General features: G+C 35.8%; 2 protein-coding genes across 2 annotated transcripts; both read left to right on the top strand.

Annotated features, from left to right (window-relative positions):
• The first annotated feature begins 42,530 nt into the window (after positions 1–42,530).
• LOC110727339 (beta-amylase 1, chloroplastic-like) lies at positions 42,531–46,208 on the top strand. Its single transcript, XM_021906903.1, has 4 exons — positions 42,531–43,138; positions 44,046–44,256; positions 44,615–44,725; positions 44,856–46,208. The coding sequence occupies exons 1-4, from the start codon at positions 42,531–42,533 to the stop codon at positions 45,660–45,662; spliced, it is 1,737 nt and encodes a 578-aa protein (XP_021762595.1). The 3' UTR covers positions 45,663–46,208.
• A 7,835-nt stretch (positions 46,209–54,043) lies between these two features.
• On the top strand, positions 54,044–65,537 carry LOC110727338. Its single transcript, XM_021906902.1, has 15 exons — positions 54,044–54,610; positions 55,248–55,406; positions 55,504–55,620; positions 55,703–55,787; positions 56,907–57,015; positions 57,179–57,246; positions 57,329–57,454; positions 57,532–58,463; positions 58,678–58,881; positions 59,048–59,108; positions 62,253–62,366; positions 62,678–62,791; positions 62,868–62,954; positions 64,529–64,600; positions 64,862–65,537. Exons 1-14 carry the CDS (start codon positions 54,516–54,518, stop codon positions 64,553–64,555), a joined length of 2,298 nt encoding a protein of 765 aa, XP_021762594.1. The 5' UTR covers positions 54,044–54,515; the 3' UTR covers positions 64,556–64,600; positions 64,862–65,537.
• Positions 65,538–72,089: the final 6,552 nt, after the last annotated feature.

Here is a 72,089-nt window from a genome sequence, read left to right as displayed (position 1 = left end):
TAAAAATTCAAGATGGGATTGGATTGGATTCGGACTTAAGAAAATTTGTTGGATTGGATCGGACCAGATTCAAGAAAATATTGGACCGAACTTGGACTCAAAATTCCAAGTCCAATAATTTTTAGACTGTATTTGAATTTGACAAAGTCCAATCTATATCCCTAGGCCTCACACCTATCTCAGGATACAAGCAGGGGGTAAGGATCGAACTCGTGACCTCTAAGGCAAAGGGGGGGGGGGAGGGAGTGCTACTCAGTGAGCTACTCCCCTATCCTTTAAAGACAATAATACTTGTACGAAGTATGATAGAGTTTGGATAATGGGCTATTATTTAGTCGGGTCATGCCCCGACTAACATGATGAGAAAGGCTTCGTCTCTTGGGATTGAACTAAACTTATTTGCACTTAATTGATTAATAAACTTTAATTAATAATCAAATAAAAATAATTGATTATTTATAACTAATAGTCTTAATTTTTAATTACTATGTTGTTAATTGTAAATTATCAATTATTATTATTTATTATTTATAATTATTAATAAATTTGATCTGAACTAAACTAAATTACCATGAATTTAAATCCAAAGAAACATGTGCGAAGATTAGTGAAAGACGATGTAATTTTTAAAGGGCAAAACTAGGGGCATCTAACAATCTAACATGATGAGAAAGACAATATTAAGGTTCGTTTACTTCATTAAATTGAAAGTAAATGGTATGGACATCCATATCATGGTAATATCGATCCAATCTAAAATTGTTTGGTTTAATTATACTATGGATCCTATATTTATTCATGTTGTTTGATCCATATCATGTCCAAATTTTGAACTATGTAGTAGAATATTCTGCCCAACACCAACCACTAGTCATCATTGTCTGCCCCCTAGTCCACCACTAACCACCTTTACCACTGGAGACCACCATTTTTCCACTACCAACACAACCAAATTGATCCAAAAACCCACATTTTAACCACCAAAATGCTTTGTATTAGTATATTTTTTTGCTAAATAAAATTGTTGACATTAGATGTAGATTATATTTGGGTACTTATTGAACAATACAAAGATCAACTAACATACACAAATGAAGGAGGGCATGGAATTTGGTTGGTTGTGGTAGATGTAACAACTTATAGGGATTGTCATTTCAATTCAAAGGTCTTTTAATAAAATTTTAGATTTCTAGGTCGACCTGCACTTTTGCATGTTTCACGGTGATTTGAACAAGTAATGGTTAGTCAGTGTGCTTTACCTCTTTCTTTTAGAACTAAGTTTGTAAATTTTTTGAAGGTACCATAGAAATTTCACTAAGGAGGTGGAAAATGGGACCATAACAATTAATTGACATAAAGGGTTGTCATTTAAATGTTAGCAAGTGGTTGAATGTTGCTTCATATGGCTTGATCTTTGATTTTAGAGGACTCTCCATGATGTCTTGAGTCTTGTGACAATATACAATTTTTACTGTTGCGCAGCATATTCTGGTCATCAAGTGACTTAGATGAAAAATGCATAGAATTAGAAAAATGAAGAAAATAAGCAAAAGAATTAAACTCAAAACCAAAATTATAATAAAAAGATGGAAAGGAAGAAAAGGAAGAAATACCATTATTGTTATAAAACTTTGTCTCTATGGATTCAACAAGAGCATCTTGGGGGTTATGATAGGTAAGAGGATCCTCAAGTGGTGGACAAGTGACATAATATGAAAGAGGAATAGGGAAAGAAGGAACAAGATCAAAACTCTTGGAAAAAGGGACATGAGTGGATCAAACAGGGGCTATGTCCTCGCAAAAACTCTTATTCAAATCACAAAAATTCATAACAACAGCTCTTTCATGAAAAACTTCTTCACCCAAAGATTTCTCTTCTAACTCATCACCAACATTTATTACCAAAGGCAAGGACTTTTCTCTCACTAGGGAATCATGGCCATCAATTGATTGAGGTGGGATAGGAAAAGAGTTAACATTGGAGTCAATAAAAGAGTGAGATGCGAAAATTGAATCAAGAGGTCAGGCTCACAACTATCCTCAAATCAACATCTTTCTCATTTTATAAAATGCACATTTAGTATAAAATATATGCACATTTGATCCTTCTCATTTTAAGATCCTTCGCATTGGATCCCAACCCTATATATATATATATATAAAAGGTTTTTGTTACTTTAGCAATGATCATAGTGTCTCCCCAAAAACCAAACCCAGTGATGACTACCTTTCACGTCTATGATTAACGAGTTAGGTGAAGAGTTCAATAGTCTCATGAATTTCCCTTAAGCCTTGACCATTTCTAACCTTTCCCTAAATGTTTTAAACCAAAATCATTTATTTTGTTTCTTTAAAATCATTCGTTTCATGTCCAGTTTATAAGAAGAAAATCCAAACCAGTCTATTTTAGGCCATAATCTGAATCCAATTATTGTGTATTTGGATTGGAATTGAAAAGAGCTTTCCAACGATATATTATAAGGCCAAATCCGAATTATAACGAAGAAGTTATGGCCAAAACACTAAACTGAGCCCAAATCGAGCCTTACCTACGACTCAATGACCATGTGGAGGGTCCATTAACCTTAACCCTATTCCTAAACCAAATAGGATTTATTACAAGTTTCTAGAATCCTCTAGAAGGTTATATTTAATCTTAAATCCATTAGGATTTATTATTAGCTTTTAGAATCCTCTAAAAAGTTCTAATTTATCCTGTTTTCTTAAAGATAAAGACTAAAGAATTTTACATCAGATAAAACACTTGTTATTCAATGATTTTAATTATGATAAAATTATAATACGTAAGGATATTTGATTAACCCAATTTGATTGGAAGTCGGATTCTGTACGGATTCTATCTTCTAAAAATATCGCCGAGCGATAGAAATATCGCGTCGCGATAGCGCCTGTTTTACTCCGAATCGGATTTTGACTCTTTTCTAATCCTTCGACCCTCTTTTTTCCTTATAAATAGATGTCGTATTACCCGTTTTCAATCATCAACAAGCTTGATCACCACCAATCATCATCTCTTCTCCCTCTCTAAGCTAAAGCTTATTCTTATTCTCTATCTCTTTTCTTGATTTCTAGCCTAGCCTAAACACATCCAACACATCCTAAACACACATCCTTTGATACTTTTCCTAATCAAACACCATACCTCCTTCACAAGCCTTGAATACTCCTGGCCAAACTCGTAGTTGCCTTAGACCTCGACGTGAAAGGTTGATAGTTCTGAGGGTTTGGTCCCAAATCAATATTCTTATTTGATTTATTTGTTTGATTTAATCTTTCTTGAAGTTTACTAACGTGTGTATTGTTTTGATAGAAAGAGGTACGAGGCATCAAAGTGAGTAATCCGATTGTTTAATTATTCTCTTGATATAGAAGTCATGCTTAGAATATTATTTTAATTTCTAGTATCATGTTAGGATGCTTTTATGATTTCTAGTATCATGTTAGGATGTTTTTATGACTTTTAGTATCATGTTAGAATATTATTTTAATTCCTAGTATCATGTTAGGATGTCTTTATGATTTCTAGTATCATGTTTAGGATAAAGCTTTGATCTTTATTATTAGCGACATGCTAGGATTTGTTATTAATCTGTTTAGTGTCATGCCTAGGATCTTGATAATTATGATTTTGATGATATTATTATGATGATGATTGTTGTGTCAATAATTATATGTTGCTTGATTATTCATGATTGATTGTTATTGCTTTATCACGTCTTTTCTTGCAGTTTTAAAGGAAATTTGTACTTTAAATCACGCCTAATAAGATAAGTAATAATTTGATTAAGGCTAATATGATTTTAATTCAAGTGATTGCCAATAATAGATATATTTGTGCATTAAATCAACCAACGTAGATTAAATATGCTTAGGATTAATTTGATGTATGAATTTTGATCGGAAAGTGCACATGAATATCATAAGAATTAAGTAGGCCGATTTAGGGTGGGTTCAATCTCTTTTAGGTTGGATTCGTACCACCATTCCCGAATATCTAGTCATGGTTCCGGAACACTATGGAGTTAGCGATCTCCGTGATCGTGAATGGGGTGTAACCTTCACACCAGTGAACGGTTTACAAGTTCCTAAAACTTGTTGGCGACTCTTTTATCTCTAGCTTCTTTTCCTTTCGACGCCACCATGCTTAAATACATGATCACAGCGGGCTCAAAGTTGATGTTTGAAAAATTCCCTACAGTTTTTGGTGACTCCACTAGGGAGGATTTCTAATTTTGATTCCTAAAATTTATTTTGGCAATTGACTTTAGAATGAGTGGATGAGACTTAAAAAATTCTAGATATTCATTGTGCGTGATTTTGATTAACATTGTGGCATAAGCATAAAAAGGACCGCATTTGAAAGACCATCCGAAATGCGTCAAAAACATAGGATTTTTACACGTAGAAAAGCCGGAAATTTCTTTCACAACTAGAATCGAAAAGATACTACGAAAATCGGAAAATTCAAAGAACATTGAAAACTGTCGCGACACGCAAGAACTTTCGCGAGACAACAGTGTCTATCGCCATGCGATATCTCTATCGTGACGCGATAGGGTTATCGCTGCGCGATAAACCATGTTTTCTCGCGCCGAGTTCTTTCTACATCAAGCCAGGAATCTGCATTCTTGTTTTGACCGATTCTAGTACTGTCTCGCCGATTCTACTTCCTGATTGAGTTTTTCCTTCTTTTCTGAACCCATATGTGTTCTACATATGGCTTTAGCCTTTAGGAATTCACGCTCCATCTACCCAACCGAACGCTCTATGCAATGACGGGTACATCTGAGTTTGTGAATTCACCAAACCATGGAAGCAAGTCTAACTTGCGGGGTCCCATCCATATGCGCCAACCCTTCCAAAGGTAAGGCTTCTGCGCGATGCATCTATATTAATAACCATGGACCCTCTTTTGACTACCATAATCCTTGAACTTTTGAGAACTAGAGCCATGGTTAGGTTGCAAACTCATTGCATCATGTTGTGACTATTTGACTACTTGTGCATTCCTTACTTGTGCATACCTTGCTTGTATGCTTGTATAAACTAACCTCTTGTGTTGACTTGTCTTTGTAAATAAAGTCTTAAAATACTAACCAAGGACTTGTTTATCTTATTTAACCCTCTTCTTTTTTATTAAGTCAAGTCATAATTCTTTTTATTTTTTTTATTTTGAGTCAACCCGGATTTTTTCCCGTATCTTGCACAAGCTTAAACTGTTTTTGGTCATAGTCAGAGTTCTAGAAAGAGTTACTTGTCTTGAAACAAATAGATCTGTAGCCCAGAGTTTTATCTTTCATTTGGAGTTGGTTTCATCCCAATCGGAGTCACAGATCAAAAGTTATGATTGAAATACTACAGTCTGTCCTGTTTAGGAGTTCTTTTTAGCATCCAACTTTTTTTTTTTCTTTTCGTGTCAAGCTAGTCTTAGGCAATCTTCTACTTTTCTTAGTCCTCTAATCCGTGTCAACTCGTATAAAATAGGATTGTAGATTATTATTTTTTCAATTCCCATGAGTCCTAACTTTTGTAGAATTCTAGTCCATCTTCCTAGTATTTTGTGATCATTGTGCTAACCTTAACATGTTTTCTTTATCTTAATTTGATTGTGGTTAAATCTTATTTATGACTAACGTTTGTCAATGGATTGATTTCACCTAGTAAATATCATAAACATTAAAATTGGACAAAATAAATCAAGTTAGTTTCTCTATCTTTTAGTCTTCCGGCTATTTGGTCCTTGAGTCCTTCGTTTTTTCACACCGTTCTCATGTCTAGTCACATGGTCATCACACGAGTCTTGAACATATCACTTTCACTCACGAGTCCTTGCACACACTTTGTACATACCTTTTTCACACAATGACCATGTCTTAGGTCCATGCATGAGTCGTCCTTTCCGTCATTTGAGTTGAGGGTTCATTCTATTCCCAAATTTTTCTATATCTTTCCACAGATACACTCTTTCCCTTTACATCATTACATACCTTACACTTTCCTTCTTATAACACTTTCTACATTCTCTCATCTTACATGCTTTCCTCATACATATCATTCACATCATACACTATGATCTTTCCCCATCTATGCATGTTGAATCGAGTTTAAGTGTCCATGGTTTCCCTTTCCACAACGCTTGGTCAAGGAGAGTAGGACGTTTAATCAAAGACAATACCTTTATACAAGTACTCCTCTTCGATAGACCGGTTCGAAAGAAAAGAAAGATAAGAATGGCAGTCAGTCAAGAAGAATTCGAGAAACTTCAAGAAACCGTGAATGGACTGGTCGAGATGCTCAAGGGACTCACTACTCGAGTTGAAGACCCTAACAAGCAAGTACCAATTGGAACCATCAAGCGTATGGAAGACAGCTTGAGTCAAATTTCCAATGACTACAAGTATTTTGGGATAAGTTCTAAAGGGGTCTCAGTGGACAAGGAACTTCTCCCACACAAGTTCTCTGCCAATGACATCCCTAAATTCAAGGCATAAACAATCCTTATTTTCACCTGAGAGCCATTGAGACAATTATGGGAATCAAGGGGGTTGATAAGAAAGCTTTCTCCTCACTTTTCTCTCTTTCCTTGGAACCACTATGTCAACAATGGTTCTTTTCCATGGACTCTGAGAAAATAGCTACTTTGGATAGTATTACGCATGTCTTCATTGATAGATACAAGTGTAACATTCAAGTTGAAATTGACTATAGAGAGCTCGAAATCTTGAGGCAAAGGGTCAATGAAGGCTTCACCGAATTCTATGCTAGGTGGAAGGAAGTTTTTATCAAGATGATCACCATCCCAAATGAAAAGGAATTCGTGAGGATGTTCATAAAAAATCTTCAAGACGAATACCAAAAGAACCTGAAATATCAACCTTTAAGCACTTTCAAAGCTGTATACAATATAGGTATCAAAATTAAAGATGACCTTTTGAAAGCTGCTAACAATAATAATGCGAAAGAAAAAAAGAACAACTATACTTTTTCTTCCTCTCCTATTAATGAAGTACATGCTACAAACACTTCTAAGCAACGAATCCAAAGGTCGAAAAGAGTGTTTACTCCACTTGGTATGAGCTACGAGACAACTTTTGATAAACTACACCATAAAGGACTGGTCATGCCCATAGGATCTATCAAAGACCTAGTTCCGAAGGCCAGACCACCTAAGTGGGATCCTAATAAACACTGCAAGTACCACCAAGGAAGGGGTCACGATACTAAGGAATGTTGGAAACTCAAAGAAGCTATCCAAGATTTGATTGATGATGATAAAACTTCTGAGGTTCTAGCCATCGCAGAAGATCAAATAATTTTTTTATCCTTTTCTCCTCATTACACCTGTTGGTGAGCCCATGATCAAAGAAGTCTATATACTTTCCATTAACGAAGTGGCCATGATTGAGGAAGATGAAGAAGTCTTCTTAGATATTACAAAGGAAAACTCATCAAGTCTAAAAGAAGACGCTCATAAACTTCAAGATGTCATTGCCATGCTCTTGAGTATGGTGGAAGGCCTAGCCAATCGGATGTTAGTCATCGAACAAAACTCTCATCGTCAGGATCGGAAGAATGAAAAGAACGACCACCCTCATTCTTAACGGACCATTGATGAATATACACCAATAGGAATGACTTATAATGAACTTTTCGATTATCTCCGTGGCCAAGGTCTTATTCATCCCATTGGTCCAATTTAAGATCCAGTACCTGAGAAACGGTCTCCTAATTGGGATCCAAATCCCTATTGCAAATATCATAGAGGTGATGGTCACACCACCGAAAAGGGCTTCACCCTTAAAGATCGCATTCAAGACCTCATTGATTCAAATTGCCTTCATGTTCCTCCGAGCAACAAGAAAGCCAAGATTAATAACAATGGCGACAATGGAAAGAGCAGGAAGAACGACAATCCTTCTTCCGCTTCTTCCCATCAAAATAGCAATTACATCGATGACGATGAAATCTGGGCTCTTGAAAAAGATAATTCAAAGACTAAGAAACCCAAAAGGGAATTCACACCTATTGGAATGTCCTATGATGTTGCTTTCGATCGTCTCTATAATCGAGGTTTAATCAAGCCTATTGGCCCCATAGAAGACCCAACGCCAGAAAGGCGATCTTTAAGATAGAATCCCAACTCGTATTGCAAGTACCATTGAGGCAATGGTCATACCACAGATGAAAGTTACATGTTTCAAAACCTTATTCAAGATCTCATCGATGCAAACAAACTTCCATTCCCTCCAGCAAGCAAGAAGACTAAGTGATGACAAGTATTAAGCACGAGGCGGACTCTAATGACAAGATTCATGATTCTTTTCTTATTTTTGATTTCCCTTTCCCTTAATAAGTCCAGCATAGACACCCTTCATCTTCCTTAGATTTATTTCATGAGTTCAATTTTTTACTTCAATAACATGAGCATTTATTTCTTTGCATATGATCATTGCATTAAAAAAAATCGCTGGACTAAGCATAAGGTATACCAATGATTTGAGGCACCCCTTGTAGCCACATCATATCACCTTTACCTCCTTCAATTACATGATCCTTTCTTGATAAACTACTTTGAGCTTCGTCTAACGATAGACCTTTCTTTTTTTCAACCCACATCTACCTAACCCTGGGATGGGATGGTGTGCAACTTATGCAATTTCCAAATATGAAAGCTTGAGAAATCTCAAAAGTCCAAACAATAAGAATAAAAGTGTGCAAAAGGGCAAGTGTTCCAATGTCTTTGATATGAACATGTCTTTGATATGAACACGTCTCAAATTGCGTCTCTTATCGAGTGCTCGGCACCGTGCCTGAGAAACATGAATGTCAAGTGAGTGATAGACTGCATGATCGGGATTTCCCACACTTATCTAAAAAAAATTTTAAATACAAATCTCAAATAAAAAAAAAAAAAAAAAGAGTTCAAAATTGAGAAACCTCAAGCATACAAATACTAAGATTCAAATTTGCACACCTTAGGGGCTTATTGGGTCTTGAGCCTTTATCCTTTCTTCTTCAACCTTTAGCCCAACCCTGTTACAACCCTTGAAAGACCTTTTTGAGGTATACACACACTTGTGCAATGTTCGGCTAGAGCTACGTTTGGCCTGATTCCTAACGAATACGTAGGCAACCTCACATTAAGGTGCGACCGTAATAATTATACATTCACATTCATATTTACATTCATGCATGATCATATCAAGAGATCTCCAATGCTCATCCCTTATCCATTTAGAGCTAGACTTGGGGGCTTGATCCCTACTTTATTCGCCTATCCAGTCTAAAAGCCACCATCATTTGGTTCTTCTCAATATATTTTTCCACACCCCTAGCTTTTGTAGCCTAACCTTAGTGTTACTTTCACACACATCACAGACACATAGCCAAATAATCCTTCCCTTAGAAACCCTTTGTCATGAAATCCTGATACAACTTTAAAGCACGCCTTGTCATCTTAGAATCACTCATTATCATAATCATCATTGCATCACAAAGTACGAAGTACTTAGCCTCCGCGCCTAAGTTACCCAAATACTTTCATTATCGAATCATCAAACTTTGCACCATGAGATACAACATCAACGCATACACTTGATTAAGCTCATTCAACATGCAACGTCACTTGATTCATTCTTTTCATCTTGAGGAATTCAAATACTTCATCTTTCACAAACACTTTACCTCTTTTCTATTTTCACGTCTTTCTTTTCGGGAGAAAGTCGGTACCCTCCACAAAAATGACGGAAATTTTTTGCTTTTCTGCATTTTCGAGTTGCACAAGCACAATCACAACACAATCACCACATTAAGTTGAGTTTACACACACGAGTCATGCACATTGAGTCATGTTATTTCACCACATCATCACATCGAGTCAAGTTGAGTACATTGAGTCACACAAATAGTTGAGTACACCAAGCCTTAAGTCAACCTTAAGCCAACCATACACATTGAGTCACTAAATGAGTCGAGTACACCAAACCTTGGGTCAACCCTAAGAAAACCACTAGCAAAGTCCATTGGCAATATTTGATTTTACAGGATACAACAAATCATCGAAGCTTCTGCTCAGAGTCAATCGAGCAATCTCAACATTCGTCGAAGCTCCTGTTCATAGACAACTGAACACTCACACCATTCATTGAAGCTCCTGTTTGCAGCCAATCAAACACTCTCACCAATTCATCGAGGCTTTTGTTCGCAGCCAATCGAACACTCTCACATCCTTTTCAAAGCTCTTTTGTTCAGTGACGCGTGGACATTTCAATCAAAGCTCTTTTTCTCAGAGATGCGTGTGCATCCTTTTCAAAGCTCTTTTGCTCAGAGACGCGTGGGCATTCCTCTCAAGCTCTTTTGTTCAGAGACGCGTGGACATTCCTTTCAAGCTCGATCTTTTGTTTAGAGACGCGTGGACAATCCCTTTCAAAGCTCCCTTGTTCAGAGACGAGTGAACATTTCATCCAAAAGCTCCATTGTTTAGAGACGAGTGAACATTCCTTAAGTAAGCTCTTGTTCAGAGACGAGTGAACATTCCTTGAGTAAGCTCTTGTTCAGAGACGCGTGGACATATTTCAAATCGACGGCGCTCCCTGAGAATGAGGAGGTTGTCAAACAAAACAAATTTGATTCGACAAGATGTCACCCAGAGACGTGTGCTCGGCAAAGCAAGATACGCGTTTCTTTCCCCTTAATTCCTTTATTTGTAGAACTGACGTTTTTTGTTGGTATCGGCGTTAAAAAGAATGATTTAGGATCGCTAAACGTTCTGAATCATTCTCCGTCCCTATCGATCTACTTTGACTTTTGTTTTCGAAACTTACGTGTCTCCAAACTCAGTTAATGGGCTTCTATAGACACCTAATTGTGTCTCCCCAAAAACCAAACCCAGTGATGAGTACCTTTCACGTCTTTGATTAACGAGTTAGGTGAAGAGTTGAAGAGTCTCGTGAATTTCTCTTAAGCCTTGACCATTTCTAACCTTTCCCTAAATATTTTAAACCAAAATCATTTATTTCGTGTCTTTAAAATCATTCATTTCGTGTCCAATTTATGAAAAAGTCCAAACCAGTCTATTTTGGTCCATAATCTGAGTCCATTTATTATGTAGTTGGCTAAGGCTTGAAAAAAGCTTTCCAATGGGATGTCAATGGGGCGGGGCGGGGCGGATGTTGGCCTTCCCATCCCCATCACCACCTAAATTTTTCATACCCATCCCAATCCCCATCCCCATCCCCTCCTCGGCGGGTACAGCTCCAAAACCATCCCCGCCCCACCCCATACTTGGATATCCACCCCCACCTAAGACCCGCCTAATCCCCGCCTCCCAAATACACAATCCTTCATAATTAATAAAGATTGCAAAAAGAAAAAATTATTGTTAATATTACACTTTTTTTTTGTTTATAATATAAGTGTATTACAAAGTATTATATTTACTATTTTACATAATATAAAAGTATATAATTTAGTTTTTAAAAATATATGAATGTGGGGATGGGGCGGGTACGAAGTGAGGCGGATGGGGATGGGGCGGGTACAACCTAAAATCCACCCCGCCCCATCACTCATGGCGGGTATGGTTTTTATCCCCATCCTAGCCCCGTTACCTGCCAAACTAAGACGGGGCAAGTTTCCTATTTGACCCGCCCCACTGACATCCCTATTTTCCAACGATATATTATAAGCCCAAATCCGAGTTATAACGAAGAAGTTATGGCCAAAATACTAAACTGAACCCAAATCGAACCTTACCTACGACCCAATGACCATGTGGAGGGTCCATTAACCTTAACCCCATTCCTAAACCAATTAGGATTTATTACAAGCTTCTAGAATCCTCTAGAAGGTTTTTTTCAATCCTAAATCCATTAAAATTTATTATTAGCTTCTAGAATCCTCTAAAAGGTTCTAATTTATCCTGTTTTCCTAAAGATAAAGACTAAAGAATTTTACATCAGATAAAAACACTTGTTTTTCAATGATTTTAATTCTGATAAAATTAGAATACGTAAGGATATTCGATTAACCAAATTTGATGGGAAGTCGGATTCCGTACGGATTCTATTTTCTAAAACTATTGCTGAGCGATAGAAATATCGCGTCGCGATAGCGCCTATTTTACTCCAAGTCGGATTCTGACTCTTTTCTAATCCTTCGACCCTCTTTTTTCCTTATAAATAGAGGTCGTATTACCCGTTTTCAATCATCAACAAGCTTGATCACCACCAATCATCATCTCTTCTCCCTCTCTAAGCTAAAGCTTATTCTTATTCTCTATCTCTTTTCTTGATTTCTAACCTAGCCTAAACACATCCAACACATATCCTAAACACACATCCTTTGATACTTTTTCTAATCAAACACCATACTTCCTTCACGAGCCTTGAATACTCCTAGCCAAACTCGTAGTTGCCTTAGACCTCAACGTGAAAGGTTGATAGTTCTGAGGGTTTGGTCCCAAATCTATATTCTTATTTGATTTATTTGTTTGATTTAATCTTTCTTGAAGTTTACTAACGTGTGTATTGTTTTGATAGAAAGAGGTACGAGGCATCAAAGTGAGTAATCCGATTGTTTAATTATTCTCTTGATATAGAAATCATGCTTAGAATATTATTTTAATTTCTAGTATCATGTTAGGATGCTTTTATGATTTCTAGTATCATGTTAGGATGCTTTTATGATTTCTAGTATCATGTTAGGATGTTTTTATGACTTCTAGTATCATGTTGAATATTATTTTAATTCCTAGTATCATCTTAGGATGTCTTTATTATCAACGGCGGGTGATCATGTTAGAATATTATTTTAATTCCTAGTATCATCTTAGTATCATGTTAGGATGTCTTTACTATCAACGGCGGGTGAACAAATCTTCTTGAAAAAGTAAGACAAATCCTCAAGCAAGTCAATAACTTTTGTGGCATTCGCTACTCTTAAAGCAACCGGAAGGATATCTTGCATAAGGATGTGGTTGTCGTGGCTTTTCAAATTAATAAGTTTTCGCTGCTTCAAATTGACACGTCTTTGTAAATTAGACCCATATCAATCAAGAACTCTAAGTCTTTTTAACACTTTTAAAAATCGCTCTTTATTTTCATTAGACATTGTGTATGCAGCTGGAGGCATATATTTTTTAGCTCGATTAGGATCAGATTGTAACCAAAGATGAGATTTTATGTTTTGTTTCTCAAAAGCCTTTTTAGCTTCCATATCATCTCTACTTTTCTCCATATCTAAAAGAGTTCCTAATAGATTGTCACACACATTCTTCTCAATGTGCATGACATCTAAATTATGTCTTGATTGGAAGATTATGTTCCCAATATTCCAATTAAAAAAAAAAACACTCTTCTTCCTCCATTGAACATGTAATGTCCCGTATTTTTATACGGTTTATAAATTTAAAGTGTTATTTTACGACGTATTTAAATAATTTGAAATGAATTATTTATGGTATTTTAATATTTAAAAAGGTGTATTTTAATTAAAAACCTATTTATTATTTATTTATATGGTTTGGAAATATTTTATTTTTATATTTGTAAACTTTGGGGCTTACTTTAATTTATAGAGTTTTAAAGTCAAAAGAATTCTAATTAAAGATTTGAGTGGAAGTGGGAATCATTAAGGGTAAAAAGGGAAAATCAAGTGGAAAGAGGGTTTTAGAGATGAGTATAAATACCCACCCAAAGGCAAAAAAATCAGATTTTTTTCCAAGGTGATAATTCCAAAGATGTAAACTCTCTCCCTCTCTTTCCTCTTATTTTTCCTCCTTCAATTCCCCTTTCCCTTACAAACACCACACACACAACCACCAAGGTGGCAAGCCACCACCCCCACTGCCACCCACCAGCTGGCCACCACCACCAGCAACAACTGACAACAGCAGCCACCGGCGGGGAAGGTGGTAACAGCCCCTTCACTGCGTGCATGCATGTGTGCGGTGTGTTTAAAAAAAAAACTCCTCTTTGTTTTAAATTAATCTAGCTTTGGTCAACGGTCTTTTTTGCTATATACCCCTAAGATTTAACTTTATTCACCATATACCATCAAACCTTTTCAATTTCACCATATACCACTCAGTTCCTGTAGAATACCACAAGATGCCCTCTTTGCTTACTGCCGTTAGTTTGCCGTATTTTAATAATTCACCATATACCTAATTTTTAAAAGTTATTTCATCATGTACCAAAAAAAAAAAAAAAAAAAAAAAAAAACTAGTCGTTGGCGTTTGTAATGGCTAGTTTATGTATAAAAACATTTTCCTTGAGGGATTGAAGCAGCCTTTCATACTTCTAAAAGCAAATGCAAAAATGTCGACAGACTCGAAATCATCTTCCTCATCCTACGAATCTGCATACATAAGAGTGCCAAACAAAGCTTGTTCATGTGGGAGGAAATTTGCAATATGGAGCTCTGATTTGGCAAAAAAATCCACAAAGGTTCTACTATAAGCGTAATGCATGTGAGAAATCCACATGCAATAAAGAGCTCTAATTCGGCAAAAAAATCCACAAAGGTTTTACTATAAGAATAATGCATGTGAGAAATTCAGATGGTGTAATTAGGGAAATGCTGAGCAAAATGTTGGTTTGGGTTATGAATTTCAAAGTATGGAAGGCATTGACACACAATTCATATAGATGAGAGCATGTAGAAGCAAGAAATGAAGCAGCTCAAGAGAAGATTAGTGCAGCACTTGTTGTTCTTGTGCCTTTTTCCTTTCCTAGAGGGCCTCTTCTTCTCTACTTAACTGGTCTGCCTACACTTCTTTTGACTGTTGGTGGAGCTATTTCTGGCACATCAAGTGCTGGCCAGTGAGTTGGATCAACCATGGGATGGATGTGGTCTGCATAAGTCAGCTTATATGCAACCCCCTTAAAGTATAGAGACACAATATCAGTTTAAAAAAGTAGTCGTTATAATTTTTGGGTATATGGTGAAATAAATTTTTAAAACTGGGTATATGGTGAATTATTAAAATACCCTAAACGGCAGTTAGCAAAAAGGACATTTTGTGATATTGTATAGGATATCTGCACAAAGATAAACACAAGCATAAGATATGCTCTCCTTACCTCTCTAAAATAAAACAAATAAAAAAAAACACAAAATAAAAAAAGAAAAAAAAGCTAAACTACAAAGCAATAAAATACGGTTGCCTCCCGCAAAGGGCTAGTTTATAAAGGTCCCGTACGACCATACTATTTTTCTATCGGAAGAATTCAACGCCTTGAGTAACTTATCAAATGCTCCTGCAAACATTTCATTAAGCACTAGATAAGGCTTAATTGCAAGCACACATATCTTTACATAGAAAAAATTAGGAGCACATAAAGAGAACTCAGGGTAAAAGGAAAAATCAAAAGAAAGAGATGAAAATACACCACAACCTTCTACTTCCTCCGCTAAAAATTTAGACTTAATAGAATGAACATGGAGGGAGTCTTGTTCTTTATCATCACCCCATAATGACTTAACTATTTTACCCTCATGAAAAAGCTCATCAACAAAGAAGTCTTTAACCACCGTTTCAACAACTAATGATTTTTCAATCACCAATTCGTCAACAAATGATTTTCCAACCACCAACTTTATAACGGGTTCTTCATCCTCAATAGCATTCGTATTATAAAACCCATAAACTTTTTCATCAAGAGCCTTCCAATAACTCTCATTTGCAACTACTCGTTTATGAATATGATCATATGTATAAGGAAACACTCTAAAATCATCGGGAGCACGCATGAAAAACTCGCTATAAGGGCATTCAGGATTTTCATGACAACGACGTTGACAACAACAGTAGTTAGGTTCCGCCAAAGATGAATATAATTCTTGTTGTGGCGTAAGCATGGATATTTTCAACTCATAAGGAATAAAAAATAACCTAGACTCTAATAATAATTAGAAATAAAAATAAAATTGTTTCCCCGGCAACGACGCCAAATTTTGACAAGCTAAAGTCGTATCACCTAATCAAAAGAATTACCTAAGTCCTCTAACTAAAGTAGATAGGGAAGTAGGGTCGAATCCACAAGGAAACAAGTCTTTCTATTCCTAAATAATTAATATAATCTAAACTATTAAGTAGCAAATTATTTTTGTGAGAATTAAACTAAGTAAAATAAATAAACTAAAGCAAATTAAACTAAGGAGAAATCAATAAATCAAAGCCTATGGTATATGTTGACCAATAAATAATATTCCAGGGTAAAACACAATAATCAATCATCAATGCATCAATTAATCAGATCATAAAGGGCTTTCGCTACGTATTACAATCAAATAATTAATCCATCGGTATTAAATTGCATCTCTCGAATCTTGACTTAACCATTTATAAATTAACCTGCCTATTGAAACTAAGCCTAAACATCAATTCTCATCTCTCGAATCTCGAATCAATATTGCATAACTCATACAATTAAACCTGGCCAAATCTAATTGCATAGCATTAAATCAATCAATAGGAAATCAATCAAGCATTGACGATCAACAATAAAAAATTACCCCTTCATATTATTTATGGATCCCCACGAACCCTAGTAATAAAACTATTCACACATAATTAAATCTAAACTAACCAAAGCAATTAAAGAAAACATAATAAAAAGAATAATAAAATAAAGAATAATAGTATTAAAATAATAAGTAAACAAAATAATAAATCTTGATGTGAACAAAGAAACGTAGGAAAGAAAACAAAACGAAACTAAAACTAAACTACGTAAAAGCTAAACTAAAAGAAAATTAACAAACTAAAACTAATCTAATAAAACTTTCGTAAAACTACTACTACCTCCCTTTTATAATTAAGGAAGAATAATCCCACTAAGACTCCAAATAAAATCGGTAAATCCTTCGCAAACTATACTCACTAACCGACTAAAGAAAAGCATCAGATTGAGTTTTTACATCAAAATCCAACAAAACCAAACTAATGAAATAATCGGGCCCAAACTAAACTGCAGCAGCCCAATCTCTACACTTGCATCCCACGACCAACTTCGCAGCAAGCTGGGCTTCGTTAACCCGACTTGGTTCTCAATTATTGATCCATATTTCTTGCGGGAATTTTTGGGACCTCTTTCACTTAATCGAGCCCTTAATTACCGAACCTAATTTAATTTGCTCGACCTTGGGATTTAAATATACGGTCATAAAATACAATCAAACTCCAATATCTTCGTAATAAGCTTGGGAATTAAATTAAATCTGCAAATTCCTACAAAATAATACCAAGATTACCAACTCTATAAAAACACTAGAAAACGTATATTAGTAATAAAAATAGCTACGCAGAGCTCAAATAAGCACAAATATGACCGTGGGACGGGGAATAAATATATATATATAAAATAAACTCATCACTTTACCAATTGAGCTAGTAGGCTAGTATATATTTAACATTCGAAAAAAGAAAAAAAAGAAAAGTAAATCAAAAAATATCAAAAGTAAATCAAAAAATATATACAGTATACGTAGTAAACTCATGAGGGGTTAGGAAGTCTATATCATTTCAAGCAGCTCAAATAGATAAATTAATAGACCTATAAGATACTATTCCACCAGAAAGAAATTCAAAAATTACAATCTCGATTTCTCGTATATTCATTAAAGTACAACAACATAACTCAAAAGTAGACAAAATAACTCAAAATGTGATGAGCTTGTTACAGCAAATCAGCCAACACAACTTGCACTACTAGAAAACAGGCAAATTCCGACGGACTTGTTCCGACGAACACAAAATTCCGTCGGAAAAATCAAAATATCCGACGGATTTATATTCCGTTGGATATTTCCAACGAATTCAACAAATCCGTCGTAAATTTTCAACAGAAATAAATTCCGTCGGAATATATGTGCTTTCCGACGGAAAATTTACAATTTCCGACGGATTTAGTTGGAAATTTCTGACGGAAAATTCCATTGGAATATAATTAAAAAAAAAATTAAAACCCTTTTACCAAACCCTACTCAATAAAACTCGGTTCCCCCTTTTATTTCCTTTTCGCCTCTCTTTCTTTTCTCCTCTTCTCCTCTTTCTCCTTCGTTCTCTGTTCCTCTCCTTCTTCTTTCTCTCTTCTCCTTCTCTTTCTCTCTCCTCTTCTCCTTCGTTTATGCTGCTCTTCTCCTTCTCTTTCTCTCTCTCTTTCCTCTTTTTCTTTCCTTTCTCTCTTCTCTTTTCTTTGTCGCCGACGAGGGGTAGGGTCACGACACCAATTTGATCTTCTTTCTCACCGATGTCGCGCGGAGGCACGGTGTTCTCTAGAAAGTAATGGTTATTCAGGTCAAATTCGACCATGAAACCTCTAGATCTAGAGGTTTCATGGTCGAATTTGGCCATATTAAACCAAATTTGAGGTGACATTCAAAGCAAAATTTGATTTTAAAGTTATGTTTTCTTTTTTTTTTTTTTAATTTTTTTTTACAAATTGTTTCGTTTGGGTTGTGGTTGTGGTTTTGGGCGGTTGTGGGTGGTTTTTGGTGGGTAGTTAGTCGGAATAAGTAAGGTTAGGATGGTAGTTCTGGGTTTTGTTTGGGTGGGTTTAGGTGATAGATCTGGGTTAATTGGGTGGTTTAAGGTGGGTGGGTTCGAATTAGGTGGGTTTAGATGATAGATTTAGGTTAGTTGGGTGGGTTGGGGTTAGATTGGTTAAGGTGGTGGGTCTGGTGGGTGGGTTCAGGTTAGGGGTTAGGGTGGTGGGTGGGTTCGGGTTAAGGTAGATTAAGGTGGTGGGTTTGGTGGGTGGGTTCGGGATAGGGGTTAAGGTGGTGGGTGGGTTCGGGTTAGGTGGATTAAGGTGGTGGGTTAGGGTTAGGCGGGTTTGGTGGGTGGGTTTAGGTTAAGGTGGTGCAACTGGTGGGTTAAGGTGGTTGGTGGATCTGGGTTAGTTTTCGGTTAGGGCTTGGTGGTGGAGTTCTGAAGTGGTGATACGCCGTGCCGATGATGGCGCGACGTGTTTTTTTTTTTAATTTCATTAAATCAGTTTCCCAAGGAATTTCCGTCGAAATTTCCGGCGGATTTGTGTCAGTCAGAAATTTCCGACGGACTTTTCCAATGCCGGAATTCCTCTTCCGACGAAACAATTCCGACGGATTTTCTGTCGGAAACACTTTTCCGACAGGATTTGCGTCGGAAAAGGTCATTTTTCCTACAGAACCTCTTCCGACAACCGATTTCGACGGAAATTTCGTCGGAAACGGTTTTTCCGACGAAATTCAGGGTGTTTCCGACAGAATTTTTCCGTCGAAAATGGCTTGTTTTCTAGTAATGTTGCCCAAACAGCAAAAACATACCATTCTACTACCCTCATCTGCAATGCCCAACAATTACACACAAACACACACACACACACGAGTGCACACATATACTACTCATATATATATAGTATGTGTATAATCATTAGCAACTATCCTGCTGATTACAACTTTGAAATGCCAAAGATAGAGGATGGCTCAGGAAAATCTAGCTTGTCAGAAAATATCTGCAACTTTGAGTCAAACAACAAGCCAAAGAGCTTGAAAAACCACAAGTATGTATGTCATTCGATAATATCTGCAACTTTGAGTCAAACTTCAACCATTTTCTTGTTATTGTAGTACTCATGACACAATGTGCCGACCATGTTGCAGCAAATCAGCCAACACAACTCACCCAAACAACCAAAACACCCCATTGTGCTACCCTCATCTGAAATTCCTAATAGTCGCACACAAACACACACAACACACAAGTGCACACATACACATACATTGAGCTAGTAAGATGGTGTTATATAACGAGCAGCTAGGGGTGGTTCTGAGCATGTGCAGGGTGGTCGATCGCACAAGGCCCCTAAGTGAAAATACTATAAAAGGGCCCCAATATTTGAAATTTACTTATACAAAGTAAAGAGATAACTTGTTAATCATTGATCTATTCTTCAACTTTGTCATAAAATTTATAATTTAGTAAAATATTTTTCCTTAAAGAAATGATTTTAGGGCTCAATTTAACAAAATTACTCCAGCCATTTTCAGTGTTAGCATTTGTAGCCGTGCCTCTTCTAGCAGCAATGCAGCATGACGCAATGCAGAACCAGAAAGTACAATGAATCCCATACATCAATAAAGTTCAACCTAAGTTAACATCAATAACTCATTAATACATTTCAATATATAACACAAAAGTAAATACAAATAATCAAATGTAAATAAAATAAATCTCAAAAGTAAATCAAATTAACTATATACTTATGTACACTCATTAGCAAAAATCCTGCTAATTATTACTTCGAATTGCCAAATGTAAATTTTACCTAAAATGAAACAAACAGTCATGCATATTCAAAGGGATGATACAAAATTCATTAACATTTCCCCCTCAAAAATCAACAAACACGGTCATATCTACAACAAGAAACAAAAGAGCTTGAAAACATTGTTCATAGCATATCAACTCAGATACTTGAATTGCAATGTGAGGCAGCATCTAATAAAAGGCTTCTATGGATTTTTAACCACTAATTGGCTTAATTACAAAGACTATCAAATCAACAACAATACACTAATTTAGAGAATCAAACAGTACAATAATTTATAGAAATCAAACAATTTAAAAACAAAACTCTCATTCAAGTAGATAAAACAATATACCTTAATTAAACAAATTAATAAAAAAATTCAAATCATAATAAAAACAAACACAACAAGACAAATTCATTAATTTGATTGAAAAATGATAACACACAAATTAATCAAACAAAATATAGCGAAAACCCTAATTTCAAATTCGAATTAATCAAAAACACTAAAATACAAACCACAATTGAACAAAAGAGAAAATATAAACAAAATTTAACAGCTTACTTGCCCAGAAATAACTAGCAATGAAAATCGAACAACAAAATCAAGAATTTGATAAGAGAGGAGCAGAGAAAAAAAATCACAGCTGAGAGAAATCACAGGGAGAGAGAGAAAGTGTGAATAAGAGAGAGAAAGAGAAAAAAAAAAGAAAACAGAAAATTTGGAGGTAGTCATTTGGAGCCCAGATTTACTATTTTACCTTTAATGAAGCGGGTGAAATTTCGGCCGTTAGATGATTCATGATTAATGGCTGATAATAGTTCTTAGTTCCTATATATATGTATACATACATATATATATATATATACATATATATATGTATGTATATATATATATATGTATATATACATATATATATGTACATATATACAAGTACAACTTATGTGAGAAGGGTGAGAAGCTAGGATGCACGGAAACGGATACGGACACGGACACGGACACGATACGGACACGGGAAAACGGCAATCCTAAAATAGGGGACACGGGTACAGCGTATAACAAGGCATATAATATATTAAAAAAAACGAGAATTTGACAACTAATTCAATAAAACACTAAATAATTAGCCTCAAAACACACAATTTTAATTAAACAAGTAAATGAACAAAGTGTACGGACATAGTCGAATACATATCAAGAAACCATCAAACCAGACATGTCTTAATAGTACTCTTCAAGTAATCAAACAAAACTAGAAACATAAGACAAAATCAAACATCTCATCAAGTAATCAACAAAACTGTCAAAACACGGTGGTGGGCGGTGGTTGTCTGGCTGACGACGAACAACAAATTGAATTATTGAAGCAATTGAATTTCAGAAAATCAGAAGTTCTTACACACTTACACTGATTAAAACCCTAAAAAATCCCCCAAATTAGCATTACTCGAATTCACTTCAGAATCACAGCAATTGTTGAATGGCAGAAATTGAGCTCCAGTAAAGATAACAATGGAGCTCAATTGTTGAATGGCAGAACACCAAGAAATAAGCACGAAAAGACTGAAATTGAGCTCCATTAAAGACAACAATGGCGGAGACTCAGAAAATGAAGACCGATTAAGTTCTCTCCCAGGCTCCATTCTCACCGACATTCTCTCACTTCTCGACATCCAAGGATGCATATTCAGAACTTTAATTGAATTTAAAAAAAAAAAGTAGAGAAGAACCATACCTGGTGGCTGACACGGACGACGGGCGACAAGGTGGGCGGTGGAGTGATAGGTGGTGGCTGAGGACGAGCAGGCGAACAGCAAGGGCCAGGCCAGCAACTCCAGCAACCCCCGCAACAATGAGAGATGAAGGCCACGAGCAGCAAGGGCCAGGCCAGCAACCCTGACAACCGGCAAGGAGGCGAGTGGCGGTGACGGAGACAGCAAGCCGGCGGTACGGTGAGACCTACAAGTCGGCGACTGAGCAAGTGAGCAGCAAGGGGTTCAGTTGAGACTTGAGAGGATGAGAGGATTGAGAGTTTGAGAACTGGAAACTTGGAAAGAGGTAGAGTGGCAAAGCATAGGAATTTAGGTATTTCGCGTGTCCATACCAAAGCGGCCCGTGTCAGCCCAAGACACGGCCCGTGTCCAAAAATCAAAAACGGTTAAAAAAAATCGGACACGGTTTTCTGCGTGTCGGACACGTGTCGCCCCGTGTCTCATCCGTGTCCGTGTCCGACACGCGTGTCGACTCGGACTCTTCAGATTTTTGGCGTGTCCGTGCATCCTTGGTGAGAAGTAACATTGACCCTTAGATATAAGATCCTACAGTCAACATTAAAGTATCTCTACTTCTATTGTTTCTTCAATTATTATCTCCAGCAAGCATATCTGAACATGCTCTACTTCGTTCTCGACATCAAGCTCTCACTACCACCATAAACTCACCAGCGACAATGAAATTGACACCTCCATATTAATTAATCGTTGGAAATTCGTTCGTAAATTCATCTATTTCTTCTCCTCTGGCATCAATTAAACTTATCTTTGTGATATTATTGACGATAATCGATCGACACAACAAATTTCAAGCTTAGATTGTTATGTTTTTCTTCAACTATTCGATTGTTGTACGGACTAACATATTAGCTTAGGTTGATGATATCACTTTTTTGTGTATCTGAATTTTGTTTAATTGATCTTAATTATTAATTAATGTATCTATGATTAGAACTTGATGTATTTGAATGTATTAAGTTGATGTATCTATCTTGGTTTCTCAATGTATTAGTAATTGTAGAGCTAAGGTAGTGTGCAGAATTGTAATAATGGAGGTTTGATTTGATAAAATAACAAAAAAAAATGGTGTACTTTGATTTAGAAAAAAGGTCGACTACATTTAATTTGCCAGATTCATTTTTAAAAAGAATGGGAATTGATGTATTTTTAATGTATTTCTAATCCATCTGTAGTATGCCATCAATGTATATCCAGTGTATTTACAATGTACATGGGCTTCTCACACTTCTCACCTTAGGCATGCTTCTCACCGGATCCTAACCCTTGCGAAATGTTATATATCAAGCCTGGAAGTCTTCGACCAAAGGGCCTCCTCCGATAAGAGATGGTCCAGAATTTAAACGATCTGCTGCAACTTTTGCGGAGAAGTCGTTTCAAGCCTAAGATCGTAAAAAAGTTTTTGCAGCACATCCTCTCGGCTTTCCTTCCTTTGATTTGAAAGACAACCTTCACAATGTGCTTTAGTATTATATATATATATATATATATATATATACGGGGAGGTTCCGCTAAAAACAGAGCTTATGGTGAAAACTAAAAACAAGCAATCTTAGCCATTCATTACTAGCACAAAAGATCAGACGGTTCTAAAGCCCTAAGATCATTCCAACCTTACATATAATCAATTCAACCGTTTAAAAGGTCACTACATGCTTAAAATAAGGTAACTTCATCTAAATTGACGATATTTACATAGAGTCACTATATATAAAAATAACATAACTATATACAAAAATAGGGTAGCTATATCAATTTTTACAATATTTACATTAAGGTCACTATATACAAAAATAGGGTAACTATTTCAATTTTGACCATATTTACATAGAGGTCACTATATACAAAAATAGGATAACTATAACAATTTTTACAGCATTTACATAAAGGTCACTATATACAAAAATAAAGTAACTATATTGACTGAGTTTTTGACACCATTTACATAAAGGTCACTATATACAAAAATAAAGATCACTATATATAAAAATAAGGTGACTGAAACAAAATTTAAAGCATTTCCATAATTCTAAGGTCATTATATCGAAAATAAGGTAACTATATATGAACTTCGGGTAATTATATCAATTTGACACCATTTACCCAGAGGTCAATAAATATAAAAATAAGTATTAAAAAAGTTCATGTAGGATTCGAACCTACATCCCGTGATTACACGGTGCTCGACCAATTGAGCTAATAGGCTTTCAACATGCCAAAACAGCCAATAAAAGCATATCAACATCACAGACCAACATCGTACAGACTTCATACAGACTGAAGCAAAACAAGCTTGACAAGATCAACGTTTTAAGGACAGAAGCAGAGGCAAATGAAAGCATACCAGGAAATCATGATACGAGCAAGCCACCTGTATATGAGGAATCCCGACAAAATGTAGATATTGAACAGGCAGGCACCAAAAATCATACAATCAGAGATAAATCTTCACAAAGGCTGAAGAAGGTTACTACACTAACTCCAGCTGACAAGGTAAGATCAGGAATGATAGAGCTCGCAATAACGCAAACTAGCATACTCGAGTTCTAGAAATAAATTTCTAAAGACACACTTCTACCATTTAACTAACATGTCCTTTACCCTGCATGTTTCAGGATGATAATAAAGTATCAACAGTTATTGAAGATCAAAGGGAAAAATTGATACCTGGTGAAGTACAAATCATGCATCAGATAACAGAAAAAGGTAAGCAATTACATGCCTAAAATTTTCAAGAGCAATTCTTAAAAAAAGACTCCAATTCCCCAATAAAAGAATATACCATCAGAGACTAGAGGATATGTATCCTCTACGAGTTTCTGATCCAAACAAATCTATTCATTTCCTGTCCATATTCTTTTTTCCATTTGATTCTTACACATATATATTACCATGTTCAAACACCATTTAAACCACAATTGCAAGAACAACCATCAATGCTCTTGGTTAAAGAAAGAAACAAACAAGCTTATCAAACATCCTATAGTTCATCAAATATTATCTTCCTAATATCTGATCAAGAAAAACAGATTTTCAAAACTAATTTATATGTTTTAACCAAAAAGAAATAGATACTAATCCTTCACATTTTACACTGCAGATGTCCAAGAGGAATGCGATAATAACTCCTGTAATCAACAACAGAAGCACCAGGAGCCTATAAAGATGGTAAAACAAGAGCCACTCACAGAAGATGAGTTGTTCTTGAAGTAGAAACTCATAAAGAGCTTATCAAATTCTTGAATATTCCTCAATGATTCTAGCAAAATGCAAATATCATAGCAAATCAACACAAAAATCACAAACAAAAACCAAATCCAAATCCTAATTAATAGATCTACCAAACAAAAAAAAGGAAAAAATTAATTAAACCTGAGCAGCCTTGTAGGCTGTGAGAATACTCTCAGCGGCTTCTTTCCTCTCAGCACCAGTCTTAAACTCAGCCGCAAATACCTATGATAATCTCCCATCATCTTCAAATAAAAGACCTTAGAATCACCACTACTAGCAGGAGGAATAAGCTTAGTGTCCAGAAGCTTCAAAATACCGTCACAAATATCAGAAAGCTAATTCTCAATGCGAGTGAAAAATCGTGAAAGCTGTAGATCTTCTTCTACTTATATCTCCGTCTCATCTATCGGCGCTTCCTCTTCAATCTCCTCATACGCTTCTTCTTCCACTGCAAAAATCAATCAAATCAACAAGTTGAACTTCAAATTAGTTAACAATGGTGGAAAAACTCAACTGAACCGAACAAATCAATGAAATTAAGGAAGAAACTAAAGTTAATCGATTAGTAAAACAGGAAATCGAACTAAATTGAACAAAATCGAACAGAAAATCGCAAAATCAAACAAAATCGAACAAAATTGATGAAAATTTCAGAAACCTTAAAACCTCAAATCATGCAAAAAATAGCAAAATTAACACAAAGAACTCACCTGATAATAGATCGTAGAGCTGAAAAATTGCTGAAATCAAAGTAATTGAAGCTAAATTTGAAAAAAGTAGCGTGAAAATTGGGGAAAAAAATGTCGAGAAATTAGGAGAGAGAAAGCAGGAGAGAGGAGGGAGAGGAGGAAGAAAATAACGGAGGAGAGAGAAATTGTTTCGTGGGAGGAGAGAGAAAATTAGTATATAAACGTTAGATGTCATCCGCTAGATTATAATCTACGGCTAGGATGAATCGTTTTCAGTTTTCACCCTAACATTTGTTTTCACATGATCCATACTATATATATATATATATATATTATATATATATATATATATATATATAATATATATATATATATATTAAGCACACACCTTGTTTTTTTCCTTCCAAAAACCCCACTTTTTTTTCCTTCTTTTTTTTTCTTTTTTTTTAGTCATTTTCATCAATTACTTACTATATAATACACATAATTAAGAGCACATTACAATGATTAATATATTTTCCATTTATGTGACAAAATATTCAGCATATATATTACTTCGTATCTTACAAATGTTACTTTGTATGTCATATCTTTTAAGAGCACATTACAATGATTAATATATTTTAAATAAGATAATTTTATAACAATATTAAAAAAAAAAGATGAATCTATAATATTATGGATTCGTACAATTGTTGTTGTTGTTGTTGTTGTTGTTGTTGTTGTTGTTGTTGTTATTAATAATTAGTGGGGAGCCGATATACAATCTGGGCCTCCACCCCTCTAGCTATAGCGAACCCGATCCTGTTGAAGATGTGAGCAGCTGCACGAGCACCAATATCCTAAGTCTAGCGAACACCTGAACCCACTTCAACAATGCTACAACATCCTTCTCTAATTCCCCCAATGAAGAAAAGGAGAAAGGAAGAAAACTATCGCCAATAGCCCTGCAACGCGCCCCATACTTGTCCCGCTTTCGCTGAGCCGCAGCCGACACAACACGACCAGGAACGAAGTCAGACAACCCAGATTTTGTCAAAGGAGAAGACTATGTCAAGTCACCACATACATCAAGGCCTCTGTCCCAGGAATAAAGCAACACATCTGCTGGTCGAAGAGTCCCGTCGTTCCCTCCAGTCAACCCAACGTCAACCTCCTTTCTTGTATAAATACCAGAGCGAAAACAAATATCAACAAGGGTATCATGAACAACGTTGTGCCGATGTTTAATACCCACCATCCCAGCACAAGAAACTAAATGATCACCATAAGTATCTCCATCAAAAACCCTTGAATAAGCAAAACACGGTGTCGAAACGGAGAACAAATGAACACCCAACCTGTAGCAAAGAATACAACGGTAAGTCTTACTGTTGGGTTTCGTAGAGACCCACTCTACGTGGAAAGAAACCCCCCAAGACGCGCTCCAATAACTAAAGCAATTAAAGCAAGCAAAACATAATTAATACATAATTAAGAGAAAAGGGAGAGAGAATTATACCCTAGATGCGTGCTTCGCTCACCGAAAGATTTCTTACTTGAACCCCGCAAATGCAAGGTCTCCGACGGCTCGTACCCACGAACCCCGACTCGAACGGTCCAAGTCCCGAAGGTTAGTCGGGACCCGACCAATAAAAAACTGGAGTTTTACGAACTTAGAGGTTTTCTCACCTAATGGGATATGCCTCATTGAGTTCCACTCAAGTGTTCTTCCCAAATGCCAAAACCTTGGTATTTATAGGGAAATGAACCCTTGAACTCCCACTCTTGGTCAATGTGGGAGTTTTGTGCATTTTCACTAAATTATTTAATTCCAAAACAAATTATAAGCCAAATGCAATCACAAAGCAACAAGTGGCAAGAGGAGAGAATGGGTTAGGTGAGGACCATATCCCATGGGGGGACCATTGCCTTGTTCCCCAAGGCATGGCTATAAGCCTTGGTCCCCACTCTCCTCAAAACCGGCATCTTGCAAGGGGTGAGCTGGCAGCCCACCTTGCTGCACAGCTAGCACTGCCAGCCTGGGCGCAGCTAGCATGGCCAGCACGCACCAGCCAGCAGGCCCAGCACATGCGTGCTGCTAGCGAGCCACGCATGTTGTTGGTTGTTGGGCGCTAGGCGAGGCTGGCTAGCTGCTCGCTGCTTGCTGCGATGGCATGCACACACACGCACACACGCATAGCAAGCACAACGTGCTGCTGCTGCTTGGTGCTGCCATGCGAAGGCACGCACACAAGCCAGCACGCATGATGCTGCCATGCGAGGCACACACACGCAAGCATCTAGTGCTAGCGATGGTGTTTCCATGCGAGGCACACACATGCAAGCATCTAGTGCTAGCGATGGTGCTGCCATGCGAGGCACGCACACACGCAAGCACCTAGTGCACACATGGTGCATCTAGGCTTGTGCCTAGCCATGCAAAGTGCATGCTAGCTCGAGCTAGCCTAGCGTCCACATGGCTAGACCAATGTGATGCTACGGCTACGCTCAAACTTGTTGCTTGTGATTTTGCGACGCTCGGTCTCGACGCCCTAGGCTCGATATCCGACGTCTATGTTCGTAAAACTTCGACGTCTCATCTAATTCTTCAAATTGATTCGTCGTCTCGGATCGGTTGTTCGATTGGGTTCGACCCGAAGGGTTCAGTCAAGATTAAGCTGTAATATTAATTGTACATTAATAATACTGATCGGAAGCGGCCTCCGCCTAGGAATTCCGATCACTTGACCTTACTGAAGAATTAGTTCTGTAATAATTCTGAACCCTCTGTCAGAATAATACACTTGTTGAAAGGACACCATTCCTTTCACTTACCATTCATAGTCTGGCCCAAACCTGATATTGGGACCACTCAAAACCAGGTAGAAGTGTGATCTCCCTGCTGGAACTTCCATAAGGCAACCTGATGGGAAGCTAAGGAGAAAGTGGATTCTGCAAATGCGGTGACCTTCGTGAAATATATATCTCAAAAACAGACAAAGTCATACAACCTACAATAAATTAGTGGGAAGCAGAGATACAATCTGGGCCCCCACTTCTCTAGCTATAGCAAAGCCTACCCTAGTGAAGATATGAGCTGCAGCACGAGCCCCAATGTCTTGCGTTGTCGAGAACCACTGAACCCGTTTCAGCAACACAACAACCTCCTTCTCTAATTCCCCAAGCAAAGAAAAGGAGAAGGGAATGAAACCATATCCAATCAGACGACAAATAGCTTCATACTTCACCCGCTTCCGATGAGGCGCATCAGCCACAACCCGTCCAGGAACAAAGTCAGATAGCCCTGTCTGTGTCAAAGGAGAAGACCCTATTAAGTCCACACAAACATCGCGACCACGATTTCAGGAATAAAGTAACACATCAGCAGGTCTGAGGGGCCCGTCATTCCTTCCAGACAACCCTATGTCAACCTCCTTTCTTGCTGAAATCCCAAATCTGTAGCAGATATCAACAAGGGTATCCCGGACAACATTATGGCGATGTTTAATACCCACAATACAAGCACACGACACCGCGTGATCACCGAAAATATCCCCAGTAAAAACCCGAGAACTATAGTTAAGTTAAATTCATCTTAAATAAAAAGGGATAATTCGTTTACTATGACGTAATTTTTTGTATGGTATAGTAATCAAACGTACATTATTTTGGTTATATATTCCATTTAAGACGGTGATGTCATACTATGTTGTGTATTAAAAATGTACATGCTTTCAAATGAGATTTAGATATCAATTAATTAATTGGGTTTTCTCAACATTACTAACATTAAATTAAAAAAAAAAAGAATTATATCCCAAGTTCAATTAGAAGTTGCACTACAAAAGTAGACAAAACTAAGCATAGTAACATCTTGCTTTAAATGTAATGTAGTATGAGATTCTAGTTTAATTTTCTTCTAGTATTAACTTAATTATGGTTAGATGAGATAACGTCTGACGTTATTTTTGGATTAGTTTGGCCGAAAAATAGGATTGAGTGTCAAATAACAAGTTAGTAGTACTTTTGGGTTGTAATTTGCAATTTTGTTTTAAAGGGTTCCAATTGGCAAATATATGCTTTAAATGGCTGCAATTGACAAAATTTTTACTAATTTAATATATTCTATGAAAGATATTATGTGTAAAAGTTACTTTGTTGAGAATTAGGTCATCCCTATAAAATTGGATGCATGGTGCTAAACGTAATAATGAGGCCCTTAATATTAGAAAAACTGATCTTCTAAAATAAGTTCGAATATAAACAAAATTTTATTACAAAGAGAACATGACCAAGTTCTTAAAATGGAACATTATTTTAAAGGATTAAATTAAACCAAGAACAATATTATCAAAGCTAATCAAATAAATTAAGGCTATAAAAGATGAAATAAAATTAAAAAAAGATGGAGATTGTAGATAAACCACCTATACCAAATTATTCTCCAAGAGCCACAGTCAATTTCAATTATTCCAACACGGCAACACCTCAAACATATGTTTTGCTATCATGACCAAATAGCAGTACATGTATACAATTAGCATTATTTTTTTATTTAAACTATTTATATAAATCACTTAATTAACATTCATACGAGATAAATTATGGCTCATAACTTTCAGGCTTTCATTTTGTCACTACTTTGCTGCCATGATTGTGACGAACAAGTGTTTTGCAATTGCTTAAATCTTTCGAATTTTTTGTTATTGAGAAAAATCAGTAAAGTACCCCAAACGTAGATCAATTTTGTGATATTTAAATGAGCTTAAGAGAATAATTGATGAATTGTGCTTGAAATTAAATGAATTATATAAATAATAAAATTTTGCAATTTGAAATTGATTATAAATTTTTGTAGGATAATCAATCTTTAATGTAATAACCCGTATATTAGAGACCTATTTTCTAATTAATTAATTATTTATTAATTTCTAAAAAGAGTATTTTAGTAATTTATTTTAGTATTTGAATTTTGGAGCCAAAATGATATTTGAATTTTGGCGCCAAAAATATTTTTAAACTTAATTATTATTTTGGATTTTGGATAAAATTAATTATCCATTTAATATTTCAACAAAAACCGAATATTAGATACATTTCAAATATTTTAATTATTATAAAAAATCTATTTCTGATTTAATAAACAAGGTCTAAATTCAAGCTATTAACTTGGCAAATTTCAATTTTTCTAAGTTTTGGAAAAACTGATTTTTGCTAGTTAATTAGATTAGAAGTAATTGGATATTTTAATATTTTAGCTAAAACCAAAATTAACTAGGTAGTTTTTGGATTTTTCAAAACTTAATGATATCTAATTAAGTAACTGAATGGTCTGAAAATCCTAAGGCATTATTTGCTTGAAAATTTTGGTCAATTAGGACTAATTAAGTAGATTATAATTATTGTTTAGATTTTTGTAGACAAATATTTTAATTTATTCTTTCTATTTTCCTAAATCTTCCTACTCAAATCTAGCAAATATATGACCGTGAATCACCTTGCCTTATATTGTCTCTCAATTATTCCCCTAGCAAGCTTACTTAATTACCATCTTTTATTTCATGATCAACAACTGCAGGTCTGAGGGCCCCGTCGTTCCCTCCAGACAACCCAATGTCAACCTCTTTTCTAGCTGAAATCCCAAATCGATAACAAACATCAACAAGGGTATCCCACACAACATTATGCCGATGTTTAATACCCACTACACCAGCACATGACACCACATGATCACCGAAAAAATCCCTAGTAAAAACTTTTAATCAAGCAGAGCACGGCGTCGAGACAGAGAACATTGGAACACCCAAGCAGTAGCACAACACACATCGGTAAGTCTTTGCGTTCATAGTCTGACCCAACCCCAAAATAGGAACCGCCTGAAGCCAAGCAGAGGTGTGATCTCCCTGCTGCGATTTCCACAATGCTAATTGACGAGGAGATAAAGAGAAGGTGGATTCTGCAGAATGGGTAACCTTTGTGAAATATATATCTGTCAATTTCTTCATGAGTTTAGGGGCAGCGACCTCACTATGATTACTCAAAGTGTCAGACTCCACCATTCTATTGAACAGGCTCAACGCATCCTCAAAGGCTCGACCAAGGCCAACAATGCTAACATGCCGTAAAATCTTTGATTGCAACCCAGGAGACTGTAACCGCAAAGCAAGAAAAGCATAATGACGAACATCACCTGCGGAATAAACACCAAGCCCGCCATGCGCAAAAGGTAAGGTGGCAAGCCTCCACTGCAAATCGCTAAACCCAGGCCCTGAAGCAACAACGATACGCTCCAAAGAAGATCGAAGAGCCTCGTCGTATGTGCGCTGAGCCACCTCAAAAGTACTAGGTGGACCAAGTACGCAAAGCAAAGTAGAGTTTAGAAACTCCGGTAAAAGACCTAAGCAACAACAGCTCGCACTGAGGATCATCAAGCTTAGCAACCATATCCATAAGCGCAATGGTCTTGGTCACCCTCTGATCACAAGCTCACCTCCAAATCCGGAATCAGAACTAGCGGGACCACCCAGCAACTTAACACCATGCAAGGATTGAGCAATATTAGGTGGAAAGACACCCACAAGCCTGCTTCGAGGGTCTTTTGTAGGCCAAAAAACTTCAGTTTTTTCCACATTAAGATGTAACCCAAAACGAGGCCCTTTTTCCATAATCAACTACAGAACCTTCCCCACCACCAACGCGTCACCAATAATAGTGTCGTCATCCAAATACCAAGCCTGAAGACATACATCAAAAGTGTCTCTGATTTTACACACCAGGGGCTGTAAAACCAAAGAAAAAAAGTAGAGGACCAAGGGGATCACCCTGCTGCACCCCCTAAGACGACCATAAGGTGTGGTCCCCGTAATACAATCTAGCTGGATTAGAGTAGCAAAATTCAACCCATAGCGAAAGGCCCGGACAACGACGACGAACTTCACGTAACATGACCACACGATTAACTAGATTGAAGGCATTTTGAAAATCCACCAACAACATAGAAAGACCAACATCGGAACCACGATCCTCAATCAATCGATTCACAGCATGAAGAATCGCCTCACCTCCCGAAGAAACCCCAACACCAAATTGGAGACCATCAAAGTAACTTCCTAAAGACTGGCCAACCATAACAACACCGACCTTCGAAACTAGACATCGCCAAACAGTACCCACAACTATAGGACGAATACCACCACCAGGCTTGACAAGAGGTGTGAGAGGAGCACTAACAATATACTCTTCTAGTTCCACAGGACATCTTCCAGCTAGAAACAAATTAACCACCCCGGAAATAGAGTCAACTAACTCATCTGAGATAGCCACACCAGCACCACTCAAGCAATCCATAAGGTGCTGAGCACGTAAACCGCCCCTACCACAAGATGTGCCACGCGAAAAATTCTTATTCCGATCCAAAACTACAGCAGAAGTAGTAACGAGATGAAGGTGATCAACAGGTATATTAGGCAAGGATGGAGCTGGAGAAGAAGGGTGCTTTAATTGTAAATTCGCAAGAGTGGCCTCATTATCAGGAGCAACGCCTGAAGAAGAAAGAACCCGGACTGCAGCGGTGTAATGACCATCGCATATCTTCCTACGACACTACTTGACATTACGCTCTTCCAAATCAAGGTCCTCATCATCAACGACCGACAAAGTAGGAGAATTCTGCTAGAGTTTCCCTCACAAGCTGTAAACTACCACCTGGTTCACTCCAAGAACAAATAGCACGGGAAATACGCTCTTCTTGATGTCGACGTTTCACTAAAGACCGAGACTCACGACTACTTCGCAGGCGAAAGGTTTTAAGGGTGCAAAGAGGTAACACCAACAAAGAGACCCAATTAGAAATGTCATCAGGCTTAGAGATCACCTTATCAAGAGCACCTTTCAAAACCCGAGAAAACCCTAAACGACACTTGGGAGGGATAAACTTCACAGTGCAAAACCCCTTAGAGAACAGACTTTCAAGGAGAGCCACATCAAACTACCGTTATGATCTCGCATCAAATCATCCACATGTCCAATACGAGCAGGAGAAGAGGGAGCTTGCGGCTTGGCGAAATTATGAAGCACAAAACGAACAATACCATCTCCTTCATCCGGGGGTGACACGTCCTCACCCGTACGATGACGGCACTTAGAACGAAATTATTATTATTATTGTTGTTGTTGTTGTTGTTGTTGTTGTTGTTGTTATTATTATTATGGTTTTACATAAAATTATTGTTGATGTTTTAATTAAATAAAATTAGAACATTATTCAAGTTTTGTGAAGTGTTTTATTTTAATTGTTGTGATTATTTGATGACCTTATATTAATCAAGGTTTGGTGTTCTTGACAAGGGTACTTGATTTCTTGTGTGTTTTCTAAGCAAGGAATTACGGTACGTTTATGTGGCTAGATACCTTTTAAAGTGATTGATTTGATTAACATGTTTTATGTGATTTTAAAGATGTTTAAATTGAATTGTGATTTATGAAACAAGTTTGAGAAATTAATGTTTAAATTAACACTAGTAGAGAAACACAAATGTGCACCGAGAAATGCGCACCAGTAATTAAAAACCGGTGCGAAAAAAATAAGGCGGGATTTAATGTAAGAGAAATCGCAACGGTTCAAACCAAACCGGTGCGAATTTAAGTTCATGGCACCGGTTCAAACCGGTGCAAACTAAAAAAAACACCCTTTGCCCCCTTTCTATCTCTCATCCGCCTCTCTTGTTCTCTCTCTTTCTCTGTCACTTTTTGTTCTTTTTTCTCTCTCATCTCTAGTTCTTCTTCTTCTCTTAGCTCATCTCTCAGTCTTCTTCCTCTTCTCAACAACTACCATCGTACAACCACCTGCTTCTCAACAACCACCATCGTTCTTCTTCCACTTATGGAACCAAGCACAACCACCATCGCCGCTGCCAATTCGAACCATGCAAACATCGATCAGCCAACGCTGCCCTCTGTCAGAAATCGGTGTCATTAGAACCAAGCACAGCCACCCATCACCGCCGCCGTCAATTTGAACCAAATAAAACAGCAACAAACTTGAATCAATTATCGATTCAAAAATCAGAAATTTGAGGTTAGGGTTTCTGGGTTCTTTAGCTTTGCATTTTGGTCCAATTATTCATGTAAAATGCCTTGATTTTTTGGGTTTAATTTATGTATTATTGTTCGAAATTGCTGCTAGTCCTAGAGGTTTATGCAGTTAGGTGTTGGCGTGGTGGGTTGCGGCAGGTTGAAGTGACGGCAGGTTTCTGGGTTCTTTAGCTTTCCTTTTCTCTCTCCTTCGATCTCCTTCTCCATCACTGTGCCGCAAGCAACGCCATCAATGGCTAGGGTTTTCTAAAACAATTTTCATTCAATTTATGCAATTTATCTCCTTTTTCATCTAATTTTTGTGAAATTTCACAATTAATCCTGCTTTTCCTTTTCATATTCCGTAACTTGATGTTTAAATTTCAATTTATGCCGATTTATTGATCATTTTTGTGCTACTTTGTAGAGGATTGTGATTAAAGAGTGAGGTACTCCTTAATACGAATCATCAAGGCTCAATTGAAATGAGGTACTCCTTGATGTTTAATTCTTGTTTGTGTTTAAATTTTAGGATTTTATATTGAAGTGTGCAAATTTTACTTCGATTCAAATTATAAGTACTTAAATTATGAATTTTACTTTGATTCTTCTTTAGATTCAATTTCTAGGGTTTATGTAATTAATTCTTTGTTAGTATGCATTATTGAATTGTACGCTATGGAAGTGACTGAATGATAAATGTTTGAATGTTTTGTTGTGCGGATTTGGTGCCCTATTTTGTTTGTAATGGTTTTGTGAGTATAGTAGTATATAATGTGATTTTGTTAATAATTTTGGATGTAATTTCGTATGGTTATGGGGCCTGCAACTCATTTGCTTGTGAATTGGAGCTATTGTAATGTGTGGTGTGATTGTGCTTTGGTGTGGAGGCTGCCTTGTGTCTTAAATTGAAATTACGGTCCGCTGTGTATGAAGAGCAGAGCAGGGGTAGTGAGGGAGTTGTGTAACTGTGTTTTGTCTATTTTATCTGACACATATGCCATATATTTCTACATACTTGCCATGTATTTTATTTGAGATGTTAACTGTGGTGAGTCATTTATGTGGGTATAAATACTAGATATAGGAGTTGTGAATACCAGAGGATGAAGTGGTTTATGATATGAGATTTATTCATTTATGTGGGTATTAATACTAGATATACATAGGGGTTGTGAATACCATAGGGGTATAAAAAACTTGATTAGATATATATTGCTATGCTTGGATTTGTTTAATAGCATGATTTATGTGGAAATCTATGTATATATCCTTTTTTTTTTTTGCATTGAGTGTATATACAAGAATCATTCAAATTTTTAGGTCATTAATTTCATTGTTTTTGTCTTCCTGAAATCACAATTCAGTTCTCACATTTCATGGTTTTAATTTCTGGATTTTTTTATTGTGATTGGCTATGTAGGTTATATAATAGAATTCTACATTCAATTATGAATCATTTCTTCTTTGAGGGTTAGGAGGGACTAGTGACTCTGGCCTGGCAAGGTTATTGCTACTGTTGCAGCTATTGTTGCCCTGTCGAGCTGCTGCTGTTGCAGGCCTAGAAAGGGTGCAGCTACCGCTACCCTGCCGAGGCTGCTGTTGCAGCTGGCCTGGCAAGGCTGCAGCTACTGCTTTCCTACCGAGGCTGCTGTTGTAGCTGGCCTGGCAAGGCTGCAGCTACTGCTGCCCTGGCAAGGCTGTTGTTGCAGCTGGCCTAGCAAGGCTTTAGCTACTGCTGCCCTGCCGAGGCTATTGTGAAGCTAGCCTGGCAAGACTGTAGCTAGGCTGCTATGGAAGCTAGCCTGGCAAGGCTGCAGCTACTGCTGCCCTGCCGAGGCTGCTGTTGCAGCTCGCTAGCAAGGCTGCAACTGCTACTACTCTGCCGAGGATGATGCTGCTGATGCGTACCTCGCACCTCAGAATTTTACAACTTGTTTTTCTTATCCACAAACTTACAATTTTAACTAATATTCTGGTTTGGTAAATCTGTTAGGTCAGTCTAAGTTGTAAATTTGACATATATAATGGTTCATGGAGATAGGTCTACTGTTTGTGTTGTATGTTTGTACATTGGTCACCTGCTAATTGCAATGTTTTCCTTGTGTGTGTGTGTGATGATCAGGAGCTGATTTCTACAATCCAATTGGGCTGTTTAGTTTACAGAGGATAGAATTTTGACATAGCAGCTTGCAATTCCTTTGGTATACAAGGTAATATATGTGTTTATTGTAGTGGTTTTTGTGAACTTGTATTGAGAAACTCAGTGTGAGCAAGTGAATTAGCGTGGTTTATTTATTTTTTATTTTTTTACTTGGCTTAGGGTAAATCAGGGACAAGAGCCAATTGTTTACTTGTCTCTCAGTATTAGTTTATTTGATAGTTATTGTCCCATCCATTAGCTTCATCAAGATTACTTAATTCATCATTGTGTTTCTACTACTTATCCAAGTGTTATGTTTCAGCTGTCCACACTACTGCCTCTTCACAAGAGAGTGGATCAGCTCTCCACGCTGTTGCCTCTACTACTCCCTGTACTGCTACTCCCTCTGCTGCTGCTACTACTTTATCTTTGTTGCTACTGCTGCTTTACATAGCTGCTACTGCCTCCTATCTTTGATGCTGTTGTTGCTTCCATAGTGCTGCTACTGCTTGCTCCTATTATGAAAATAGAAGAAAATATTGATTATGTAGTTTTTTTTTTTAGTTTTTTAAATGTAATATTACAAGTTATTGATGAAAAAATATGTGTTTTATGTATATTATGATTATATATAAGTATTTGGTACAATTTAAGGTAAAAAAATGCAAAAAAGAAAAAAAAAATGATTTTTTGGGCCATTAAGGGCATCGGTTAACCGGTGCTAATAACCTTGTATTCGCACCGGTTAACCGGTGCTAATGTTAATAATTCCCACCAGTTTTGAACCGGTGCGAATAAATTCAGCTTTTGGCATCCCTCAAATGACTAACGCTTCAAAATCGGTGCGCAAAGCCGGTTTTGAACCGGTGCTCATTTGCATTTTTCTACTAGTGTAAGGAAATTAAATATGTTTCATAATTGATTTTAATATCATGTTTTGAATGATTAAATTATTTATCATGTTTAATAGGTTTGGTTTGAAAGTGTGTTGAATTAAATAAAGAGGAGTAATTTTATTATAACGGTTGATTTATTTAAAAGTGAAATTTCATGAGAAATACTGAATTATTATTAAAGCTTTACAAGCATGTTTAAATTAATCCCACAATGCAGATTTGGTTGATAAAACTTTAGACTTTGTATGACCGGGTGTTTCAGGAAGCCTTTCTATATAAAGATACTAAGTTGGGGGGTGTGCACACTTAGGAGGAATTGAGTTTTTAAATGAATCGATTTTCATTATTTGAAATATTATTTGGATTATTGAGTGAATGGAATTACTTGGGAATTTTTGAGAATTGGTTTGAAATTATGAGATTGAGATTTATTGAAATAAATATTGGAATTTCCATGATTAATTTTAAAAGCATGTTTGCTAATAAATTGAGTTTACTTATCTTGCATTTTAATGTACTTGGCATATTTTGCTAATCTGTATTTCTTATTTGTTTTGGTTCGCCTTGTTTACCTTAGTGGTAATTAGTGATGAATGTTTCAGGTGGAGTATATATGATTTGAGCATATGAGAGTCTCAGGATTTGGGCTTCACCTAGATTAGGGGTGTTTGCCTTTTATTTTCATTTTCAGTACTCATGACAATGGTTTTTATTTTAAGTATTAATAAAGAAGAGTCGAATTTTCCGCTGCAAGTTTGTTATTGAGTTAAGTTTTAAAATAGCCTTTGTAATAGGCCTAAGTCTATCTGTACGATATAATTATATGTTATACTAGTATTGGATTTGTGGAGAAATTTTTAAAATTTAACAAGAAAATATGAAGAAACAAACTGAATAAGTCAAATTCATGGAATAATGAATATAGGGCATTTCATAGGTAAATGCAAAGTTTGTGGGAATGTGAAATGAATTAATGAAAATGTAAGAGGAAATTTCGGAAGGAAAAATGTTGTTTTCCAAAATAATGAAGAGGTTGACACCTTTTTACAAGTACACAATTAAACTAAGGGAATAAGATGTAAAATCCGACCTTCTTATATTTTGGGCCCTATGTAGTTGCTCAGGCCGCAAATGATAAGAGTCGGGTCTGTTGAGAATCTTATACATATAAGAAAATATCTTATGAATTGAAACCTATTTTTAAATCTAGAAGAGATTACTTTGTAAATTAAGTGATATATGTATGTTAAGAAATATTCTATATATAGTAAGTGGGATATTATGTTAGAAGATAGTATTTTTTGAATCTTGAGTGTATAAGGTAATATTATATAAATTGCAACCTAAAAAACAAATATGTAATCATATTTTAAAATCAACAAATTTGTAATTATTTGTTAAAAATATTATTATTATTATTATTATAAGATAAGCGAATCATAGAGCGACACTTGTCAAATAGGTTATTGATTGATGATAAGAAAGTGAAACATTTAATTTATTTTTTAGGGTACTACACATTTATTTTATCAACTCTCACATTTTTGAACCGTGCGCCATTGGAACGGGCTCAACTAGTGCTTATTACTACGTTTTTGAGACGACTCACTGCAAATAAATGTCCCAAACTTTCCCTATGAAGTAACAACGCACAAGTCTTATAAAAGTCATTCACTACAAATTAAATTTCTTATTTCCTTATGTTTTAATTTGCATAATTTTCAAGTATTAGTGGCTCTTCGAACCTAGCAATCAAGAGAAGTGGAACCGTAAAAGAAGGTTTCTTTAGAGGAGATAGGAAGATTTGTGTCCAAGTTTTAAATTTAATTATCATGTTAAGAAAAACTTATAGCTTTAATTAAAGCTAAATTGATTAATTATTTGTAAATAAAAAGTCGTGTTTATTTCAATTACATCCAAAGATTTTCTTTATATGTTTTGCACTCTCCATCTCTTATTGATTTTCCTAAATAGAATCTAATCAATATTTAGGGCCTGTTTTGTTCAGCTTAATTTCAGTTCAATTTAGTTCAGTTCAGTTCAGTTCAGTCCCTAATTTCCTTCTCTCATAAACAATTCATTTCAGCTCTATTCAGTTCATATCAGTTCAGTTGTTTTCAGTAAATCGGAACAGGCCCTAAGTATGAATTATAAGGTATAAAAGTAGGGGTGAGCAAGACCGGGTACCCGGTCAAATACATAGGACCTGGAATTGTAACTGGTCAACACCGGGTCTAGAAAATTGGAAATGGTCCCGGAACCAATGACACCGGGTCCTAGATTTCTAGAACTGGTCCTGGAACCGGTGGGAACCGGTTCCAAAACCGGATACCCGGTTAAATATCAACGTGTATTAAAAAAAAAAAAAAAAAAAACCTCCAAACCATGTCACATCATCACACTCACCAACCCGTCTGGCCGGTCGTTAACCTCCACAACCACTTAAAGAAACTCAACCATCAACACCATGGATGAATCATTAATTTAAAAAAGAAAAATCTTAATCATCAAATTTTCAAATCAATTCATAAGATTGTAGATCTACAAATAACTAATTAATATTTTAAGAAAATGAAAAACTAAATGCGAAGTTCAACATTGGTAGAAGAAGAAAAAGGCAAAGGGTTGAAATGAATTAAAAAAAAAAAAAAAAGATCAGAGTATTCAAGTATTCTACTGGTATTATTGGATGAAGATGGGTAAAAGTTAGCAAAGAATGAAATCTGAAAATGATGACTGCGTATGGGATATTTTGTTAGTGGGTTAGGTTTAGGGTTAGTTTGATAAGTGGGCTGGGCTTAATGCAAGTTATATACAAATATATTTCATGGTTTGTATTAAGTTGTACCTGGTGGGCTAGAATATATTTTAAACTTTCAACAGTATTGGGTACCCACCGGGCACCGGGTCCAAAATTCAAAGAATTGGAATTGGTGCCGGTTATAATCGGGTCCCAATTTTTGGATTTGGAATTGGTTCCGACGGGTCCAATTCCGGGTCAGGACCCACCGGTTCCTAACTGGTTCCAGGTACCCAATATTTATGCTCACCCCTATATAAAAGAGAATCTAACTTACTTTCTTTTACTTCGTATATACAGAGTACAAGAAAAATACAATTGGGTGATGTCTTGTTTAAATTATTTGTCTCAATTAGTACTTTAAATATAGTAGACTTTTAGATTTCTAAAACTCAATATTCTTACAACTCTCACGAGATCTAAATAGCACTAGTAACGTTTCAAACATTACATAGTCAAACAACATCCAATAAATTTATCGTCTATATATATGCAAATAATTATAATAAAATATCATGCATATGGCATTAAGGCCACAAGTAGTTATAATTTTTTCAGAAGGTCTAGCCATATCACACGCTTTAATTTGCTCGTATTGGAACCCCTAGTTTTAAGAAAATTTAAAGTAGGGGAAAATAAAATATACGCATAAAGTGCATACAATTAATGTTATCTAAGAGATGTGCATGATGGTGAGTAAGGAAGACAAGAAAAGGCTAGAAAGATGCAAAAACTTGATATTTAAAATTCTCTCCCCAAAAAAGATGTTATGATTATAGAAAATTTTAAGGATTTATATTTTTGTCATTATAGTTTGAGGTACATATTCATTCATCTTTTGAGAAGGTTATAATTATGAATTTTAGTTTCTACAATTTCTTTATTAAATATTGTTGTTATATTTAGAGGTAAATTTTCTACATTTATCATTCTAAGAATAAGTTGTACTAAGAATAGTTGTTCTTATCTTTTATAAATGATGAAAGGAATGAGTAATAATTCATTTATCTTACAACTTGTTTGTCAGGTTTTTAGTGAAAGAAAAAGAAAGGAAAGGAAAAAAGGGAAGGGAAGGGGAAAAAAAGGGTGAAAATTTTTCAATTTTTTTCGCTTCCAATTCCTTGTGTTTTGGAGAAAAAAATGAAATAATAATTTATAAACTTATTTTCCCATTAATTCCTTTTATTATAGTATGAAGTCTCATATGATTTTTAAAACCAAACATATGAATATTACTTAATTGCTTTACTTTCCTTTCTTTTTCATACAATTTTCTTAAACAAAACAAGTTAGTGGGATTTATTTGTTGCCTTGGGTTTGTTTATTAGGATATAACTTCAAATAAATTATTGTCTCACAAATCTCATTCCTCGAGAATAATATAAGTAGTTTGGTTAAGAATTATTAAGGATTAGAATACTGTTATTTTATTTTTAACCTACTCACAATTATTTATCCTCATTTCAATTTTTTTATCTTCATTAATCATATCTTATATACAAAAATTCTACATTTCTTTTTTATTCTCCCTAATTTATTTTTTGTGAATATCCTTTCAAGTTTTGAATTTTATCCTAAATTGTCAAATTAAGAAATTAGTTTATAACCATGGCGGTGACCCAAACACACCATATAAGATCACTCTCGGGAACACCACTTCTAGTAGAAACAAACTTCAGCACCACAGATTTTGCAACAACAGTACATGCATCATCTGTGTGGAAGTCTTCGTCACCGTCGCTAAAATGCAAAGTGACATGCCAAACCAGTGACTTAAGTGACACATTGTCACCACCAATCAGCCCATGTCAATCACCAATCCGGGCTGATTTGACATCGGCATGCCAGGCTTTTACGACGGCATCAATTCCAGATTCAACAATGCATAAAGAGAACATAATAGAGGGAGGAAGTGCACATAATAAGAAGGAAAAGGGTGTGCCAGTTTATGTGATGATGCCATTGGATAGTGTTAAGATGGATAACACAGTAAATCGTAAGAAAGCGATGAATGCAAGTTTTCAAGCACTGAAGAGCGCAGGAGTAGAAGGAATAATGATGGATGTGTGGTGGGGTTTGGTAGAGAGAGAACATCCAGGGGAGTATAATTGGGGTGGTTATATGGATTTGTTAGACATGGCGAAAAATCATGGGTTGAAGGTTCAGGTTGTTATGTCATTTCATCAATGTGGTGGTAATGTTGGTGACTCCATCACGTAAGTTTATTTTCTTAAGTTCTCTCTAATCTCTACATAGTAATTATTATGAGAAAATTGCTCTACATAAGTGATTTTTTGCTAATATATATTAACTCTTATGTTATAAGTTTTACCAACTATATTGCAAAATAACAAAGACTTGCCAGAGGTTGAATTTTGGAGATAATATTTCGTGAGTGACAATTAAAATTACTAAACTTGTTTTTGAAATCTAAAATGGAAACACAATTACTATTCAATACCTTGATTTAAATTTATCTTTTCATTAATTGTAATAAAACTTGTAACAAAATATCTGATTAATACTAAAATAGTTACTACCTCCGTTACATATTAGTTGCAACTTTGGATAATATTTGTGAGAGATAAAATATTCCAAAGTTGCAACTAATATGTAACGGAGGTAGTACTCATTTACATTTTCTCTCTTAAATCCCTTCATTTTCCCTCTTAAAATATCTACCTATTTTATTTCTTATTAGATTCCCTAGATTTTAGGATGCATTTTTAATTTTAGGTATAAAATTTGTACAGTTATTACTATTTGTTTAATACACTCTTAACAAACTTCAAAATTTGTTGTGAATATGTACAAGATTTTACTAATGATCGTTTTGAAAGATAAATAATAACAAATTTTATATAAGGATTTCTTTCTTTATAACTAATTTGAGTGCTTTAAAAAAAAAAGTAAATCTAAATTGCAAAAATCTTTAACTTGCATTATTTTACACAAATTTACATTGAAAAAATAAATTAATGGACCAAATTCAATAGAATTGAGGGATTGAATTATTCTAAAGTTATAAGTATGATGCATAATTTCTTGTCTTATTATTTCAAGTTTGAAATTTAACTAATTGATACAAAGGATAAGTTGCTACAATTTTTCTTTTTCATACAGAATTCCTTTACCAAAATGGGTTGTTGAAGAAATTCACAAGGATCTAGATCTTGCATATACTGATCAATGGGGTAGGAGAAATTTTGAATACATATCACTTGGTTGTGATACCCTCCCAGTACTAAAGGGGCGAACACCTTTGCAATGTTATGCTGACTTTATGCGTGCTTTTAAAATTCAGTTTCAACACCTCCTTGGAAACACCATTGTGGTAAGATTCCTTTAAAGTAGCATGGAACTAACTATAGTTTGTTTCCTTGGTCAAATGAAAATCAAGTGAACTAAACAATTCCTTACTATTTTAGTTGTTTCTCTAATATAAGTCATATCTATATAATAATTCTAGAATTTTTTTTTTTTTAACTTCTTACCACAACTCTCCAAAACCTCATTCCTTTAATTTTGTGCACTTTTTTTTTTTTGGAAATAATCTCCAAAGAATTTCATCTCTCCATATTAACTTAGATCACACAAAAACAAAAAAAATAAAAAATTTCCATGACTTCCACTTCTACTAACTATGTAGGTAAATATTGTGTATTTAATTAAAAAAACTAATATCTTCACAGGAGATACAAGTAGGGATGGGTCCAGCCGGTGAGCTACGATACCCTTCATACCCAGAGCAAGATGGAACCTGGAAGTTTCCGGGAATCGGAGCCTTCCAATGTTTTGACAAGGTATACTTTTCCCTTTTTCTCCTTGTTTTATTTTCATTAATACTTCAAAGTTTTTAATAATAAAACATCTTTTATATTTTTAATATATAGTGGTATTGTTTTATTGATTACTTGGCTTGCTTTTATGCAGTACATGAGTAGTAAATTAAGAGATGCTGCAGAAGTTGCTGGTAAACCAGAATGGGGTCACTCCGGTCCAACAGATGCCGGTCATTATAACAATTGGCCAGAAGAAACACAATTTTTTCGCAGGGAAAGTGGTGGGTGGAGTAGCCCCTATGGAGAATTTTTCCTCACTTGGTATTCAAAAATGCTCATAGATCATGGAGGGAATATCCTTTCCTTGGCCACTGAAATCTTTACACATACAAGTGTTAAAATCTCCATTAAAATTGCTGGCATTCACTGGCACTATGGGACACGCTCCCATGCTCCTGAGCTAACTGCTGGGTATTACAACACAAGATTCCATGATGGGTACCTTCCAATTGCCCAAATGCTTGCACACCATGGCGCCGTATTTAACTTCACGTGCATTGAGATGCGTGATCATGAGCAGCCACAAGATGCTTTATGTGCTCCAGAGAAACTAGTGAAGCAAGTTGTTTCAGCTACTCAACTAGCTCAGGTTCGATTGGCTGGAGAGAATGCATTACCACGATATGATGAGCAAGCACATGAGCAAATTTTAAAGGCTTCTACATTAGAAGTAGATGAGAATTCAGGTGAAAGAGGAATGTGTGCGTTCACATATTTAAGAATGAATCCAGATTTATTTCAAGATGATAACTGGAGGAAGTTTATGGCGTTTGTAAAGAAGATGAAAGAAGGAAAGGATGGACACCGATGCTTAGAGCAAGTAGAGAGAGACAATGAACATTTTGTCCATGGCAAACAATTGCTTGTTCAAGAGGCTATTCCAGCTCTTGTGCACTAGGAGAAAAATATGTTTAGAGGGTATAAGAATAATTTCACAATATATCTTTAACACTAAAAATTTATAATGGTAGTCATAATAAAAATATTCACTACAAGAAAAATGTCTTTTCGTTGCGATTATTTTAACATTTCGTATCAATTGTAATGACTACAAAAAAAATCCCAACGAATGGTTATTCGATACAATATCCGTCGTTACCATAGCCTTTAGTAGTGTTTTCCCTTTCGCTGGGGTTGTCCTCATTAACCGATACTGAAAACTACATTTAATCATGGTGATTATTGTAGCGATTATAATCCCTACATATATTGAACTCATTATAATCCCTACATATGCTCTATACAAGATTCGAACATGCAACCTCAAGCTATAATATTTAAATTTTTTTCCAATAAGTTATGACATATTTTATGTTCTCTTTGTCAAACAAAATTGTAAAATCTAAGTGTAAAAAAGGCTTTTCGTATCGATTTTTGGGTTTTAGTGGCGATTGTAAACAATACGCTTTTCCATAATTTTATAAATGTGCAGAATAAAGGTGAATAAATATTATTATGTTTTTCGTATCGATTTTATTTGGGTTTACTATGTTATTTGTAAAATGATACGGATTCCTCTACTATTTCACAAAAATATGTGCATATTGCAACGAATGTACAATCGCTACGAAAAGACAATTTTCTTGTAGTGTCACCTTCTTTTGGATTTACTTTATCATCCTTTTGTTTGAGAATATTGGTCTTAATGTTTAGTGAGATTATTTTAATTACTTAATAAATCGTAAAAAATCTAGATATATTAGCACTAGCTATAAGCTTAGCTTGGATATTTTTCTCCATGATTTACATTATTCAATAAACTATTCTTATTCATCTATCGAAGAACACACTGATATTTTTTGGAAATATGCTCCTCTCATTCAAATATACAATTAGAATGTTTTGAAAATCTCATACATAATATTTAATAAACAAACTATCTATTTTCATTAGAAAGTCAATTCTCTAATTAATAAAAGACTTAGCATTGAAACCAATACCATCGTTTTGACAAATTAAATGGTAAATAGCAAGTGGGTTAAAGATGAATACATTTGCTTTGAAATTTCAAAAGGATTTGAAGTTACTTCGTGAAGACTCCAAAATTATGTCTCTCCAAATAGCACTCGATGACGAGACTACTAAATGCTTAATTAGTCATGTCTTGAATGCGAGCGTAGGTGTTTCTATGATAAATTCTTCTCCAAATGCCCATATCGAAGCCCAAACATACTTTAAAGCCTAAATAAGCCTTTTGACCCTCAAAACCTCTTTTACAAACCCCAGTGATAATTCCCAACCTCAATTGTACACCAATCAACTCAAACGTTTCCTTCAAAAAGCAATCTGATAAGGCAACATGCACTACATGGTTTTAGGGAAAAGCAAACGAAGGTTGTGTGTCAAGTGGCGTACAAGCCTTATGCCAAGTGTAGGTGTTGTACTCTATGCCAGAAGTTATGGATATTTATGTACCACTATAAGATTCATCTTGGCATATCCTTGATAACTTGTTATTTGGTATGATTTTAGGGTACTTTTGAAACTTGTTTTCGTTATTAATCGGCATCAAAGTTCATTATTAATCCTATTTTTATGCAAATTTTGTACCATCCATGCTTCACGGGTTGTTTGTGTTTTTTATGTAATGTAGCTATTTTTAGCACTATGGATGTGATCAATCATGAGTGAGCAAGGATAAGGGCAATCTTGGTTGAAAGAGCCATGGAGGAAGAAGGAGGAGTGCCTTAAAGAGAAATGAAAAGCTTTTGGAGAGCCTTGAAGGGTTGTTTGCGTAAACGTCAACTTCAATTGACCATAACTTTTGATCTACTCAACCTTTTAAAGTGATTCAAATTAGAGATTTAAAGGTCGTCTCAAGAGCTTTCCAACGATTGGTCACAAGTCCATTTTCGGCAAGAAACAAAGAAGTTACAGCCTCCCAAAGTTAAGTTGTCAAGGTAGGGAATTCTGCATGGTCGTGCAACAAAAGGGCACGTTTGTGCAAGGATGCACGTTCGTGCCAAAATCTACATGTCCGTGCCAAACTAGGCACATCCGTGCAAGCCTATTTCCAGGCTCTTTCCTCATTTTCTCCGTCCTTTTTGTTTTGAAGGGGGTATATATACCCCTTGAACTCATTTTGTACGATCATTGAAGTTTTTAGAGCTTTCTCTTACTTTTACAATTTTAGAACATCAAAACTCTCAATCATTAGTTATATTTTAATTATTAGCATGGAAATATTCAACTTCAATCATTGTAGAAGACAAGTTCCACCATTGTTGCTCACTTTGAAGCTTCATAGTAACTATTTCTTACTCTTCTCTTCCATTTCTCTCTACTTAGTTGTTATTAACTTGCTTAATTCTTGTATGCTTAGATTGTTAATTATTTTAACTCTTAGTTTAAACTTGTTCATGAATTGCTTGAAATCTTTAATTGCTTTAATTTCCATGGATTGTGAGTAGTCTAATTTCTAGGGTTTGGGTAAAACCCTCAATGTAGTCACTTATAACTAGTTTCATGTGTTAATTTGGTTATTGTGGGATGTTAATTAGTTGAGCTTAAGTGGTTTAATTGTTTAGTTCTTGTATATGGCCATTGCTAGAACTATTTATCCAAGCTTCCTCAACGAAGGATCGAGAGATGAATTTGAGTTAGCTCCCTTATGCTTAATTTACTTGAAATGCCATGAGAATAGGAATTTCCGGTCAAGGGAATGTTTATGTCATCGTGATTATGCTTTGTAACCACGAGAGTAGGTTGTATTCATGATTCAAGTAATCCCTCTAGCTTGAGAGAGTAGTTGGGTGCCTTAGATGACTTCCCCTATTTTATCCCCTATTTTACCTTGATTGTTGCATGCTAATTGTGATTTGTGATGAAGTTGAGTGGTATAACCCAAGCCCTAGATTCCTCTTAATATTATTAATCTCCCCTTAGCTTTTAGTTGTTTTGAACTAGTAGAAGTTACTTAAAACCAAACCAACTTTGACTTCATTTAGCTTATTTGAACGATAGTATCTCGATGGTTGATTCAACGCCTCTCTTGGGTTCGACCCTTTCTTGCCCTTGCTATTAGTTAGTGAGACCAAGATAGGATTTATTTTGGTAGGCTCGACGACGGCCTATCAATCCCCTAACAAACTTTACCCCCACACTAGTGCACATTATTCTCGGCACCTTGCACACAACCTGCTCTCAGCATTATATACTCCTAAGAAGTGTCTCCCCTTTTAGCACCTAATAACAAAATTGCCATTTGCTAAATCAAGTCAACTCCTAAGGTGAGCAATGATGTTGTCAAGTCCAATACCTACTATCAACCAATCAATAGGGGTGAGCATAATAGGGTACCCTATTAAATTTCTTGGAACCGGAACTTGTTATGCAGCTGGTTCCTCAAAATGGGAATCGGAACATAAACTTGTTGAAGTGGTTCCTAAAAATTGTGAGAACCGAAACTGGTTCTGATTTAGGCTACCTTGTCTTTTTAATATACTAAATAATTTATTGTATAAATATTTTTTAAAATTTGGATGGTCACAAAATTATAACTTTTACAACCTGCAAATACAACAAACCTAAAGTAGTTGTTTAGCAATTTTGATACATATACTTATAATTGTTAATTTATTTTATTTTGTAAAATTTGGGCTTATATATAGGTGTATAATTAAAATTAGTGATATTTTTTAAAATCAAGGTACCCTACAAGTTTCGGTTCCAATAAATTGAGAACTGAACATGAACCTGTTGCACGAGGTTCTCAATTTTATTATCCGGAATCAGAACCTCTTGCCTAGCTAGAACCTGCGGTATCTGATCTAACAAGTTCCAATTCTGATTCAAGGTACCCTGATTTTTTTTCTCACCCCTAACCAAGACCTTTGCCAAGCCTAGAAAAGTCCAAAAATGCCCTCAAAAGCCTAAGTTAAAGCCCGAAAATCGCAAGTCAAAGCCTCTAACCTCAAATGTAAAGCCTAAAAAGTCATCAAACCTTCAAAAAGCCATATACAACCTCAAAAACCAAAAAATACATGGCGTGACACAATTTCCAACCTTCTAAAACCCTCAACTTCCTTATAAATCTTCAAAATCAAAGTTTGTTGTGTTGCTTAGCTTGTGTACTAGACACACAATCAACTTAGCATTTGGACCCATGAGTACTTGCAATCGGGAGATGCTTATGTACTTATGGCGCACAAACACCCTTTCGATGAGGTTAGAGTTTTACGCCATAAGTACCTACATCCTACAGATGCATGTACATACTTATGGCACATGGACCACACCTTAGGCGCATTGTCTATGTGTTTTAACACAACGAATGTTGTTTCAAAACTCTTAGGTTAAACATTATAAGTACCCCCCTTTTTTCAAATAATCACTAGTAGAAAAACTTCTATTAGTAATTGGCGAAAAAACTTTTAGTAACTGGCATTGTTAGTTACTAATAATGTACTATTTATAATTGGCCTAACTTAATGCCAATTACTACTAGTGTAACACCCCGACCCCAAACAAATTAGGGAGGGGTCTATTGTCATGAAATGTGCATCGAGGGCCAACAAATGTCCCCACAGACCAACACAAGTCCTTCCGGCGCATTTTGTTCTCACTCATGCGCACCTCGAGAAAACTTCCCAGGAGGTCACCCATCCCAAGACTACTCCCATCTAAGCACGCTTAACCGTGGAGTATCTTAGCATATGAGCTCCCTAAAAGGAAAATGCATCTTGTTGATATGAGTAGTATATCAAATCCTTTTTAAAGCAATCATGAGGGGTATTACAACTAGTCCATTTTTCATAAGTTCATATATGTTTACATCAAGCCCAATCCAATAAGTTTCAATCAAGTTTAATAAGTTTAAATAAGGTCTAATATAATTATAATAAACTAGTTTTGTACCCCGTGCCAGGGCTTTTTTTTTATTGAATTTTAAGATAATTTGTTTTATCTATATGCCAAATCTTAAAATATATAATTGATACAAACATTGTTGTATAAAAGGTGTATATTCTATTTGGTTTAACATATTTTGAAGTACAATATCATTGATTTTAATAAGAGCACAATATATATTATCTAGAAATATACATTATTTTTTTTTACTCATGGATTTATAATCACTTGACAATCATACTTGTAAAATAAAAAATAAATAATAAATAGCACTACCGTTGATGTGGGTGGTTTTGGGTTGTACTTTGGGCTATTTGGTAGCTCTTGAAAGTGACTTAAGTAGCATGACTAGAGAAATTAAAAAAATCACTTTAAAGTTGCACCTATTTTCATGTTATTGGATGATATTTTTAGGATAAGTTATCTTTAATGTCTTTAACTTTACTCATGTTTGATAGACGGGTAATACCATTGCCCATATGATAGCTAATAATGGGAGATTGATATGAATTTGTAATGCTTATGTACGACTGATCTTAATTTAATTTAACAATATTCGCAACGTCTTTAGAAAAATATAAACTACAATATAGCAATTATAGTACTCTTTATTATTAGCTGATTTAAATTTATAAGATAATTATTAAGAGTTATAATCTAAAATTTTTTAAACAAAATTATAATTTAAGGCCTTGTTTGGTGGTAGCGTTTGAGGTAGCGGTTAGCCTTTTAACTGGTCAAAACACTACTAGAAAAAATTGCAGAGTGTTTGGCTATGTTGCAGTTCTAGTAGCGATAGCGATAGAGGTAGCGTTTAGGTAGCTTTTCTCAAACGTTATAAATAGTAGCGTTTATTAGTAGCGGGTAGCGTTTGGCAAATTTTTATTACTTTTTAAACAATATTTATATGAATTTTGATATATTTTAGTATAGCAACCGCTACTTTTGCCAAACACTTATACTATCAACCGTTACTTTGACAGCTACCCGCTACTACCTTAACAGCTACCCGCTACCGCTGCTTTTGTCAAATAGGGCCTAATTTGTACTTATGAAATATTTGAATTTTATCGATAATAAAACTCTAAATCAGTCAATATGTCCTAAAGTTCTATCCAAATTTTATTGAAAATAAAACTCTAAACTTTTTTGTCCTACAAAATCTATATAAATCTATCTAACTTTTTTATTCAAAAAAAAAAATATATTCAAATAAATCTTATGTGTCTAAATAATCATTTAATGTTGCCTACGTGACACGACACTTGGCGAAAAATTGAAATGCCAAGTGTCGTTTGTCTTGTGGCCTAACTATAAGTTTTGCTTTATATATTAGTTACTAGTTTTGTCCCCGGACGATGCCCAAATTGTTGATAAATTGGTTTAATTTACAAACACATGGTCGAATAATTGTGCTTGCTTGTGCTTTATAACATAACTTAGTAAAGCGTACATGCTTCCAGAATTACTTTGTGATATTATTTATTTTTTATGCTGAAATTTGTTTGTTACATTTGAACTCAAGACTTGTATGTTTATTTCAATTTTTTTGATTTTTTTTAATATTAAGTCATGGATGTTGTAATTGGGCTTATATTTATTTCTTTTATTTACTTGTATTGAATATTTTCTTGGTTAATTTCATTTTTATATATATTAGTGTTGTTTATGCATGTTAATATGGTTCAAATGCTATAGTAGGATGGACGAAAGTAATGCAAGTGGAGGTGGAAGAGGGAGAAATAAATGATTTTGGACCACTCAGGAAGATAAAATTCTCGTAGAAGCATTGTCAGAGCCAGTTGTTGACCCTCACTGGAGGTGTGATAGTAGAATCAGAAGCGGCTATAAGGTTTGCTTGGAGGAGGTCATAGGTAAGGCTCTTCCTGGTTGTGGTTTGAAGACTTTACCACACATTGACTCCCATCTTAAGACACTTGTAGCCAAGCTTATGGCTATTTATCATATGTTAAATACAAGTGGATTCGTTTGAGATGATGAACAAAAAATGTTTTGTGTGGAAGAGTCTGTTTATGATGAGTTTTGCAAGTTGTGATAACTTTTGTTAGGTAATTTTAATTATGTTTGAGATACTTGATGATGCTATATATTTGATTATTATGTTTATTTTTGTCCTTGTCAAAATCATCCGTGTTGCAAAAACTTGTATGGAGTTCCTTTTTAGTAATTTCATGAACTTAAGAATATTATGGCAAGGACTATGCTATTGGAAAACCAACTGAAGATTTTGTTGAGGCAATCAACAATTTGAAAAAATTTGTCACTCCACTGGTTATGCTCAAATTAAGTGATGAAGAGGAAATAGTTGGTAGTAATAATGCCACTCAAACTGTTAAATCTTTTCTCCTCCTCCAAAAAAGATAAGATTGAAATTTTTTACAAAAAAAGAAGTAAGAGAGGAAGTGGTGGTGCTGGAAGTTCTAATGAGTTGTCTAGCTTACAAACATTCATGAAAGACATGAATATATACTCATCTTTCCACTATGACTACTGTGATGGCATGCACTGATGATCGTAAACAACATGCGGATGAAAGAAAGCAAAATTTAATCGAGACAAGTGAACAAGTGATAGAGGAACTACTCTTTTTTAATTTAGAAGGTGTCACTCCCACCCAAGTTTTTGAAGTGGCCAACATTCTAACCACACAACCAAATAAGCTCATGATATTTTCAAAGAATCCAAACGATTTGAAAAGTGACTATGTAAAGAGTCTTCTAGGGGGAAGTAATGATAGTAATGCTTAAATCTTATGTTGTGGTTTAATGTATGGTTTTCAATTAGCTTAGGTGTTATTCACAAACTACTACTTTGGCAAGAAGAGCTATTGGCTAGGACTTCAGTTGCATGCTAATCTTATTAAATCACTTTTGGTATGAACTTTTGTGCAGGAACAAGTATTTTGGTATTATTTTCACCAAGAAATGATAACTTGAATTTGTAATCAATGGAGCTAAAAAGATGTTATTTTAAATTTATATTTTTTTGCTTAAAATTTTCCTTTTATATTATAGGAAAATATGAAACAGGTTTATCATATTATTTTTTAATAGCAGGTTTATCAATTTTATTCCTAGAAGAAACATGTTTATAGTATATAACAGGTTATTGTTGGAAAAAATAAAAAGAAATTAAAATACATAGTTTGATTCTCTTGTTTGTACCGAACAATCACAAAGGGAATCAATGGGTAGTTCATTCCGTTTCCTGGACACAAACAACCAACCAGGCCAAATCAGGGTCAATCCTTTTCTTTCTCTTTCTTTCCCTCTCTGCATTCCATTCCCATTCCCTAGTGCGAACCAAACAATTCCTTAGTGGATTAAACAAAGATAAATACTCATTTTAAATAACATAAAACAAAGTCTAGTACTCGGTAAGACACAAGAATGTGAAGCCCAGTCCAAACTCAATTAACAACAAAATCCAAAGCCCAAAATTCTGAAAAAAAAAAAAAAAAATTAACGTCGTCTTCCTCATTTTCTCTCATCTTTGTATTCAATTTTTAGGTTTTTATTCAATTATTATTGATTATTAAAATCAAAATTATTATTGATTTTCTCATTTTCTCTCTCCTCTTTCTAGTTTGTTGGGGTTCCTTCCCATTTCGATCTTCCCCTTTGGTGGCTGCTAAATACACCAACCCCACCATAATTCCCTTAATCTTCTCTTTCAATTCTAATCACAATCCTTTCTAAATTCATCAATATCCATAATTCTAATTCAATTTCCCTTCACTTAAATCTTCTCATCTCACCTTCCTCTTCACAAATTTTCTGGGTTAAATCATCAAATTTCGAAGAGAAATTTGTGAAAAAATGGTGGGATTTTGATGTGGGTTCTTAATTTTTTGATTAGTTTATGAGGTGGGGTTGTTTAAATGAGGGATCCAATGTGGGTGGATGATGCAAGTGCCCCATCAACCTCAAACACTTTGCCGCGTCCAATATCAAGTAATTCTGCTCCTCGACGCAGGTGGGTTTTTACTTTCGATTTCGAATTTTTTTTCTTGATCTTGTAATTTAATTTTTAATTTTTAGAATTTTTTTATATTTTTTTTTTGAATTTAACTTTACTTGAGCTGAAGATCTGGTAGATTTAGATGTTGAAGCTTTGAGATTTTGTAAATTGGATTTGTTTTGGACAATTTGATCTTTGAAGTTGCATGTGGTTTTTTTTTTTTTTTTTTTTTTTTTTTTTTTTTTTTTAACTTTTTTAATTTGTATATTATATATACTTTGTATATTTTTATCTGATATTATTATTATTATTATAAATTTTTGAAGTAGGGTTGAGAAACTTATATGTGTTGTGAATATGATTTACATTAATTTCGTGAAGATATTCGAACATTTAGATGATAATTGGGAACTACAGTTGAAGATTTGTTCATATGGTAAATGATGGAATTTCCATGTGAATAATTTTCCTCTTTTAACTAATTTTAGTCATTGATTTCGTAGTAGATATGGTATTCTATAAGTGGGGCTCCAAAGTTGAGGAATTTCTAATTATTAAGAGTAACTATGCGTGTTGTTAGAGTCTTATGCCGGACTTAGCATTAATAGATCTCTACTGAATTTTGGGTATGCTATTGTTTTATTTTAAGCAGTGGAGACAATGTATTCAACCTTTTAGCTCGTAGAGAGATCAATCCTCGAACAAAGCGTTCAACGAAAAGGTTGTGGGGTGAAAGTTCAGAGGGTGGTTTTGATGATCTTAGCCGTATATTTGAGGCCGGAAGAGATGCAAGACGTAGCCTCATATCATGGTAATACTTCTCATCTTCTTGGTGGCGACTCTTATAGTTTCCTTTTATTAAAAAAAAGCTTCGTATATCTTTTTAACTCATTTGAGTTGTATCCCAGGGTTGAGGCAGAGTCATTGCATCATTTATCAGCCAAGTATTGCCCTCTCGTACCACCTCCTAGGTCAACAATTGCAGCAGCTTTCAGTCCAGATGGGAAGACACTTGCTTCCACACAGTGAGTTGTCTTATAACCCGGACAAGTTTTGTTGATAGAGATGTCAGTATCATGTTAACATGTTAAGTTTTTACTCATGCAGTGGAGATCATACTGTAAAGATAATTGATTGTCAAAGTGGAAACTGTCTGAAAGTGCTAAGTGGGCATCGGAGGACACCATGGGTGGTGAGTTTCAATCTCTATTAGTGTAAAAAACTTTCAAACATGAGTCTTTTCATTGGTGGAGTCCATTTAAGGAAACTGAGGCTCTCTATCTTGCACATACATTTACCATTGTGCTCGTGCATGTTGATAAATGACTATGGCAACCTTCTCTTTCTCTTGGTAAGGAATGTGATTGCATTTTGAAATAACCTTTATAATGCAGATATGATGGTAATATAGAGTAGTGATATAAGCTTGGCATTGCTACTTTCATATATCTACATGACTACTGGCTAGGCCTTTGGTGATAGATATATAGTGAACACAGCTACACTTAAATTTATTGGTTCTATTATATGCTTAGGTGTTTGTAACTTGTAGCTAGCAAGTGTGTATCTAAGATTTGGTTTTCTAGAATTGCCGATAAAAAGGGAAGATCACATGAAGTGAAAGTTTTTTTTTCCTTCTTTTGAGAAATAATTGTGACCTTTTTTGCAAGGGAAATAATATGATAATGAATGATACTGACATTAATGTGGTTAAAGAACAACTGTGATAATTTGGGGTTGCAAAGAGTACAAAAGAAAATAAAGCCAGACATTTTAGAAGGCACAGCTTTTGCAGTAGGCAACTGTGATACCTTGGTTAAGTCACTTGCCATAATAAAACAAATCAATATAATGACGTAGCTGGCTTAACGAGTCCTATAGGTTTGGTCTAGGATATTTGTAACAGGCTGAGGTTGTCATTCGAGAGAAGTTTATTATACCTGATTCTACATCTATTTTGGAGGCCTTTTCTTTCCGGGATCCAAAGTAGTTGGGATGCTTCGTATGCCTTTATATTTCTAAGATGTATGTGAATATTAGAGATGTTGTTTATGTAAATGTGGTTCAGTTTTATGCTTGTAATGTTTTGACATTTTGTTCTTAGCTTGAAACGAAATGTGTTTAATTGACAAGGATTAGAAGTTGTTTGCCAACTTGAGTGAGATTGAGTATTTTCATTCTGAAGGAATTGTGATTTGATTTTTCACTTGAAGTTTTGTTTTCATGGTGATTGATTGATGTGCAGATTACATTTTGTGGTTTATGTCTTGATTAAAATTGTTCTTATTTTTGCCTTTTGGGAACTATTCAGGTCAGGTTCCATCCAACAATTCCAGGCTTGCTCGCTAGTGGGAGTCTAGATCATGAAGTTCGGCTTTGGGATGCAATTACAGCAGAATGTATTGGGTCACGGGATTTTTGTAATTACTTCTAGCTCTGATGGTTTATTTTAATGTTTGTAATGCATTTTTTTTTCCTTTTTTATGTTAACGTCTCTTGTATAAAATATAAATAAATTAACCTAGTTTGTCCATTCTCTCTTTTTCTTAATAACTCCTAATCTGAATGTTATATTTGTTGCAGACCGACCAATTGCTTCTATTGCTTTCCATGCCCAGGGGGAGCTGCTTGCAGTTGCTTCAGGACACAAGGTAAGAATGCTTACTTTTCTAAAGTGTTTTAGGTTTTATGCTCAATCAAGTGATGCTGAAGTAAAAATTCTGTTTTGGCTAGCTATACATATGGCACTATAATGAAAGAGGTGAAATGTCAATCCCTACTGTTGTCTTGAAGACACGGCGTTCTTTACGAGCTGTTCACTTCCATCCACATGCTGCACCTTTTTTATTTACAGCTGAGGTAAGCTGGTTCATTCAAGATGAAATTAATTATTGCGTCAATATTCTTTGTTTTCTCATGACTTTCTCGGCATGCAGGTCAATGACCTTGATTCTTCAGATTCATCAATGACACTTGCAACTTCTCAGGGTTATGTGCGATATCCACCTCCTACTGTATATGTTGCTAATGTTCATGCTTCTGATTGGTCTAGCTCAGCTGAGGAACTTCCTCTCATGTCCCTTCCTTTCTTGATCTGGCCTCTGCTCTCCAGAAATGATGGAAGAATATCTTTTCAGCACTCAGATGGAAATGCAGGTTCAAGTAGTATGCAGCAGAGGTTTGGTCCTTCTTCGTCGGTGAGGTTGCTAACATATTCAACCCCATCTGGACAGTATGAGCTCTTGTTGTCTCCCATTGAATCCAGTAACACTTCTTCGGTTCCGAATGAAATGCGGCCTGTATCAGCTGAGGTGGAAGCTATTGCTCCGGAGTCTGCTGTGGATGTTATGGAAACATCTGATGTACAGCCTGAAGAAAGAAACACTCAATTTTTCCCTTTCGGAGACCCTGCGTATTGGGATCTACCTTTCTTGCAAGGATGGTTAATTGGTCAAAGCCAAGCTGGACAACGCATGGTACGTCCTGTAAATTCTAGTTCGCAAGAACCTCCTACTGCACAAAGTGAGATGATAATTCAGGATCCAGTGGCTTCATCAGCCATGCAAATGGGTACATCTTACACAAGGGGCAGCGGTCGGTCCAGTTCTCGGCATCGTTCGTCACGTTCCCGAGCAGCAGCTAGTACTCCTGCAGCGGAAGCAGCTGCTATTCCACAGGATGAAGGTGACCCTCATCTTGTCATTAGCAGAGTTCAATCTGAGCTTGCCACATCACTAGCAGCTGCTGCAGCAGCAGAGTTGCCATGCACGGTGAAACTTAGAATATGGCCATATGACATAAAAGATCCCTGTGCTCATCTTGATGCGGAGAAATGTCGTTTGATTATTCCTCATGCTGTACTCTGCAGGTGAGCTAATATATTGCTATATGCATTTTCTACCTGCTAAACAACTGTTTGACTATATGAGATGGGCTTTTGCTTTCCTGCTGCTAGGGCTTTATTGGTGAAGCTTTCATATATTGGAATAAAGCAATGAACCAGCTGATTTTTAATTTTATTTATATTCTTTATGTTGAATTTTTGCATCATGTGACTTTGTTGTGCTCATTATGTTTTGCAGTGAAATGGGTGCTCATTTTTCTCCATGTGGGAAATTTTTGGCTGCTTGTGTTGCATGCATGCTGCCGCAGTCAGAAGGTGAACCTGGAATTCAGACGCAGGCACACCATGATGCATTAGGAGCTGCAACTTCACCAACAAGGCATCCAATCTCAGCTCAACCAGTTATGTATGAGCTACGGATATATTCCCTTGAGGAGGCAACGTATGTGATCTAATTATTGTTCTTTGTCTATTTATTTATTTATTTATTTATTTATTTATTATTATTATTATTATTATTATTATTATTATTACTATTATTATTATTATTTTTATTATTTTTCTGGTTAAATCGCTTATCTATATGGTTTTCTATTGTAATGATTTAGGTTTGGGTTAGTACTTGCGTCACGGGCAATAAGGGCTGCCCACTGTTTGACGTCAATTCAGGTCTGTCATTGATATCCTTTCCCTTTGGCATATCTGCTTCTTAGTAATTATGATTCTTGTTTGTGGAACATATGTGATGTTACTGTTGCTAACTGTTCACAGGCTCTACTTTGACTAGCTTTTGTGATTTATAAGTCATGATAAAATAGTCATGTAAGATCTTGTTAGAATCATCCCAATGTATATTTTTAGAATATCAACTTTTTTATAATTTTTATCTATTGATTATTTGAGATATGAATTGTTGAACTTGTGCGTTGGCAAACGTTATAAAAGAAATGTGCTAACTAGAGCATAGGAAATAAATAACCTAAAAAAGGCTCAAAATCTTGCGAAATAGATTATGTTTCGACTTACTTATGGAACCTTGACTTCAATGAAATTCTGTCTGGAATAGTTTACACTCTGATCTGGCTGCTAGCATAAGGGAAATATATTATACATCTGTACGACTATTGAACATAACTTAAACAAGTGAACAAAACCACTAATATGAATGACCTAACAGGCTAACATCACAAGCATATGATTATCGAGTGTACCCTACCTTGTATGGATTGCTATTAATTGGGTATTGGCTCTGTTATGGACTTCAGAGATAATGTAATGAGTTGCCCAAGCCCTAGTATTACTAAAAGAGAATGAATTGCTTGCTAAGAATTTTCTGCTGTACTAACTCAAAGGTAGGCAGCCAATTAGAAATCCGTAATTCAAATAATAGAGATCAAACTAATCAACCCGTTTTAGGGGCATCTAACCTTAAAAGTATAGAATTAGTGAAGCATAAATTCTTTTATATAATGAAGTTAATTATTTGGTAAGAAATTATTTTGTGAGGTGTTCTGGTTATTATTTAAGGATACTAGATCTAGATTTTCTAGTCAAATCCGTGATCTTTTATTGTTTCTATCTGTTTTGGGAACATGGTGAGTAATTATGAATAGAGTAGTGTTTACTTCTGTCTTTAGTCTCTATTTATTGGCACTATTGAATTCTCGTACTTGGCAAATTTTTTCTTGTGACACTACACTGAAATGTGTACGAGATCCTGGTCAGATTTGGTAGGTATTACTCGGAAATGGCTACTTCAGATCTTAGGCTATGGAAACCCTATGATTACAAAAAGTGAATCAATTTTATGAGAAACTAGAGTTAATGAATCTTGGCTTTTTGTCACCCTAGTGAGGGGAATTCCATGGCGGTACTCTCATCACTTGCCTGCCAGGCTGCCAGTGATAGGATTTGTACATGGGCGGGAAAATAACAGAGGAGCTGGAAGGAAATATCATATATGCAAAGAGATATGGAGAGTGTTGGGGTGGAGAGAAATAACTTGTGGTTGTGTCTCTTTTAGAATAGTAAAAAAAGTTGGTTATGAAATTTTTTTTATTTATTTTTTTAAAAGTAAATGGATATACCTTTATTTTCCTACAATTATAGTTACTTTATATCGTACGGTTCCTTATGACAATTCATGTTAGCCGACCCCAAATCATTTTGAGACTAAGGCTTTGTTGTTGTTGTATAGTTACTTTATATTTAATAACTTTGAATTTCATGTGCTATCTTATTAGTATACAAACAAATTTTATATTATTAGCACTTGTCCTAGTTTTAGAAATTGCCACACCCGACACTCGAATCCATACCTTACCCGACACTCCTAAGCTACTCTAAGTAACTTAGCTCACAAGTCATAACCTACAATGGATGTCCATTTTGACTTTTTGAGATGTTGCATGCCATTCGTTTTTCCTTTTAAGTTCAAACTCCAATTTTTATTTATTTATTTATTTTTTTGGGGGTTGGGGGGGGGGGGGGGAAGTGGGGGTGGAAGATTTTTGTGAATGACTATACTGAATAATCATTTTTGGTTCATGTAGCCGACCCCACTCATAAGATTAAGGTTTTGATTGATTGATTGGGAGGAAGTGGGGAAGCTGCTGAGCATATTTTGCAGCTGTCACACATCTACAATTCTACATAAAGGACAAGTTATGTTTTAAAAAAAAAAAAACAATAATAAAAAAGGGCTAGTTATGTGATTGATAGGGATGAAATATGATGTAGGCAAAGTAAACATGATCACCCAAATTCTGTAGGGATTGGAGGATAAAGGGTTTCTATAAGTCAGAATGAAAATTTCTTAAATGATTCAAACAAGCTGCTGTCTTTTACGGACGCATTGACATTGGATGGCTGTGAAAAAGCTGTTGTTTGATATAGTATGAGGCTCCCTAGTTGATAATCTTTCTCCTATCAGGTTTAGAACAAACTGAAAAAATGCTTGACTTATGGATTGGCTTTTTTGCTTTTATGTTGCCTGTCTAATGCAATCCCACTCAATTTATCTGCATAGGACTTGTTGTGTTTGGGCATGATAAACTTTCTCCTATCAGGTTTAGAACAAACTGAAAAAAATGCTTGACTTATGGATTGGCTTATTTGCTTTTATGTTGCCTGTCTATTGCAATCCCACTCAATTTATCTGCATAGGATTAGTTGTGTTTGGGCATGGAAGGACTTTGTTCTCAGTGAAGCTCACTTATGGCTTTAATTCCCTCCTGTCTAGCCTCGCCAGTTGTCACTGAAAATAAAAAATAAAATAAAACCTTGTTGATTCAATTTTTCTCCTACCTGGTTTAGAACAAACTAAAAAAAATAAAATAAAAATAAAAATAAAATTGTGTGCGTATGAAGTATGGATTGGCTCTTTTGCTTTAGCCTGTCTAATGCAACCCCACTCTTTTTATTTGCTTGGGACTAGTTGTGTGTGGGGATGGAAAGACTTCCTTACCAGTGAAGGTCACATACTTAGTTTCCTCCTTTCTTGTCCTCACCAACAAAACAAAAATAATAGAAGAAAACAGTACCAGTGTTATAATTGTTTAACAATGTTACATTTTGTTTTTATCCCCCCCTCTCACACTTAACACCACAGAAATTGAAAGATTGATGGACATGATTATTAAGTGGTCTGGATATATATGATGGTAAAGATCTTGTAAGTTGATTTGTACGGGGACTATTGAGGCATCCAAGCCCTATCACCAGCTTATTAACTTTATTTACCTATTTACTGGTTTATCATGTTCCATTTCCTAATTTTTTGGGCTTATATAATGTTTTAATGCTACCTTGCAGTTCTCACCGACATCGGAACACTTGTTGCTTGCCTATGGACGACGCCATAATTCTCTTCTCAAGAGTATTGTCTTTGATGGGGAGACTACAGTCCCCATTTATACGATTTTAGAGGTAATTTTGGGTATACATAAGTAATTGTTTCACAAATCATGTATTCTTCTGGATGTGGTCATGTGTCTTGACATGCTGAGTGATTTTGGTTTGTTAAAAATCTTGTGTATCGACTATTGAATTTGATATCAAATATTGTATGTTGTATTTAATTTTTAGTCATCCTTTCTTTTGGCTGGTCCTTTGTGCTTTATGTAGAAAATTGGTCTCATTAAATAGATGTTCCCTAAAAACATTGCTTTTACTGTTTATATGTCAGCTTTCTTCTCTGTACTGTTGTACTTCTACTTAAGTTTGGTTTAATCTTCCAGGTGTACAGAGTTTCTGATATGGAGCTGGTGAGAGTCCTACCAAGTGCAGAGGATGAAGTTAATGTGGCTTGTTTTCATCCTTCTGTTGGTAGCGGTCTTGTTTATGGAACCAAGGTGGAAATTTGGGATCCTTTTGTGGTATTATGTCATAATTTAATATTGTTGAATCTCTAATAAATTTTTACTGCAGGAGGGGAAGCTTAGGCTTCTTCAATTCGACAGTTCCAATAGCCTTAACTGTACAACTTCTTGCTTTCCTGATGAAAACTTGTTGGAGGTAAGGATGACGCAAATTGCTAGTTTTGCTTTCCTAATGCTTGTTGTTCATATTAGGGCATGGATTAACTCTGTAGCATTTGTTTTTTCATACGTTAATTTGTATAGTGGTATGCAGCACAAAATACAGATTTTATACAGAATAAAATATAGGTATGGGGAATGACATACTGAAACCGATGTAAATATGCAGGCTTTTTTTTTTTTTTTAATTTTTAGTTTTTTTCAACCGAGTCGGGTTCTTTGGGAAGTGAAAGGAAATGGAGGGATTAATTTTGCATCCCCTTTTAATATACCAAATCCCTCCATTATTGGAGAGACTTGAAAGGAAATTGGAGGTTGCTCTCTCCCTCCCCCCACCTTCCTTTTTCTTCCCTACCCCTTCCCTTTATTGTTGTTATCCATAGTGTTGAGGATAATAACTTAATTTTAAAGACACTATATATATACTAGTTTTGTGCCCGGCGCTCACATGGTTGATAAAATTTTAGGATAAATTTTTTGTCTTGAATGTTATATACGGTCATATAATCCCTTTTGATAATTAAGGATATTTAGACATATGATATCATATCGCTTATTTATATAATATGCACTTTTTGTAGTTTTGTTTGTAAATAGATATATACTCCGTATATGTTATTATTGACTTGAAATTATTTTTATTGAATTTATTTTTAAGCCTGATTAAAGCTTATCTAACTTTCTCTATTATTTTTTAAATAAATTAAATATATTATAAATGGATTTTATTTTAAGGAACTTTTTAAAACAAATTTTTTTGATGGAAATAAAACCGAGTCATAGGATATTTATTAAAAGTTATGATTAATTATGTATATATGTATATATGAAATATTGGAAGCAAATCGATAATAAAACTACAGTATTTTTATCTTACAAAATCTATCCAAAATCCGCTTACTTAGCATCATATGAGTCACAATAATACCCATTTGTTGCTTATGTGGTGTGACACTTGGTGAAAAACCGGAATGTCAAATGCCGTTGTCTCGTGACTTGGTTGCGAGATCCGATTTTTCTTATTAGTGATATATATATAAAGTCTATAAAGCCCGTAGATATAGGTATATGTGTAGAGCTAATTGGTATATATTCGTTAAACTAATTGTCTTGCTTGATACAGCTGCTGATTATGCTAAAAGCAACAAAAAAGGGTTTGTGTGAAAATGGTTACAATTAATTATTAAACAATGATTTGAAAAAGAAGGAAAAATAGTAAAAATAGCCATAAGCCATAACTCGGTTCTGACTGTGTAAGGTGTCTGGGAATTCTTGAACAAATCTGAGCTGAATAGTAGTAACAGCTTTTCTGAGGTAGGTAGGTAGAATGTACTAAAAATTGGTTTACAGGTAAAGTAATTTGCAGTTGTGGTAGCTCTTAGACTACTCTTTGTTGCATAGATTTGATGTGTGTTGTATTGTGTGAGCAGTACCGAGACATTAGGATTCTGCTGTGTTTGGTTTTCGAATGCATGTATTTTATCATTATAGTTAGGCTACATCATCTTTGTACTTACTCTAATCTCGTAGCTTGGAACAAATGGTTTGCAGGTTCCATCACATGCTTTAGAATGCTGACATTAGGAATGATTCTCACACCAGGCATGCATCCGAGTTGAACTGGTTAGTTTTTTCCTCCATATGCCTATATTGAGACTGATTATAGTTCCTTGAGTTTTATCAATTTATCGTTTTATGCCCTCTCCTAGTGCTTCCCCCCTCCCTCTTTAGAAAAGGATGGTGTTTATTATGGTGGGTGGAAAAGATTTTTGAAAACTAGCTTGACATTCGGTAGTTTTTAATTTGAATTATATGCACATGTTTTTTCTATGAGAAAGGTGGATTGGAAAAATAAAGTTAGAATTAAATTATTTTGCTCTCTAGTTCCAGGAGCACAGGGACGAAAATGGAACCAAGGAATTGACAGTTGGGATGCCACAAAGTGTTTTTGTTCCCAGAAATGTGAGTGAGGTTATACATTTCTTGTAGCCTGTTTATACCAAAGCTGTTTCAAGAGCTGCCCACTCAGAGCCTCACACTTTCTTTTCAAATCATTCCACTGTGACTAGTCAGAATGGCGCAAGTCAATCATATTTAAGCAAGTTTAACTACTCCTATTATACCTCGAGGATGGGTTTGTTGATTAAGATCAAGCTTTACAGCAGCTGCAGGGGAAGATGGAAGTATGTTTTTACATTGTATCATTTGTAATTTAACAGGGCTCTGAGCAACTAGTAATCGTGCTCTCTCAAGAATTCAGGGTATAACAGTCGATGTATTAGTTGTATGTCTGTCTGTCTTCATTTGAAAATTGAAATGCCCGAGATTCACATATGGTCGAATGGGTAGTTGTAGCAACTGATGATATAACACCGACGGTGTTAGTGGTGGCGTTGGTGACGTAGGAATGCTGTTCCATATAAAAATTGTTTTACTTTTGCTTACTTGGAAAAGAAAAATGTAAAAAGAAAGTTGTTCCGGCTTGGAACTCATTGCTTTTCTGGCAAGTACTTGTGGAATGGCCATTTTACTCCGTATTACTTTTACGGGTTTTTCCTGATTTTCATTTTTAAAATTCTATAAATATTGATTAGAAAAATACAGTTTAAAAATATATAAAGAAGATAAAGAAAGATGCAATACTCCGTAATACCCACCCTGCTTACATTTCTTTTAATATTAAACTCAATTAATTATTTTTTTTTTTTTTTTTTTTTTTTGTTGACAAATAACTCAATTAATTTACTTAAAACTATGTGTTGGTTAAAATGTAACATTTTTTAAAAAAATTACGGAAGTAGTGTCAATGTTATATGAATATCACCTATACTTTTTTGTTGTAAAAAGCTAGTAATAAAAACAAAGTACTTAATCATTATCATTCAAAAAGCAAAAAAAAAAAATAAAAATACAAGGATAGAAAATTAGAAATGAGGTATGCTGAAAATTTTTATGAGGCGATAGATGAAAGGGAGACCTCACATAGATAGTAATTTTAATATTGTAATTATATAAAAAAACAAAATTTATGATGTTATTATTCATTCAATTACAACTAATATTACGAGTAATGTTTATACACTAAGACCGTGTAAAATTAATATTAGTAAAAATAATTTATGGTTAGTAAAAATGAATTAAGTTTAGTAAACATAATTTAAGTTCAGAAAAAAATCAGTAACTTTAATGAAGAATTATAATAAAAAAAATCAGTAAAAATAATTCCAGTTTTGTAAAATTAATTTTAGTTCTACAAATTTAATATAAGACCGTGTTTGGTGGTAGCGTTTGAGGTAGCGATTAGCGTTTTGACCAGTCAAAACACTACTAGAAAAAAAAATAACATTGTTTGGCAAGGTAGCGGTGTGTGTAGTGGTTAGCGGAAGAGGTAGCGTTTAGGTAGCTTTTCTCAAACGTTAAAAATAGTAGCGTTTAAGAGTAGCGGGTAACGTTTGTTAATTTTTGCTTACTTTTTTTTTTTTTTTTTATCAATTTATATGACCATTAATATATTTTAGTATTGCAACCGCTATTTTTGTCAAACACTCATACTATCAACCGTTACTTTGACAGCTAACCTCTACCCACTACAATTTGACAGCTACTCGCTAATCTAACAGCTACCCGCTACTTGACCGCTAAAAGGTACCCGCTACCGCTAGTTTTGTCAAATAGGGCCTAAGTTCAGCAAAAATAATCTCAGTTCAGTAATCTCAATTAAGCAAAATAAGGTGAAATGAACAGGGTCTAATACTGAATGATATTATAATAATCAAATTTCAAATTCTAACTTTAAATTTTTGGATACTAACTCTGTTTCTATATAAATGTTACACTTTGCTTATGCGGTTTTATTTATTTATTTATTATTTTTTATTATTTTTAAATTACAATTTTTTTTTCCATAATAGTTTTTTTAACACACCTTTTCTTTTCTCTATGCCTCTACCAACTTTTTACACATGTAACTAACATTATCCTACCACTCATCATATCATTCAATATGAAGTATTTTCTTAGCAAATAAGTCTTGTATCAGACAAGTTTATATTATTTTTTGTAATATGGTCAATTTGGGCCTTTTGGGATAACTTTAACAATATTATGGTAACTTTAAACCCTTTAACGATAACTTTTTATTTCTAACGACGAGTTTGATTGTATTTTAATGTGTAATTTTTAATGGATACATATTATTATGGCTAATATGATTAATATGATACATTGTAACTGTTTTTGAAGGGTAAAATTTATGTTAGGAAAATAGTAACTTTTGCACTCCGTAATATATAATGAATAAACTTTAAATTTTTTTAGGGTAACTTTAACACGTCTTACAATAACTTAATAAAAGTCTGCCTTAATCAAAAATTTGTGTTATCCTTGATTATGTATCTACATTAACCTAACCTGAAAAAAAGGGGTATATCGAGTATTATATCTGATCCATTTGAGTACCCAAAGTTCGGTAAGTTCGGGTTATAGATATCAATTTTTTAATGTAGCCAGTCATATGATATGATAATACGGAGCTCCCAATTTGATAACGATAATGGTTTGGGTATCCAACTTAGGGCTTGTTTAGTTCACCTCAATTTTGCTTATATGATCTGGTATGATGTGATTGTCTGATTTGACTAAACTTTTGACCTTATGTGTATGGTAATCTTTAGGGGGTATTTAATAAGAATAATAGAAATAGAGTGGAAAGGAAACAAATAATAGAGAGGAAATGAATCATTTAACAGTTACATTTTCGTTTATTTGGTTTAATCATGGAAAGGAATCATTTAAACCTATCTCCCTTTATTTTTGTTTGAGGAGAGTAAGAGCAATTGTTACCTTAGGTTTTAGAGGGGTAACAAATGGATGGAAACCATAACCTTTAGGTAATGATAATTGTTACCCAACTTTTTACCAAATTAAGCCAATTTGGCAAATTATTTTGCAAAGTGGACTCGTGGCAAAAGTATTTCCCAAACTAAGCTTCTGGGGTAAAACGCTGTCTCGAACAGCGTTTTATACCCAGAGTTTTTTTAAAAAAAATCCAAGACATAAAACACTGTCTCAAACAGCGTTTTATGTTAGTTGACTTTTTTGTATGTATTTTGTAAAAAAATTCTAACAAATGTATGTATACTATAAAACGCTGCCTCAGGCAGCGTTTTATGTTGCAGAATAAAACGCTGCCTGAGACAGCGTGTTTCTGCTGGACTGCAACACCAGCAGCTCTTCTTGTCCAAAATCTGCCCACCCTCACCCACCAGCCTCAACCAGCACCCTAACCCACCACCCCCACCACCACCCACCACTGCTGATCACCACCGGTCGCCACTGTCGACCACTCTTATGCACTTCAAAACACCCCGAACAATACACGAGCATTCCCACCACCAGCCCAAACCTTTCCACCACCATCGACCACCACCAACAACCATCAAACACTCGAAACAACACCAACAACACTACAACCACCGTGAAACAGCACATTAACTACAGCAGGCCATAAGTTCAACCCTGTTTCTTATTATGGAGCCCAAATATATGTTGTTTGATATATATCGACCAAAAAAGATCTAGTTTTACTAACATAAGTCCGATTCGGACAAATAAGGAAATTAAAAATCAAACCGTACAGAGATTCATTTAAAAAACATTTCTTGTATTAATAATTTAAGTGTTATATACAACATTGTAGAAAATAAGAGTACCACAAATATATCAACTAATACTATCCCGACTCATGTATTGGATGTAACTGATCTCCATCTTGTGTGTCCTCCCTCCGTCTACGAGGACGCCTCGTGTAATGCTGAATGCGGGTGAATGGGTCTCGGGGCGGTGGAGTCAGTTGGCTAGACGATGGGTCATCCTGGGTATGGCCGGGAGCGGTATCATGGAAGATGTAATCCTTTGCCTATGTGGAGGCCGTAGTATCACCTCCACCACTACTCTGTCCAAACTCGAACTGTGAATGGAACGGCTGGTGTCCATGATCGTCCCGCGGCTGGATGAGATGGCCATGGCCAAATCTCTACAAGGTATCCATGCCCATATCTCGCACCCGCTCTACCTGGGCTCTGGTGGGTATGCCTGCTAAGGCGTCTGATAGTGCATCAACCATCACACTCACATCCCCCGCCTGCATTAATCATCCATCACATATTAATATGATATAGAAATTCAAATATTTCAGGAAACAAGATTAAAGAAACTCACAAGGCCGCAAATAACGTAATAAGCTGGATGGTAATGTGTGGACGGTGGCGTGTAGCTAGGGTTGACGAAACGCCGTGTAATCTGCCTGTACCATACCATGTAAGGATCACGAGGATCCATAACACCCTCAAACGGATGACCGGCGACGACGGACTCCAACTGCTGCTCCCAAAGCTTAATGAAACGCCAATGCTCATGCGACCAGTTTGTCTCCACTTTCCCCCGACAGTCAATGCCGTGGAGGCAGATACTGGTGTCACACTCCATGGGGATAGGCTGGTGTAGCCTAAACTGTCGCATCACTTGGTCCTCTTGGTGACTCTCCACGACTTTGAAACAGATCATGGGGGTCCTGACACACCACTCTGCACGATGATCGAGCAAATGTGGAGGCATTGCCTCCACCAAATGAGCAGCATACGGATCCCATGTCATCTGCAATAAGGCATCAAAAATAATATCATAAATAAGTTAGTGCAATGATAATAGACATTGTATAGAGTAAAAAAAATGGTTAAAATAAGTTAGTGCAATTAATTTTAAGATACCACCTGCTCCTCGGTGAGTCAATCGAGCGCGTCTCGGTAGTATGGAAGACCCCTCGCTGCATGCGCATGTGTCAGTCTCGGGACCACCCACCTAAGGCAACAAATTGTTTAAATGTTTCAACTAACAATTTTGAACAATATGGGGCAAAAAAAGGTGTAATGTTACGAACCTACAACCGTACGCCTCATCAGGTGCAGGGAGCGGTGGAGCATCATACGGCGCATACTGCTAGTCCTGGTCCAGCTGCCCAGCACGATGAACAGCAGGCCTACCTGGCCTGGTCTCCCCACATGGATGTGCTCCCAAGCCCATAACTGGAATTTAAAAAATTAAAAAGTAGGTTAAGTATAAAATTACATAAGTCATTGCCAAACTAGGTTGTGGATAATCATGAGGTTTACCTGTAGCACAATCAAAGGACCTCCGATCTCAGATGCTCCACAACGGGATGGTCTACACAGCTGGCGATACAAGATCGCCAAACAAGCACTACCCCAACTATATCCATGGATCTGATCCTAGTTGTGGTCTATCAGCTGGAGGTAAATAAGCTGTAGATAACTTCCGCTCTTGTTTCTAAACAACACACCCGAGATGAGCAGATACAAGTAAGCTCTAGCGTATCTCTGCACTGTGGCGTCGTCAGCATGTCCAGGTAGCTCACGAAATGTGTCGCGTAGCCAGCCGATACTCAACGCGGTGCCCCTGATCTCACTGGGATCTGGACGAACACCTGGAACCCGAGCTACCAAACCTGCGGGATCGACCAACACACCCCCGTCACTACAGTCCCATGGATGGGAAGGCGCGTGAGTATCGCGACGTCTCGTAGTGTGACGGTCGCCTCCCTAACAGGAGATGGAAGGAGTGCGTCTCCTATCTCCATCTCTCAACTAGTGCAGTGATAAGCCCCCGATCGATTTCTCTGTAAGCCATACGATGAATACCACCGAAGCCAGCCCAGCCGACATACTGAAGAACGCGTGCATGGAGAACCCAGTTGTCCAAAACCCTGGTCGTGAAGTGCCGGAAAACCAGCATCCCCGCTACGTCTACCTGTTAAATCATTGAATGACCGTAAATAATATTAGATAATACATCAAAACAACATAATTCAGTACATAATGCCAGATGAAATATTACCGTCTTCTCCCATATGTCAACGCTCTGATGGCTGTCCTGCAGTGTAAGGACAGAACGGTCAAGAGGTACGGGTGTCCTATCGTGTCCGTCCATGATATCTGTTCATTAAAATCAATATGAACGCCCTAATTATACAACACAATTAGTAGATTATGAAATTGTCATCATTTGGACAAGTAAAAGGCAACGTTGAAAATTTGTAATCCAAAACCGAAATATAAGATACGTATGATCGTAGCGTTACATATGTTGAAAAATCTACACAATCATGTCCTAAATGAATATACTATTCTACCACTACAACAAATAACAAATACAAGCTTAGGTCCCGGTCGGTCGAGAAGGACACGTTGTGCGGTTGTGACCTTGCTGGTGGCAGCGGCTGCATTTAGTCCGAGGGCGGTTGGTATCGTCCATCTCATTGCGTATGCGCTTTAACTTTGGCCAACCTTTTCCTCTTACCATGCTGCCGTCCGGGATGAGTTTAGGCCCGGTGCACTGTGCCCACGTCGTCTCACAGGGGATGGGCCAGAACTGTGGTGCGTACGTGTTCGTATAGGCATCCGATTGTAGGAAAGGGTCCACCCACGGCCTCTCTGATAGTGAGTACGTCGCACAGACCGCTAGAACATGAGAGCATAGGAGGTGGAATATCAGGGGTTTGTTGCATGTACAGGTTCTCAACTGAAAGTTAACAGTGTGTCTATGGCCTCCCTTTCTACCAACTCGATCTCCCCTTTCTGTTGTAACTTGATAAATGTGCAATCGGCGGTTATAAGCTTCCACCCTGTGGTATCTTGCTTTTGCTGTGTTCTTCTCCAGAATAGCAGTGACCTTAGGGGGGTATGCTAGTCCCTATTCAGCCCTTGACTCAGCAGATTCCCTTCTTAAGGTGAAGTACCTGTTGACTCTGTGGAAAGTTAACTCGGCGAGGGACATAACTGGCATGAACCGAGCTCCCTTCAAAACATTGTTAAATGTCTCAAAGAAGTTTGTTGTACATATCCCATGTCTACGACCAGCGTCATGAAACAACGACCACATATGAAACGACACTTGGGCAATATACTCCAACGAATTGGTACATGCCTGACCGATCGAAAACAAATCAGCTTGCAGTTTTCTTTCTTGCCTTTGGTACGCAGCAGCCTTGAACGTATCTCTGGTGTTGTTGCTTCGCACATGAGATTTCAAGTTTTAA

Source organism: Chenopodium quinoa, unplaced genomic scaffold (assembly GCF_001683475.1).
Source record: "Chenopodium quinoa cultivar QQ74 unplaced genomic scaffold, ASM168347v1, whole genome shotgun sequence".
NCBI classification, from domain to species: domain Eukaryota; kingdom Viridiplantae; phylum Streptophyta; class Magnoliopsida; order Caryophyllales; family Amaranthaceae; genus Chenopodium; species Chenopodium quinoa.
Note: the sequence above shows the minus strand (reverse complement) of the source record. Positions and strands in the feature narration are given on the sequence as shown.

Coding starts and splice junctions, on each gene's coding strand:
- LOC110727339 (XM_021906903.1), top strand. CDS start 42,531: ATGGCGGTGACCCAAACACACCATATAAGATCACTCTCGGGAACACCA. Junction 43,139..44,045: donor AATGTTGGTGACTCCATCAC/GTAAGTTTATTT, acceptor TTTTTCATACAG/AATTCCTTTACCAAAATGGG. Junction 44,257..44,614: donor TCCTTGGAAACACCATTGTG/GTAAGATTCCTT, acceptor ATATCTTCACAG/GAGATACAAGTAGGGATGGG.
- LOC110727338 (XM_021906902.1), top strand. CDS start 54,516: ATGAGGGATCCAATGTGGGTGGATGATGCAAGTGCCCCATCAACCTCA. Junction 62,367..62,677: donor CCATTTATACGATTTTAGAG/GTAATTTTGGGT, acceptor TTAATCTTCCAG/GTGTACAGAGTTTCTGATAT. Junction 62,955..64,528: donor CTGATGAAAACTTGTTGGAG/GTAAGGATGACG, acceptor AATGGTTTGCAG/GTTCCATCACATGCTTTAGA.